The 72,089-nt window shown below is 34.7% G+C and overlaps 2 protein-coding genes and 1 pseudogene across 2 annotated transcripts; 1 reads left to right on the top strand and 2 right to left on the bottom strand.

Moving 5' to 3' along the window:
* Nucleotides 1-37,445: 37,445 nt before the first annotated feature.
* Nucleotides 37,446-39,143, bottom strand: LOC145252795 (alpha-crystallin B chain-like; annotated as a pseudogene).
* Nucleotides 39,144-45,220: 6,077 nt separating this feature from the next.
* Nucleotides 45,221-48,609, top strand: LOC145252794 (alpha-crystallin A chain-like). Its single transcript, XM_080112741.1, has one exon. The coding sequence runs from the start codon at nucleotides 45,435-45,437 to the stop codon at nucleotides 45,948-45,950; it is 516 nt and encodes a 171-aa protein (XP_079968867.1). The 5' UTR covers nucleotides 45,221-45,434; the 3' UTR covers nucleotides 45,951-48,609.
* A 13,660-nt stretch (nucleotides 48,610-62,269) lies between these two features.
* LOC145252411 (uncharacterized) lies at nucleotides 62,270-68,051 on the bottom strand. The gene is made up of 2 exons (XM_080111800.1): nucleotides 67,610-68,051; nucleotides 62,270-62,971 (listed from the first exon to the last, which is right to left on the bottom strand). Exons 1-2 carry the CDS (start codon nucleotides 67,755-67,757, stop codon nucleotides 62,796-62,798), a joined length of 324 nt encoding a protein of 107 aa, XP_079967926.1. The 5' UTR covers nucleotides 67,758-68,051; the 3' UTR covers nucleotides 62,270-62,795.
* Between the last annotated feature and the right edge of the window lie 4,038 nt (nucleotides 68,052-72,089).

Genomic DNA, 72,089 nt, shown 5'->3' with positions numbered 1-72,089 from the left:
AACATCTCTCTTATATCCGGGTTACACTGTATAATATTGCATCTCTATAAACATACTAGCAGGCCGTCCGGCGTTGTCTGGTCGTAACATGCACTTAAATATGATATTTTAATTCATGCAGATTTTGTATTTATTATTATAGAGCCAATTCTTTATTGATTATTATATTGTACCCAATATAGATTAGTGGACTCCAGGCGTAGCCTGGTTGTAAAATATGCTGAAATATGATATTTGAAGCCATACAAATTTCGTATTTACGTCGAGGGGGTACTAGTGTTCAGAGTTCATCAGAGCATTTGCCATTGAAATACTTGTAAAACAAGCACCTGGATGCTAGGTTTCGACAATGGGACAGAGGTTGGTGTTTAGTTGATAATTCAGGACTATTTAGTTGACGTTTCTTTTTTGAGCCCTGTCCAGAAGCGAGAGATAAGTGGCAGATGCACCATCGCACATGTCGTAACAATACTCCATGCATGGGCAAACCGTGGTTTTGTAAAGATACAGGATACTCTCAGGTGTGAGTAGCTCACCTTCCTCGCAGCAGCCTTGGCAATTGCCTCAATATATTTGTTCCAATTCATGTTGTCTGTGAATGTTAAGCCTTGGAGCTTGAGGGAAGTACTTTTAGGCATTGTATCATTACCCATGGCAATATATTAGTACAAAAACGTAGCACGGAATTATAAAACAAAACTTCTTTACAAAAATAAGAAAAACAACAACAAAACGTTTACTCATCGGCAGGAAGTTGGACAGTGGAAAAAAGGGGAAGTTGAAAGTTCTTTGGTTGTCATAGGTCGGCTAGCAATTATTTTTGAGTGAACAGATTCTACATTGGAACGTCCAGTGGGCAGGGTTAGAAGAAAGAGGGAGAGGGGCCAAGTATACACAACAGAAATTATAACCGGTCAACTAGTAAAAAATTTTAAAAACTTGTCATTGTTTCCGTTCATTCTTGAAAGATTATTGATACCCCTGTTAGAGTAGCTGTGTGTGTAATTATGAGGCCAGGGTTGCACAAGCCTCAACCACACCTCTCTTGAATGAGCACTGTTTGAGTCCAATAGCAAGGAGAAGTGCTAAACGACTGGAAACGACGCTGAGATAAGTGGAGAGCACATACGATACCTGGAACCCCCAAATGGTCACCCATTTTTGTACTGACCAGGCTCAACATTGCTTAACTTCAGTGATCTGACGTGAACTGGTGTGCCAATATGAATTAATATATATTAAGCCAGAAATCGGATGGACAGTTTAAACGCCCAAACAAGCAAGCTGATCTGAGTTTTATAATTATATATATATATATATATATATATATATATATATATATTTTTTTTTTTTTTTTTTACACAGTGATCACCACTTATTAAGGCCCGGAAGCCACTCAGGGATAAGGGTTATTGCAAGTACATTACGTTAGTGTGGAGATTTGATGAAGTGTTTACTTAAGGGGGCGGTTCATAAGGAATTTGTTAACATTAGACTTGAAGACATCCAAGTTGTAGTCCGGAGGGAAGCAGGCAGACGGAACAGAGTTCCACAGGCGTGCAGTTTTAAGAAAGAAGCTTTGTTCATGGAATATATATGTGCAATGACTCCGTTCAGTCTCAAGAGACAATGGATAATCCCTGTAAGGGTAGCTGTGCATGTAATTGTAAGGCAAGGGTTGCGCAAGCCCCAACCACACCTCTCCTGAATCGGCATTGTCCAGTGGCAAGGAGAAGTTCTAGACGACTGGAAACAATGCCGAGATAAGCAGAGAGCACATACAGCACTTGGAAGTCTAAAATGGTCACCCATTTTTGTACTGACTAGGCTTAACATTGCTTAACTTTGGTGATCTTATGGGAACCGGTATATCAACGTGAATTATGCCGTATGTCAGTACTTTTATTAATAATGGAGATTTGGTATCGGTCTGATGTCGAAACTATACAATGTATATTAATGTGCTACTGTAATATTTTTCAATGCTGAATTCGCGAAGAGAGGGTAGTGTAGCATCTGTTTTGTTTTAATGAGATCATCTACTTTAGGATTACTTTATATCACGGTTTCGCAATAGGTTGGGGGGGGCGTCATGAGACTTCAGGTGGACGATAGGCAAATTTACTGTATGAGGATTAACTGAAATTCTTTAGACGGTGGTGAAAGACTGAGAGCTTCTAGTAACATTAATATGTGTTTCTGAACGCATTTTCTCACAAAATTCACATAGAAATTGATTGCATCACACTTATTTTTAATTTTTAAAAATTAATTCACAAATCATACCCTGTAATGTTGACAAAGCTTCTTAAGTCTTTTTGGTTTTATTCTTCAAACTTATGTCCAGCATTTACTTCTGCGTGGCACTGAATTCATCGATTCTGTTCTGACCACTAAAAACGGTCATATCTATATTTGTGGAGACAACAATTAGGTAACATAGTGCATATGAGCGCATGGGAAAATATCAGCAGCAGCAGAGGATGGCTGGCTTGCAAAGAGATCAGCAGCAGAAAAAGAAAAAAAATTTTTTTTTTTTGTTTTTTTACACAGTGATCACCACTTATTAAGGCCCGAAAGCCACTCAGGGATAAGGGTTATTGCAAGTACAGTACGTTAGTGTGGAGATTTGATGAAGTGTTTACTTAAGGGGGCAGTTCATTAGGAATTTGTTAACATTGGACTTGAACACATCCAAGTTGTAGTCAGGTGGGAAGCAGGCAGACGGAACAGTTTCACAGGCGTGCAGTTCTAAGGAAGAAGCTTTGTTCATGGAATCCACGTTTTGGTTTAGGCACAGATAAAGAGTGGGGGAAATTTTTCACAGTGGATTCGGCTAGACGGGTGTTTTTTGTGAAAGATTGGCGAGGGGGGACCAGAGATTGGAGTTCAGACGAGCACCTGCCATGGAAATAACGATAAAACAAGGATAGGCTCGCAACGTCTCTTCTGTGGGAGAGAGGTTGCAGGGTAGAGAAAAGAGCATCCCCCACTAAGCCACAAAGTCTATTTTGTACTCTGTCAAGGCAGGATAGGCTTTTTTTAGCAGCTCCTGCCCAGATATGGCAGCAGTATTCCATCCTTGGACGTACTTGGCTTTTATATAGATAGAGAATTGCATCAGTAGTGAGATATCTTCTGGAGCGGTAGAAGGATCCCACCATCTTTCCAGCGACGTTGGCAACAGACTTGATGTACGTGTTCCATTTCAGATCAGGAGTAAAGGTCAAACCCAGAAGCTTGTCAAAACACGGGGCCTCTCCCAGACGAGAGCCATCCATCCCAATTGATGCCAGATGGGGATCAGAGCGTTGATGATGTAAGGATAGGAGTTTGGTTTTAGATGCATTAAAGGTAACCAGCCACGTCTTCCCCCACTGAACCACGCGCTCGAGATCAGAGGAGCAAAGTGCGTGTCAAAGAAAATGAATGTGTAAAATCAAAGACGAGAACAGGTGCACTGTGGCCAGCATGCAGTTAAAAGAAAGAGAAACGTGAACCAGGCTAAATGGACATTTGGCAGTGAGAGACTTTTTAAGTGATGTCGAGACAGAATAAAAAATTTTTGTTAAAAAAGAGAAAAATGCTGACCTGGATTTTTATTTATTTTCATTTTTTTATTTTTGTGAATGACGAAAGCAAAGTGTAATTCCATGTAATGTTACAAGATGGCCGCTGCAAAAGCATAGAAAAGATCTCCATCCAGTGTAATAAAGATGGCTACAAAGAAAATTCGGGTTTGTATTACTGTACACATAGATTCGAAAAAGTTGTCAAAAAACAAATATATAACAAATATATGTTATCAAAGGCAAGATAAGTTACTTTTCTACCAAACTGGATATATTTTTTGCGTTTTTATTCAATGTAACATATTTATTCAGCTCGAAAAACATGCAGTATTTACCGATGTATTGGACAATTCAAAATGGCGGCCGACTCTCTCGTAAACAGGGTAAGTTCGAGAAAAGGTGTTATAAATAATAAACTAGACAAAATACTATTAAAAAAACACCGAATATATGTCAACCTATGTCACGGTAACATATATTGAGCAAATTTCTAACAGTATTTTTTCTAGTTTATTATTTATAACACCTTTTCCCGAACTTACCGTGTTTACGAGAGAGTCGGCCACCATTTTGAATTTTCCAATACATCGGTACACTGCATGTTTTTCGAGCTGAATAAACATGTTACATTTAATAAAAACACGAAAATTATATCCAGTTTGGTAGAAAAGTAACTTATCTTGCCTTTGATAAGATTTATTTGTTATGTATTTGTTTTTTGACAACTTTTTCGAATCTATGTGTACAGTAATACAAACCCGAAAATTCTACATCTGTGCGTGAGATTAATACCAACTAAAAATTACAATTGATATTGTATTGATCCTAGCTTCACATATAGGAATAAAAATTCTCTTAGACTTAATCAATTTTTATGAGTAATTAGAAGACTTGTGGCCAGTCGGGTCAATGTTGGTACACTGTACATTAGCATATACATCACAAATACGTACATCATACAGAATTTTCTTTATTTTTGTTTTCTCATATGGAGGGGTGAGTGCTGGACAAGCACTGATAAATCTATCGTAATTTACTCATTGCTAATGTTTCTGACAAAGAGGAAATAATTGCTGCTTTCTAGGTCAGAATCTATTCCATCTAACACTCATCACTGGCAAGTTTTTGGTTTTGAAGTAGTTTTTTTTTTTTTTTTTTTTTGTAGCTCCTTATATCAAGTGGCTTCATTCCTTGTCTAGAACGATTTCCACTTTAAAAAATTATTTATAATTATTACATAATTGTTCTGAATCAACTTATCGTTTTTGTTTTATTTATTTATTTATTTATTTTTACTAAAGTCATTATTTATGATATTTTATTAAAAACCATATTTAACAAATAGTAGATGTCTTGAATCGGAAGCCATGTTCAATTTCAGAAGTGTTTCAGATGGGTAACTATTTCGTACAAGTTCTGGAGATGAAGAATTTTCAGTGGCTAGCTGTTCTGTACAGGTTATGGACCTCATAATTTTGCAGGCAAAGAGAAAAAGACCCTTCTCGTGTTGATACAAGAAATTTATCTGTTGGAATGCTAAAAGATTCAATATTTTTTATGGAGCAATTCTGGTTTTTGATTGGTTGCCAACAGAACGTGGCTCAATTTGATTCGTTAGTTCCTGCCGCCTGTGTATATAAGTAGGATCTTCCAAATACAGTGACCATATCCTCATACCAAAAATATTGCAACAAGGTGTCTATCACATTTATCATAACTAAAAAATTCCACAGTTCTATTATTGTGCTACCTTAATTCAAATTAAAACATACTTACCCAAGTACTCCGATTAACTTCTACCCCTATCGCTGCAATGTTGCATTATTGTGGTTGTTTTACAAGTATTTTGATGGAACCTAATCCAACAAAGTTATAGCACTACTGCCACCTCGGCATAAGTATTAACCAACTAGCCCAACAAGCAGCAAAATCCCACACCTTCACTATAGAGATCCCCTAATACCAGAAATTTGCTTCCTTCAAACTGCTAGACTTTAAAATTCCTTCCTTGTTTTCTGCTTCTCTGACTGTATTAACATGCAGAAATGGAAATGTAATATGAACAAATATCTCGCTGCTCAACTCCCTACTTAAAGTGTCTCTTTAGGCATGGTTCCTAATTCACAAAAGCCTCTTATGCCTTCAGTGTCAATTTGCCTTGTTGTATGTGATTATGTGCAAAAAATAAAAAATACTGTAATTTCAGAATATATCTATTATAATAAATCGTATTCCTGTCTGTCTGTTCCCAATTTGGCTGATATCTACATATAGCACAGTTTCACAAATTAATTTTCACACTGAAAACGGACTTTTATACATGATTTATTTATTTTTATATTCAAAAGAAATCTACATCAAAGAAGTAACCTCATTTGCATATTGCATTAAAGAAAATCTATTCTAATAATTACCTCTATGTTATTACTTGTTTGTTGTAATAGGATTGTTTTAATTGTTCTATGTAAAACTATTATTTAAAGTTGATTTATTTAATTTATTTTTAATTCATATTTAATTTATTTTTTAATTATTATTAACCAACATCATCTACTTTTAAAAACACAAGTTTATTTGTTTAAGCCGTGAGAGTTATTTCCTTTTGAATCTAAAGAAGTTATTTCCTGTATAATTTTCATAGACGAAACTGGGTGTGTTTTATGTAAATTCAATATGTAATCCACTTCCAGGAAAATCGTAAGAAGTTAGGATATTCGGTGTATCTTATATATTATGTGACTAAACCGTCTACCTAATAATTTATTTCAACCTGGTTTCACCAGCTACATACAGCTAGTGCGGTTAAAAGGTTCTATCTCCAAAACTCTTGTAGGAGTTTTTGACATATTTTCATTCTATCGAAGTGTGGCAGGCACGAACATGGACGCCATGATATTATTGCATCATTTTTAAACAGAAAAAATACTACACTTTGAAAAATTTATTTATTTTCGAAAATTTACAATATTCAAAAAATAAATTGGGCACAAGGTGATTCAAAAATATGAAGAGGGGAGAGTCTATTGTCACCTTTGTCACTTTATATCAGATTTGCCTATTATGTTCCTAGCTAGAATCCTCAATTGCCAAAGTACCACATTTACACTAGGGATTGTCCTACTTAAAATTCCCAAATCGATTTTTTTTTTTAAAGTACATAAATAGTCTTTTATTAAAAAAATAATTTCATTTTTGCATCTAGGGGAAAAAACAAAAGGTAAAAAAAAAAAAGATGTTAGAAAGACTCTTCCAACTCTTTCTGAATAATAGATACTACACTTTACTCCTATTCTGAAGTCCAAGAAAGTGCATTTAATTCGAGTTTTACATTCAAACCACAGCAACAGCATTGTTTTCGAACAATGGTCAAATATGCAGCTACTCTGGGCCTCGGAGTCTATAATGAAGAAACTCGAAATCTGCCAACACTTTGCGGCCAAGTGATAACAGGGCAATTGAAGACGACCCAAGCTGAAATGATTTTGGTGGAAACGAACCTTCCCACCATCAAGACAAGAGTCATCCAGCTGAGCACCATAACCCTGGAGAAGTCACTATGGCAGCAACCAGAAAATCCATGCTACCAGATAGCTATCAAGGAAATCTGGCAGTGTACGAAGAATCGCAGCTGATGAGGAAAGACATGTGCAACTTGGAGCACCATCTTTGGATCAATGCAGCCACTACCTACCTGTGCCAGAACCTCTCTTTTCTTGGATGAAGATAGGTAATCATATCTTCGAGATGACAAAGAGAAAGTCTGGGGATGTAAAAACCGACAAGAAGTGCACTCTACAAAAACTGGAGGATGGCTAGGATACTTAGAACCTCATCACCTATGCAGATCAGCAACAAGTGGTAACGCAACTGACAGTAATGGCATCATCGTCAATGCGGGCCATTCAAGTAACCTCGGTCCACTGCTATTTCTCCATACTAACCAGCAAATGGTGTTCCTCCTTCCAAGCAGAGATCAAGACACTCATGAAGACCCTTGATATCATCTTTGTTGAAGAGCCTCTTCAAAAAGCCAGAGTGATCAGATACAGCCTATCAATTGTAATATGCATCCAATCCTTATCATCGAATTTATTCCACAACAACAACAAGCAGCAAATCCTCTGACTCTTCTCTGACCTTCAAGTACAAGAGCGCCAAGTAACCTTCAGCTGGTGTCTTAGCTTTTGTGGTATCACCGGTAATGATATCCAAGCTAAAGAGGGGTCCACTACAAGCCAGGCTGAGATTAACTACCATTATAAGTTGGTTAAAACAGCTACAAGACAAATGACTATAGGCGACCCGACATTTTACAACAGAATCAAATGCATCTATGATGATCAATGAAGAAGCTCAACCGTCAGGTAGACACAGAGCTAAGCAGAAAAGAGTGGGTGATACTCAGCCGTCTGCAAAGTGGCCACCACTTAGAATTGAACTACTGGCTTGTCAAAATCAACTAAGCAGTTGACACCATTTGTGTGGCATGGGGGGAAGAGACTGCAGAGCATGCTATTTACGATTGTTCCCACATCTATTATCTTTCAGCTGAATCACCATCCCTGGACACCCTTTCAATAATCATTCTCGTTTTGGCCATTTGGGATCTTCCTGATGTGTTCAAACCAATTACAAAGGGCTAATCCCATCCAGTCTTGTTGCTCCTCCTCAACAACAACAACAACAACAGATGAAACGTTATCTTCAGCGATCAGGTGGTTTCATCTTTAAAAAAAAAAAAAAAAGCGGTGGGGTGATGACGTATGTACAAATATGAAAATGCCTTAGCATAGTATTACATAGCTATCAACTAAGAAAATTTAATATGGTAATCTGTTTTTGCTTACCTGACAAAATTATGTAGGGGAAATAACACTAGATACTTTTCGTTTAAAAAGAATTCCGGAATTTACGTCAGTAAATAAAGAAGTTACTCTAAAATCTACATGTGACGTATTTGACTTAGGTCAAATGCTTTAGAACGTATGTGGAAACTTCAAGAGTTTTTTTTTTTTTTTTTTTTTTAAAGGATATTTATGAATACTCAATAAATAATTTGAAATTACATTTGGAGTAGACCTAGCAATAAAAAAAGTAAGAGTTGCTTCCCTTGCATAATAGACACAGCGGTTAGACATTAGCGTCTCAAGTCACCCGAGAACTGCAACTAATTATACAAGACTCGTTTCCTCTTATGTTATCTTTTTGTCCTCATATTCCAACAAAGAAGATAGAATTCGTGTATGTGTTTTTCTCGTGTTTTCATAACTTCTTTAATTTCACATTGAATTATTATTTTTTAATAATAAGAGAGTTGCATCATAGCTCTTGCCTTACTCTAATTTTGTCCTTCAGTTCTCACATTGCATAAGCGATGTTTCTGACAGAGGGGGAAGAACTGCTGTCGTCTGGGTCGGCTATTGTTTTAAGATGATGGTATGTGCAAATTATTAATCTGTACTATTATATAAAAAGAACTGTGTGTGTGTGTGTGTGTGTGTGTGTGTGTGTGTGTGTGTGTGTGTGTGTGTGTGAAGTCCACTCTCCCAGGTATTACTTTCTCTCTTTGAAGTCGAGCTGAATCATAGCCGATCGCCTACGGCAAGCCTACTGGGGAATACCAATGGGTCTGTGCAGGAGCACTGGCATTTCATTTCACCTTACGTTATGTAGGGGACTAAAAATTAAAACTAACAGTCACATCTTCCTCGGTGGGAAAAAAAGTAAGGTAACTAGCTCCCGAGCATTCTGTCTTCACTCGCCATTTGACTAATTTTGTTGAGATACCGTTCAAACATGTCGTCGGAATTTGAAACATCCATACTAGTTGCTGTAATGAAAAAGGTGGGTACTTATAAAGGAGGCATTGTTGTCATATTAATGATTTATTAACATATATACACAAGATAACATTGAACACATTTGTTATCGTATGCTGTCATTGAAGATCTAATGACTGTGTTTGTGTGTTCCTACGCCAAAGGATTACAATCCTTGCACATAGAAAAGTAGTTCTATATCACTACATCCCCATACCAAATAGAAAAGAAACAAGTGAAGCATGCATGGTCCCTGGTGAGTGCAAAGTTAAAAAACAGGCTCCTTCAGTCATGGACAGACTAAGGATACCTACGAAGGGTTGGCTGCACGTGAAATTTTTGTGGCAGGAGGTGCGCAATCTCCAACCACACCTCTCCTGAGACAATATTGTTAAATACCTGTGGCAAGTGAAGTACAGGACGACTGGAAACAAATGCCGAGATAAGCGGAGAACACATACAGCACCTAGAATTCCCAAATGATCACCCATCTGATACTAACTAGGCTCAACATTGCTTAACTTTGGTGTCTGACGAGGTGCACAGTGAACGAGGCATAAAAAAAAAAAGTTCAGCATTTGCCCTCCCCCCGCCCCATTTAGCCCCAAAGTCGCCTGGGGACCTTAAATCCTAGTGAAAAGTAACAAACGGTGCAGTTTTAGGCCTTAACATATGTAAATTTGAGTTCTGCACCATGCAAAAGAAAAAAAGAAATAACTAAGTCTATCATTTGCCCCCACCCCACCCCATTTAGCTCCAAAAGTCTCCAATTTGGGTTTGTATTACTGTACACATAGATTCGAAAAAGTTGTCAAAAAACAAATATATAACAAATAAATGTTATCAAAGGCAAGATAAGTTACTTTTCTACCAAACTGGATATAATTTGTGTTTTTATTCAATTTAACATGTTTATTCAGCTCGAAACGCATACAGTGTTTACCGATGTATTGGAAAATTCAAAATGGCGGCCGACTCTCTCGTAAACAGGGTAAGTTCGAGAAAAGGTGTTATAAATAATAAACTAGACAAAATACTATTAAAAAACACCGAATATATGTCAAGTTATGTCACGGTAACATATATTAAGCGAATTTCTAACAGAATTTTGTCTAGTTTATTATTTATTACACCTTTTTCCGAACTTACCGTGTTAAAGAGAGAGTCAGCCGCCATTTTGAATTTTCCAATACATCGGTAAACACTGTATGCTTTTCGAGCTGAATAAACATGTTAAATTGAATAAAAACACGAAAATTATATCCAGTTTGGTAGAAAAGTAACTTATCTTGCCTTTGATAACATTTATTTGTTATATATTTGTTTTTTGACAACTTTTTCGAATCTATGTGTACAGTAATACAAACCCACATATTTAAATTTGAGTTCAGCACCATGCAAAACTGCTAAATAGACATATACAAAAATTTTGGACAAATATGGTAAAATAGTTAAAAAAATAGAGTGTTTTTATTAGCCCTAAAAGAGCCCCTGGGACACACCCAAAACTTATTGTTAAGTATAGACAAAAAATTATATAGAAATCACGTTAGGGGTGTATGTTCCTTGATAGGCACGTTGATTAAGTTTGAATAAAATAAAATATGTATAAAACAACGCATTATTACGAAAATATACAGATATTTATTTTTTGTTTGAAATTTATAAATATTCTACGTTTTATATTCTTGTTCACTTCTACTTACTGATTCTCTGCTCCAATAACAGCATGGCAAAAAAAAAAAAAAAAAAATACTGAGGATGAAGTTTGACTTCGAAATATATTTATAAATTTCAAACAAAAAATAAATATCTTTTTATTTTCGTTATAATGCATTGTTTTGGCTTCAAACGTATCTAATACGTAATTTATTTTGTTCAAACTCAATCAACACTTCTATCAAGGAACATACACCCCTAACGTGAATACTGTGTGACCAACGCACTGTTTCAACATTTGTAAAATACTACCGTGAAAAACAACAAACGGACTTTTACTTACTGATTCTCTGCTGCAACAATAACATGGCAAAAAAAAAAAAAAAAAAGACTTTGAAATATATTTATGAATTTCAAACAAAAAATAAAACTGTTTATTTTTATAATAATGCGTTGTTTTGGCTTCAAACGTATATAATATGTATTTTATTTGATGTATAGAAATCAGTTGGTTACAAGTTTTCAGAATGTTTTATAAAAATCCAAGGCATCAATTTTTTCTCTCATAAGCACAAAAGTGACAATTTTAGCCATTTTAACCCGAAAGGCACCCCTTGGGGGACAACCGAAGTTTTCCCGGAAAATCCGTTCTGCTACTTTTTTTACTCATATAATGTTTAATGTTTGTGCAAAAATGGACGAACGGACAAGAGTGAATTTACAGGTCCACCCTCCTTTTGTCGGGGGACCAAAAAATATTGTTCTGATACTTGTGTTATATCTTTTTGGCCTAAGTTTTTTTTTTTTTTTTTTTTTTTTTTTTACAAGGTAGTCACCAGTTATCAAGGCCTGGAAGCCACTCGGGGATAAGGGTTATTGTGTGTACAGTATGTTAGTATTGGAGATTTGATAAAGTGTCTTACTTAAGGGGGGGGGGCGGTTCATAAGGAATTTGTTTACATTGGACTTGAAATCATCCAGGTTGTAGTCAGATGGGAAACAGGCAACCGGAACAGAGTTCCACAGGCGTGCACTTCTAAGAAAGAAGCTTTGTTCATGGAATCTACGTTTTGATTTTGGCACAGATAAGGAGTGGGGAAAATTTTTGACAGTGGGTTCAGCTAGACGGGTGTTTATTGTGAAAGTTTGGTGAGGGGGGACCAGAGATTGGAGCTCAAACGAGCACCTGCCACGGTAGTAATGATAAAACAGACAGGCTCGCAACGTTTCTCCTGTGAGAGAGAGGTTGCAGGGAAGAGAAAAGGATATCACCCACTAGGACATGAAGCCTATTTTGTACTCTGTCAAGGCAGGATAGGCTGTTTTTAGCAGCTCCTGCCCAGATGTGGCAGCAGTACTCCATCCTTGGATGTACTTGGCTTTTATATAGATAGAGAATTGCATCAGGAGTGAGATATCTTCTGGAGCGGTAGAAGGATCCTACCATTTTTCCAGCGACCTTGGCAACTGACTTGATGTACGTGTTCCATTTCATTTCAGGTCAGGAGTAAAGGTCAAGCTCAGAAGCTTATCAAAACATGGAGTTTCCCCTAGACGAGAGCCATCCATTTCAATTGATGCCAGATGGGGATCAGAGCGTTGATGATGTAAAGATAGGAGCTTGGTTTTAGATGCATTAAAAGTAACCAGCCACCTGCTCCCCCACTGTACCATGCGCTCAAGATCAGAGGAGAGAGAATTAGAGAGAACTTTGTCATTTACGGCCTTTGATGTGTTGCCATAGATGGTCGTGTTATCAGCATAGATGTCAACGAATAATTTAAGTCACGGCCAATTCTTGTTGTATGTGTTGACTGTTTTGGAATTCTCTGCTGTGAGACGTTGTTTATGTTAGTATGTCCTGCTGAGGTGATATTGAAATGCATCTGTTTATGAGTGGGTGCTTCTGCTGCTCTGATTTGGATTCTGTTCCTAATTTTTTGATGATTCGTCTGAGAGTTGAAGGATGTAGAATCCCAATTCTGCACAGTACATCTTCCTTTTTATACCGGCATGCTGTGGCCACAAATGCCGGTAATAATTGAGACAAACACATTGGTATAATTAACAACATTAAGTGTATTAACAACATGTTATAAAAGTACGCATCTTGATTCTGGAGACGTAACTGTCATGAAACGCTGACTTTACTTCCTTTTAATGCAGGAAGAAGTGAGACAAGTCAACGCCTCTATAAAAAAAACAAAAAAACTGAGGAGCACTCTAGCCTTTGAAAAATTGCCTGAGCATCCATATCAGCAAACTCTGGTCAGGGCACCTAAGCCAGTAAGCAATAAAGCTACTTCACCACAAAGAGAGGGAGCAAGGCCTGGGATGGTAGATCTAGGATTATCCAGAACAAATGCCTCAACTCGCTGGATAATAGATTTTGAATTAAAAGCTATGTTTAATTTCAGAAGAGTTTCCGATGGGTAGCTAATCTGTACAAGTCCTGGAGATGAAAAGGTGTTTCCAGTGGGTAGCTGATCTGTACAAGTCTTAAACATCAAAATTTCGCAAACAAAGAGCAAAGATCTTTCTCGTGAGGACATGAAAAAATTATGTGCGGTAATTCTAAAAGATCCAATATTTTTATGGAGCAATTCCAGTTTCTGATTGGCTGCTAGCAGAACATGGTTTTATTTGATTGGTCAGTTCCTATCACCAGTGTCTATAAGTAGAACCTTTCAATGTTCTTTAATCATACTCTCTAATTATACTTGATGAGTTTTCTTGCTGCTTCAGTTGCTTAGAGAGTAAAAAGTACTTGTCAAGAACGGGTTCTTGACAATCAGCCCGACAGGTGCACAGTCAGAAACTAGCTCAGTACCTGTTGAACTGAGGTACACCATCTGGGTATTACCTAAGAAGTTTACTCTCCCAGACCTTGCCACCTAGCTTTCAGGTGGGGCAACGTTATCGTTTGTTGCCTGGAGCGCTCCTACCGGGAAATGCCGATGGAGATGGCCACACAACTTTTGCTAAGCCAGAGTGCCCCTCTAGTGATGTTGGCTTGTTATTCCCACTTTCTGACCTTGTGTCCCATCTTACCGAGGTTGGCAGCAAGTAAATATCTACTCTCTTATTATATAAAAAAATATTGCAACAAAAGGCTACCAAAATGAATCAGTTTCTGTCAGATTGATTGTTAAGTTCAGAAACTCCACTGGCATGTGTGTTTAAGTCACCACGTGACAAATGAATGGGACGTTCCACTGCCATGACGTGTAGATGTAATTATATTTATTGTCTCTGGGTGAGTTCATTATTCTGGAAATGAGTAGATCAGTTTAGCCTACAACACTCCACTAATTAGGAATTTGTAACATGTGTTAAATATCTGTGTGCATTACTTGAGAACGTAAATAATTCAGTGGTTCAAGACATCGTCAAAACGTAGATGAATACTCATTGGGTGTTTTTTTTTTGTGATGTTTATATTCATTTATGATAGCTCTATATATGTATTGAGCACTTTTGAAAAAGTATCCGTTTTGAGTTGAATACATTTGAACTTATTTATATATCTATATATATAAAAGCGAAAATGTGTGTATGTATGTATGTTCGCTTTTTGTGTATGTCTGCAAAAGGATTTTTTCCGGCGGCTTCTCGAAGCCGTCGCTTATTTTTAAAACTTTTTATATCACGCGTGTAGATTCGCCTTTTTCGTATAATAAAAGCGGAACTAATACGAAGGTTGTTGCATCGTTCCCAACACGATCGCCGGAACGTCCAAAAGCAATCAGCTTTGATCAATGCGGAGTCTCCTCTGATATCAGACAATTGCTATTCAATTTGGACAATCCCCTTTTAATGGGGAGCTAGTGTATATATAAAACACAGAATATGCTTTACATTTATAAAATTTTTATATAGGGCATGAAGTTAAAATCTAGTGTGTGTGTTTTTTTAATTTTTTTGTGCGGAGGGGAGGGGTCGATTTAGAGCAAGGGGTCTCCAAACTACTGCCCTCAGACCAGATCCGGCTCGCCAAAGTCTTTAATTCAGTCCGTGGAGCTCTTACGTAAAAATATTCATGAATTTTGTTTTAAATGGAAATACGTGAAAATAGTGTAATGTTTTTTCTTTTGGTTCAGAAAATGATTTAAAAGAATGAGGTTTGGGAGAACCAGATTCATTGAAAAGCAAAGCTAATGAGTAAAACGGTATAAAACACAATACAGGCTAATTTTTTTAATTTTTTTTTTTGTAGTCAGCAACAGGCAAATGTGTATTTTAGCGGCGTAAATTATTTTACAGACAAAAATTTATAAAAATTATTTATTTTCATATAAAACACATTATTAGACCCTAAGGCTGAGATAAAACCCGAAAAAATTTAATTTTTATTATTTTTTCAACATTTTTTTTATTATACTAAATGTACAACAATCGAAGCCGCCAATCTTGTTTTGAAAATTTGCCCTGGAACCATGGTCCACGCAAGAGCGTAAAAAAGATCAAATTTTGCCTCAAAAAGGCCAATCTGGCAAGCCTTAGAAAGGGCAAATTTTCAAAACAAGATGGCGGCCTCGATTGTTGTACATTTAGTATAATAAAAAAATGTTGAAAAAATTAAATTTTTTCGGGTTTTATCTCAGCCTTAGGGTCTAATAATGTGTTTTATATGAAAATAATTTTTATAAGTTTTTGTCTGTAAAATAATTTACGCCGCTGAAATACACATTTGTCCAGCAATATAACCCTCCCCCCACGTTCGAAAACTTTGAAAGTCAGTTGACAACACAAATTCTAGTGCTTTTTTTTTTTTTTGAGATTCCCCCTCCCCTTTCAATTCCCATCCTCCAATTCGATTTAGTGGTAAAAAATGTTGGCCTTTTGGCTAAGAACATAGTGTAGTACCTGTTCTAAAACTATACTTCACTTTTTCTGTCGTCAGTGGGGGAGAAATCCTTCTAGACTGAGACAATTTTTTTTTTTTTTCTTATTCAGAGTGCCCCTTTTGGATGAGCTGGATTTTCATATTAAAAATCGACCTTGTGTTTAACTCTGCCCTCGTGGGGAGACAAGTAAATAGGAACACTGGTTATTAAAGCGTTCACAAACATGGGTGGAATGTTTAATAGTTGTACTCTTAGGGAAAAAAAAGAATAGGTCAAATTTCAAATAATATTCCTATTTACCAAAAGAAAAAGAAGTACCAATATGAACTTGAAACAATGCATTAAACTATGCCATTTTCTAGAATTCAATATTTGTATTATATTTTAAGTTAGATTAAGAAGCAATGCCTCAAACTAATGCATGCCATTTCTTTTAACACTAGCATGGAGAGGGGCATGCAGGCTTCTTTCTGGGGAGGTTCCATTTTCAAGTGACCCCCCCCCCCTTCATCTCTCATATCATTGAATATTTTCAACATTCCATGAGTGGGTGTCTTTTAATATGAATAATCCCCCCCCCACACACACACATATATATATACTAGCAGTTCAGCCCGGCTTTACTGTTCATAACTTTCCCTACATGTGAATACACTTCATGTAAGATTTCAAATACTTAGACCAAAATTTGAGTAATTTCCTAGAGACCGCAGAGGTCAATTTATTTTAACTTTGACCCCAATTTTGATCCTTTTAACGTTTATTATTTTAGCCTCAAATCAAAATACAAAATTTTACCCATGCACAAGTTACCTATATCCAAAATTTCAAGTCTTTAGACCCAAAATTGGCGGAGGAATTTGGTAGAGTCTGCAAAGGTCAACTCTTTCAACTTTGACGCTTTGGCAGACGAATTTCCGCCCCAAAACTGATTGAAATGCTTGCCGCATGTCTGAATACCCGTTATGTATAAATTTCAAATGTTTAGACTCAAAATTGGCAGAGTAGCTTGCTAGACATGCAAAGGTCAAATCTTTTGAACTTTGACCTCTTGGCAGCTTAAATTTTCGACCCAAACCGATTAAAAGCTTGCCCTATCTCTGAATACCCTTTATGTAAAATTTCAAATGTTTAGACCAGAAATTGGCTGAGTAATTTGGTAGAGACTGGAGAGGTCAATTTAAAAAAAAAATTAGTCCTAATTTTGACCCTGTAACATTTATTTTTGGGGGCTCAAATCAAATTAAAAAGTTTTTTCATGTCCAAGTACTACATTAATAGTAATTTTAATGTAATTAATACATTTAATGCTACATTAAAATTGCAAGTGTTTAGACCCAAAATTGACCTATCTCTGAATACCCTTTATGTAAAATTTCAAATATTTAGACCAGAAATTGTCTGAGTAATTTGGAAGAGACCGCAGAGGTCATTTTTTAAAAAACTTTGACCCCTATTATGACCCCTTAAAATTTATTGTTTTGGGCTCAAATCAAGTTATTAAGTTAGATCCATATCCAAGGAACAAGTGCTTAGACCCAAAATTGACGGAGGAGTTTGATAGAGTTTTCAAAGGTCAAATCGTTGAACTTTGACCCCTTGACAGCCAAATTTCTGGCCGAAAACGGATTACAAAGATTTTCCCAAATCTCAATACTCCTTATGTTAAATCAAATCTCGAGTCTCTAGACCGAAAATTGACAGAGTTATTTGGTAGGGAAATGTACACACACACATTTTCACTTTAAATATATAATTATATATATATATATATATATACACACACACACATACTAGCATGGCGACCCAACATTGTAAAAGATTTAATAAGGATCAACAAATGCCCCAGTTTTTGAGTGGCCTTGTGCTTAATTTTTTGTTTATTTCTGTTTTGTTTGTAAACTTTCAGAGTAAATGAAAAATATATAACTCAACAAATCTTCCAACCTCCCATATTTTTATTGTCATCGAAATCGATGTATTCCATTTTTTGATCAAATCAATTGATTGCCTGCTCAAGTTAAGAACCCCCCCGCCCCCTGCAGTGTACCGGAAGGAAGCTTCACATGCCTCCCTGCAGTGAAATAGAATACCATACATTTTAGTCTACAATGCACTGTAGAGAAACTACCGTTGATTTTATAAAATTATCTGTAAATAATTGTTTCAACAATGCAAAAGTCAATTATAATGATCCAATTGTGCTTTAAACAGGAACATTCATTTCAAACGTGCCCCTGTGTTATAAAAAATATCTACAGTTGATGTTAAAGACTGCGCCTTTCTGCTTGTGCGGTGAAAAAACTTTTCAAATGCAATGTACTTGTGATGTTAGGTTATATAAAAGTGTTAACTTTCGTCAAAATCAAACATCTTTCTTAAATCGGATTTTTTCAATTATCAATACTTACCAGATGCATTCTAATAGAAATCCTACGTAAGAATGCTACCAGCCACATCAAATACTTTCATGCGAAATTTTTTTAAATCAGACATGCTGTTTATGAGCTTATAGGGAACGAACTCACACAAAGTTCCTTATATATATATATATATATATATATATATATATATATGTTGTTTATTTGTTTTTGTTATCGATAATTTTTGAATGAATTCAATTATTTTTACGAAAGTGCGTTTTACCTAAATGCGAGTTGGGAATAATTTTCCCTTTGACCAATTTGGTACCCACAAATGAGGAGCAGTATATGTATTGTTTTTAAAATATAATTATCCACTGACACGTGTTTCGTCGTCTAGGACTCATCAGAGTGGCTGAATCTAGCAAGATTCAAATATATATATATATATATAGAGAGAGAGAGAGAGAGAGAATAAATGACAAAAAGTTATATTCCAAGTAGTCATTTATTCTCTATATTGCTCTGTAATTACATTGAGCTTCTTAAATAAGGATTGGTATATATTATAAGAAAATATACTTCTACAGAAAAAAAAAAAAAATATTTCTACAGAATATATATATATATATATATATATATATATATATATAGCCAGTAGAGTTTAGTTTCCTAGAAGTATATCCAATGAAACAACATGTGTCTACCAAAATAGTGCTCAATGAGTGAACAGAGCAGGTATATTAATTTTATTTATACAAACATTAATGGCTACATATGTGCATACATGTTTCTGTAATCACCCACGTTGGGGGATTACGTCCTCAGGCCAAGAATTACCAAAAAAAAAAAAAGTTTTTTTTTTTTTTTTAAGGTAATTCTTGGCCTGAGGACGTAATCCCCCAACGTGGGTGATTACAGAAACATGTATGCACATATGTAGCCATTAATGTTTGTATAAATAAAATTAATATATATATATATATATATATATATATATATATATATATACTATCAGGGAGACTCGACATTGTCCGGGATTGAATAAGGATCAATAAATGTTCTAACCTCCCATATTTTTATTGTCATCGAAACTGGTAAAATTGACCATTTTCTAATCAAATCGATTGATTGTTTACTCTAGTAAGGCCCCCTCCCCCCACCACCACACACTTGCAGTAGTGTACTGAGAGGAAGCTTCTTCACATGCCTCCCCACAGTTACTTACTCCACAATACATCGTTATATACTATCTTATTCATTTCGTTTCATTTGTCAGTTCCGGTTCGGGTTTTCGAGGAGTTCATTTTTCTCATCTTACACCATCCACATGAAAACGAGGCTATAAACATGAGAACCATTTATATATAAGTAGAACCCCGGGATACGGCATTAATCCGTTCCGGGGCTGGTGAAATCGCCGTATGGCAGGGCCTAAGCAAAATTTTATGCATTACATATTAAAAATTAGTAACAAAATACAGTACAATTTGTATATAATACACATGTACTTGTACATAATGAAATAACATTATAAATAACACCGTGAGGCGGGGCAAATACTGTAACCAGAGGCCGGAAAACATCGTAACCTGAAAAAACGTATCCCGGGGTTCTACTATATGAGAGAGAGGGGGAGGGGGGTTTAAATTTACCTCTTAAGAACATAATATACTTTGTTGAGTTGCTAATTGTGTCCATGTTTGCAGTCAAAACGGGATACAAGTGAAAGTGATTCAGATGACCTAATTTTTCACACCCTGACAATATCACAGACAAACGTGACCCGGTCATCACCTGCCCCAGTTTGCCCTGTTTGTTTGTTTGTTTGTTTGTTTGTTTTGTTTTGTTTTTTGTGACCGAAGTTCTAGTTTTGGGGCTGGAATTATGAGCAAGTTCAGCTTTCTTGTTCAGGAGGTCAGCCTAGTAGAAGAGATAGGTTTTCGTTCTCACTAGGGCCTCCAAAAAAGGATTCTGGGTTGAGTATTTTTATAATTTAGAGGAGGGAATTAGACTTCCGGCTTTAAACTCACTAATAACCCAAAACACACACACACACACACACACACACAAAAAGGTGTGAAAACCTAGATACACAACAAATAAATTTTACCAAAGACAAGATAAATGATTCTTCTACCTACCTGGATTAGTTTTTGTGTGTGCGTTTTAATTTAATTTAAAGCGTTTATTTATTTTGAAGCAAAAGTAGTGTCAAGTCTGTTGAGTTAGAACAAAAAAAACAAATGGCGGTTTTGTTATAGTCTTTTGAACTCTCGACAATCACTCCAAAATCGAAAATTAAACAAAATAGAACATTACATTTTCAGACAATTGATGACAGTTTCTACCAAAATTTTTTAAAACTGAAAGCATGTGGAGCAGAGCAGTTGAATGTTGTCTATCATGGCGAAAAAAATAACATTTATAGATGAAAAACAAATTTAAAAAAATAACGCTCACTAACTGTGTAACTGACAAACCGTGTGAATTTATTACGGGCAACACATACAAGACATGCATATAAGAAAATCAGAAAGAACTGTCATCTAAGCTTCAGCCTCTGTCCCATTGACGAAATGTTGCATCCCTCTGTCTGTTCTACAAGTATTTTAATGGAAAATGCTCTGACGAACTGCAAGTACTTGTGCCCCCACGACATAAACACCCTCGACAAACCCGACAGGCAGCTAAATCCCACCCCTGCACAGTAGAGATCCCTAGATGTGAAAGATCTTTCTACTCCAGTAGTTTCTTCCCCAGAACCGCTAGACTTCGGAATTCCATTCCAGGTTCCTGCTTCCCCAACTGTACTCACATGCAGAAGTTCAAGTGTAACGTGAACTGACATCTTGCTGCCCAAATCCCTACATAGTACCCCAGTAGTTGTTGCCCCTGATAGTAACCCTATACACCAAAGTGGCAATGTGCCTTGTTTGGGGTGAAAATGTAATAAAAAAAAAAGAAAAAAAAAAGAAAGAGTGCGTTCTTAACATGTCCACCCAGGATGGCGTCCTGTTGCATAGTGCTGAGATCCTATTTAAGAGATAGGATGGGGACATTCATATTGATGCGGGGAAGAGACATTTATACCTTTCTGGAGTGTCTCTTCTTACAACATATATTAGCAAAGGTTGAGATGGGGGATGCACATTCTTGGGAGAGTTACATAAAGTTCATAATAACGATGAGGGAGACCAAGTTGATATTAAGGATGTTTCACACATTACCTTTTGCTGTTGAGTGATGACATGACACAGTTTTACAAAAACATGATGATAGCTTCTTTAATATCGGATCGATCGGTCGAATGATGATGACGTCAAAGAATTAAAAATCGTTCTACATGATTAAACGTTCTCCCTTCGCTTCTAAAGGGACCCTCCTCTGATCATGTCAGCTCTGTCCGACCGACTCTGCTGACTGTTCAATCCGGACTCGACTGCCTCTGATCTTTGACTCACTCTCTGCTAATCCTTGCTTCTATTATTGAGAATCTCTCTTTCTGCTATGACGTCATATGTATGGCTCTACACGCGATCGACTCACGTGGCTTAAACATACGTGGCTCGACAATGTTCCCAAAGAATTCTCACTAACCCATTTTTCAATATATTTTTAAATTGTATTGTTCATTATATTTTTAGCTGACCTTTTTTAATTCAATTTCCATAAAAGAATGAACAATAAATTCTTGTTACAAACAAACAATATCTAAACTATTTTATATGAAATTGAACAATGCGAAGTTCTAACATTCTATTTTCTGAATCTATTTCTGAACTTTGCTTACATGGTTCGAATCTCGGTCTATCCTAATCTCATTTTCCACTTAACTAATGTTCTTCTTACTTACAGGAAAAGGGAGCCCTTTTCTTGTAACATGTCCCAGGTGTAAGAGAGTGAGAAAATAAAAGGAAGTCAACAATGCCACCTATTGGCTAAAAATGGTCGAATCCTTCTTTCGATCCAGTAGATATCTCACTGCTGATGCAATTCTCTATCTATATAAGAGCCAGATACGTCCAAGGATGGAATACTGTTGCCACATATGGGCAGGAGCTGCTAGAAAAGACTTGTCCTGCCTTGATAGGGTTCAAAATAGACTTCGTGGCCTTTTCTCTTCGCTGCAACCTCTATCTCACAGAAGAGATGTTGCGAGTTTGTCTCTGCTTTATCGTTATTTTCATGGAAAGTGTTCAACTGATCTTCAATCTATGGTCCCTCCTTGCCAAACTTTCACAAGAAACACTAGACTAGCTGAAAACATTATCAATAATTTTCCCCACTCTTTATCTGTGCCTAAACCTAAACATAGATTCCATGATCAAAGCTTCTTTCTTAGAACTGCACGCCTGTGGAATTGTCTTCCGTTTTCCTGCTTTCCAGCTGTCTATAATATGGTTGTCTTCAAGTCCAACGTGAACAAGTTTCTGATGAGCCGTTCCACTTAAGTTAACAAATTTACCGAACTTCCATTACTATCGATTACTATATTGTCCTTTTGACTACTCTACACTCTTTAACCCTTATCCTTGAGTGGCCTATCGGCCTTGATAAGTGGTGACGCCTATGTAAAAAAAGAAAAAAAAACAAAAAAAACATGCAACTGTTGGAAATAAGGGGCCGTAACTGTCTCAAACTGAAAGTGTTGTGCATGGTGTGCATGCAAAATAGAGCTACATAGCAGTTTAACAACAATTCTCTATAATCATCTGTCGTTTCAAACAACTCAGTGGCTTAGAATGTTCTAGAAAGAGAAAAAAAATACACTTAATTTTATTATTACTAACTTTACCTACCGACATCGTGAGGGTGGAGACATATTCTCGAGTGAATGGTTTAGAGAAAAATAATTCAAACTACATACATACTTTATAGGATTTTTTAAAAATGTTTTTAGTTTCCTTTCTCTTATTTCATTTTAAGACGTGAATTATCTTTCGAAAAATCATATAAAACTGCATAGGTGATTTAAACAAAAAGAAAACAGATTATGACATGCTGAGCATTTGGAGTTAAAATCAATTTAGTATTACACATTATTGGAGAGAAAAAATGTTTAATGCTTTAATTTAGGACAGCGCCATATAGAAAATAAGCCAATGTACTATCAAATATCGCATTGTCTAGGAAATACGCTGATAATACTACCATATTTACTCATTTTTTTTCTTCAGATTTTGATTCCAAAATGCTCAGCATGTCATAATCTTAAAATATTGCAATAGGCAACAAAACAAAAAAGAGTTAAAAAAAAAAAAACATAGAACAAATAAATGTTACCAAAGGCAAGGTAAGTTACTCTTTTATGTACCTGGATAAGTTTTTTGTGCATGTGCTTCATATTGCCTGTGAATGTTAAGCTAAGGAGTTTGAAGAAAAAACTTTCAGTGGGTGGGAAGGCTTCTTGTAATTCTTAAAGGAAAGCAGCTTAGTCTTAGCAGCATTAAATGTAACTCTTCATTTATGGCCCCATTCCACTACGCTCTGGAAGTCGTTTTCTAAGGATTCTGCCATTGTCTTAAATTTGTGTACATCTGTTTTTCTGTCATGCTTGTTATAGTGTTGTATCACTGACAAATATACCCATCTCGGACACAATGTTATCAGAGAAGTTGTTAATAAATATCAAGAATAATAGTGGTTCAGGGATCGCCCAAAGGAACTCCCGCATTAATGTTATGCTGTTTGGATGTACATCCAATAAGGGCAACCTGGATGATTCTCTTCTAAGAAGGATCTAATTATGCTCTGCCGAACTACAAGCCCTTGTACCACTTTGACGAAAATACCCTCGATAAACCTGACAAGCATTGAAGACCCACCCCTACATGTAGGAAGGCCCTCTACACTAATAGCTTCTTCCCAAGAACTGTTAGATTTTGGAATTCTCTTCCGGTTTCCTGCTTCCCCAATTGCACTGACATGCAGAAGTTCAAGTGTAATTTGAACAGACATCTTGCTGCTAAACTCCCTACATAGTACCCCTTCAACTTAGGTCCCTGATATAGTACATCAAAGTGGCAATGTGCCTTGTTTGGGGTGAAAATGTAATAAACAAAAAAATAATATTTTGTATTCGTTATACTGTATGATTTAATTTTCATTAGAAGTCCTTCATGCCAGACTTTGTCAAAGGCCTTGGATATATCAAGGCTAGAGCCCTGGCTTCTCCCATCTTATCCAGTGCATGGTATATGTGTTCAGAGATGACCGTTAAAATATCTGCTGTAGAACGACATTGCCTAAATCCATACTGTTAGAGAGATTAGCTTCTGGAAAGTGGTGGACTAGTGCTTGATTAAGGTCTCAAAGATTTTAGCGAAGAGGGGGAATGGGAGAGACTGATAGGGCAATAATTGAGAGGGTCAGTCCTTTAACCAGAATTCTTGTACACTAGTACCACAGAGGCCACTTTCCAGCTATTAGGGAAGCAAGATTCAGCAAGGCATTTATTGTAGAACTTGGAAAGTATGGGGGCTAGCTCAGCTGAGCATTTCTTAATTAGTATAGCAGGGATGAGATTAGGTCCACATGCTTAGGTGATATCTAAATTTTTATGATATTGTGGCATGAGAATGGGTAATTTTCAGATCATCAAGTGTGGTTTCATTTCGCATAGGGAAATTTGGGAGGGAATTTTGTTGGGTCTAAGGTGAAATTGGAGGTCAATCACCAGGCAAGCAGTTCCACCTTCTCAGTTGCTGCACACGTGACCATCTGATTGTTGGAGAGTGGAACAATTACTGATTGTCCTTAATTCACGATACTATTATAAATTTTTCAGAAATTACGAGTTCCTATCTTCTGTGATTCTATGCATTTCCTGGTTATTTCAACACACCTTCTTTTCGCTGTGGCTATTTTTTTTTTTTTTTTAAATCAATTTTCACCCCAAACAAGGCACAGTTCAACTTTGAAGTAGGGGACATAATTTGCAGGGGCATTATGAAGGGAGATGAGTAGCAAGATGTTTGTTCACATTACGCTTGACTTCTGCATATCAGTACAGTTGGGAAAGCAGAATCCCGGAAAGGAGTTCCAAAGACTTGCAGTTCTGGGGAAGAAACTATTGGAGTAAAAGGCTTTCTTACACCAAGAGATCTCTACTGTAAAGGGATGAGACTTAGTTGCTTGTCTGGTTTGTCGGGGGGGGGGGTAGTCACGTCGAGGAGGTAAAAGTGCTTGTAGTTCGTCGGAGCATTCATCATTAAAGTATTTGTAGAACAGGCAGAGAGATGCAACATTTCGTCAATGGCACAGAGGCTGAAGCCTAGATGACAGTTCAGGACCTATCAGGTTGGCAACTCTCATTTGAACCCTCTCCAGGAGTGAGAGACAAGCAGCAGATGCACCAGTTACACCTTACAATGATTTCTAGCATATATAAATTTTTGTTTATTTGTACGTGATCCGGCGGAATGCATGCTGTCTTTGAAGTGAATCATTGGTGTGAATGGTGCTTGCTATAATACTTCCGTGTAGGAAAATGTGCTTCAATGCTTGCTCGGTTGTCTCATTGACACATTAGAAGAGATATTGATTCATGGGGCAGCTCTGATATTCTCCAGTCAGCTATGTTGTAGTACCCTGTTATTTTGAGCAACGGCCCCTCACCTTGGGGTTGGGGTTTAAGGTGATGTTTTCTGATACTAGTAGGCGATCTGCATATCTGAGTGGACTATGGGCTTTAGTTACACAATCCTTGGGTGTTATGGTAAGGAATAGGTCTAGAAGTGACGCTTGCTGGTCTTCATGATCGGTTTATGTGATTTTTAGACCATGGCATTTTTCATTTCACAATAAAGATTTTTTACGTTTCTTTTTTTTAATTAGGTGGAATTCTGAACTTGCACCCTTTTTTTTTTTTAATTAAACCTTTTTTTTTCTATTATTTACTCTTCAACTCCTCTACCATATTTTTTTAAAGTCCTTAATATGGTTTTCAACAAATATATTGCCCTTAAATGATTTTCTGTTAAGGACCGAAGATAAAGAAACTTAAGCATCACTTACAAGATGCAGTGACTCACTGACAACTGGAGTCATTGATCTCAAAATATTGGGAAGTATCATACAGGCTAAGAATTTAGCTAAAAGATCTGGTGTGAGTAGGGGTACATTCTCCTGTTTAGCATAGAGAGAAAAGCCATAAGCCCTCCTTGAGGCATCACAGAAGCGCAAGAATTCAGTGAATACCTGCCCTTAAGGCTCTTCTAGGGAACTTCACCTTAATTGGCCTAACTTCCTTGCCAATAACCTCCAATCATGGAGTTCCCCAAGAACTTTCTGATCAAGATAACTTCATTTTCCATAGATTATTGATAAAAATTTTTCCTCATATAGTAACAGCGAGACACAAGAACAAAAGGATCATAGATCTTGGAGTGGTTGATGTGCAGAAATCGGAAGCTCACAGTATTAATGCTGGAGTCCCTCAGGGGTTCATACTGGGCCCAACTCTATTCTTGATCTACATCAATGATCTTCCAAAATCACATCCTAAGATCATTTGTAGACATTTATGCTGATGACACTATCATCTATGGCAACACTTTAAAGGCCATAAACGACTGAGTTCTCTCTGATTCTCTCTCCTCTGATCTTGAACACATGGTGCAATAGGGAAAAAGGTGGTTGGTTAATTTTAATGCATCTAAAACCAAGCTTCTATTTTTACATCATCAATGCTCTGTGATCCCTGCCTGGCATTAATTGAAATGAATGGCTCTCGTCTTGGGGAGGCTCCATGTTTAGACAAGCTTCTGTGTCTGACCTTTAATCCTGATCTGAGATGCAACAGATACATCAAATAGACTTTGTAGCCTAGTGGGGGAAACCCTTTTCTCCTTCTTGCAACCTCTTTCTCACAGAAGAGACGTTGCCAGCATGTCTCTGCTTTATCGCTATTTTCATGGCAAATGCTCGTCTGAGTTGCAATCTATGGTTTCCTCTGGCCTGACTCTTACTAAAAACACTTGTCTACCTGAAACCACTATCAATTATTCTCCCTACTCTTTATCTGTGCCTAAACCTAAACAGATTCCATAAATAAAGCTTCTTTCTTAGAAATGCACGCCTGTGGAACTGTTTCGTTTTCCTGCTTTCCAGCTGACGACAATATGGTCGTCTTCAAGTCCAACGTGAACAAGTTCCTCCCGAGTCATTCCCTTAAGCAATCCAATTTACCAAATTTCCACTACTAACGATTACTACGATATTTTCCCATTGACTCATTAACCCTTATCCTCGAGTGGCCTTAGGGCCTTGATAAGTGATGACTCCTACGTAAAAAAAAAAAAAAAAAATCAGATTTTAACTAAAGGATTTCTGGCGCTAGTTTGAAGCACAATTTTTATCTAAGAGAAATAACTAAAAGCACTATTTTCGCTAGTTTGTCTTCGAAAATTGTTTTTATTAATAATTAATTTTTTACCTTACATTTTCCGTAATTTTTGGACATTTTAATTATTGCGATATGACAATTAAGTAGATACTATTAGTTTTTACTTGAAATTCAATATTTCGATTTTTTAATAAAAAACAATTTTGAAAGATAATTAAAAACTGCGTTTTTAATTCTCACCCATAGATAAAACCTGTGTTTCAAACTAGCGCCGAATTCCTTATATAATATTACACGGAATTTTTTTCTTTTTCTTTCTCGTAATTCACTCTCGCCGTCATTTAGTGACTTCGCCAAAATTTGCATCATACTTTATTTATTTATTTATTTATGTGCATAAAATAAAAATGTTTGAATTTTGAATTTGTTTTCAGTCTAAAAATTACTTTATAAAACGTTTGATTTTTTTTTTAAAGTAAATATAAAGATTACACACATAATATAAACTTTTACAAGGTTTTCAATGGTGGTATTAATTTTTTGGTGAATCAGAAGAACAGGCGACTTAAAATCTTTAGGAAACGGTGTTAGATAAAAAAAAAATTCTTTTTTTCTAATATAAGAAAAAAGCATGAAGTAATATTTGGGGTATATTTTACAATAGACAACAGAACGAAAAAGTGGTCAAAAATCAAATATAATAAATGTTAAGGCAAGATAAGTTACTCTTCTACCTACATAGATAAGTTTTGTGTTTGAACTTATTTTAAAGCGTTTAGTGAGTTTGAAACGCAAGTAGTGCCGAGTTGTTAAGTTAGAACGAAAACAAGGATGTCAGCATGAACCTGCCAAGTCACGAGAATTGCTCAAAACTCGAAAATAAAAATACTGGACGAACCTGAACGAGCCCCCCCCCCCCGCCGTAAAATTGATTCCTTTTCACGTTTTCTTTTCTTTTTTTTTTCTTCTGTCGATCGTAACAAACCTAACTTTCATATTAGCAGGATTTTTTTTTTTAAGTTGACTTTTAACGTGGGGGTCACTTTTCAATGGAAACGTTTGAATTTAACCTGAAACAACTATTTAAAAGTGCCGCACGGCGCACTGCCGCAGTGCAGTACCAAAAATGAATAAGCACCTTTTTTTTACAACAATATTTTAATTATTTTAGCGGATATGTGAAACCTTGATAGGGAGAGTTAGTTGTGCTGATTGACCGCAAAGTGGGGTATCAATTTATTAGAACGTTATAATTGAAAAGTGACCCCCCCCCCAATGTTAAAAATCATTAAATAAACTTAACTTTAATATTAGCAGAAAAAAAATTAAGTCCGCAGAAAAAAAAAAAAAAAAAACGTGAAAAGAAAAGGAATTAATTTTACGGCAAGGGTGAAAGTTCGTTCAAGTCCCGGGCGGGGGGAGCTCGTTCACGTTCGCCAAATACTGGTAGTAATCTCAATATCACCATTTGATTGGATGGATAGTATAGTTTTATTAATTTTTAATTTTTGAACAAGTCTCAATTTTTCAAATGTAACAGACTTACCTCGCAATCTGTTTTCGTTCTAATTAGCAACTCCAACTCCATTTGTGTTTTAATTTTAAACGCTTTGAAATAAATTAAAACAAACTTATCCAGGTAGGTTTCAACTTACCTGGATAAGAACATATCTTGCATTTGGTAATATTTGTTATATTTTATTTTTGACGAGTTTTTCGTTCTGTGTTTTATTGTAAAACATATCCTCAATTTGACCGTAATAGCACGTAGTTTGTGTCTGTGTGCTCGTTGTGAATACAAATCGTGCTCTGACTCGATTCCTCCGGAAAAATCCAGTTTCAACAAGACGTTACTTCCGTTGATCCGGTTTGGTTTGGTGTACGGTGGGGTGAAAACTCCAGTCTCGAATGCACACACAATGTTCAATTTATTGGGTTTGTATTACTATACACACAGATTCGAAAAAGTTGTCAAAAACAAATCTATAACAAATAAATGTTAGGTAAGATAAATTACTTTTCTACCTAAACGGGTATGTTTTTTGTTTTTATTTAATGTAACGTGTTTATTCAGCTCGAAAAACATAGTGTTTACCGATGTATTGGAAAATTTAAAATGGCGTCCGACTCTCTTTGGCACGGTAAGTTTGGAAAAAGGAGTTAAAAATAAAAAAAAACTAGACAGAATACTGTCAAAACCCCATCGAATATATGTCAGCCTTCAGCCTATGTCACGGTAGCATATATTGAGCGAGTTTCTAACAGTATTGTCTAGATTTTATTTTATTTTTAACTCCTTTTCCCAAACTTACCATGTCAAAGAGAGTCGGGCGGGCGCCATTTAAAATTTTCCAATACATCGGTAAACACTGTATGTTTTTCGAGCTAAATAAACATGTTACATTAAATAAAAACACTAGAAAATTACCCAATTAGGTAGAAAAGTAACTTATCTCGCCTTTGATAACATTTGTTTGTTATATATTTGTTTTTTGACAACTTTTTCGAATCTATATGTGTACACAGTAATACAAACCCAATTTATTTAATATATATAAGTATACAAAGACCCTAGGGTAATTTTTTTTTTTTTTTCACCTTAACAATTACCTTTAAAAATGACATTTTCCTGTTTTCGGGTATGCTGAATACGAATATCGCATTTAAATTTGACGCAAACAAGTAGTTTTCTGGATATTAAGCAATGTAATACCTACGCATATAAGAATGGCCATTAATGATAGCATCAGGAATTATATTGCTTAATATCTGGAAAACTTTACATTCGTTTTCTAGCATACCCGAAAATCTGAAATAGTCGTCATTTTAAAAGATGATCGTTTAGGTGGAAAGCAAGTAAAAATTTACCCAGTTCCGATAAGGATGGGGGGGGGGATTTACATGCTGAGTCGGGTTACGTAAGGAAAAGACGGAGTAACTCAGTTGAAAACAGAATTAAATAATTTCACCCGCTACTTAATTGGCTGAAAAATGCGACGTTCATTGTTTGTTTATAACGGTTAGAGCACTTTAAAAGTGGCGGACAAATGTTTGTTTGAATAGAAATTTGGCGAGATAATTTACGGGCGCCGCTCCCATGGGTCGATCGGTAGAACTGCTGACAGTCAACACGATGGTTCTAGGTTCAATCCTCGGCTAGTCTAGCGGCACTGATGATGAGTTGTGATACAACGAAACAGGATTGTATGTCGATGACTATATATATATACTAGCATTGGCGCCCGGTGTTGCCCGCGTGTTTGGATGTGTATGGTGATAAAAAAAAAAAAAAAAAAAAAAAAAAGAAGTGGTAGTAGGAAGGCAGGCTCGAACCCGTACCGCAAAGGAGGAAAAGAACGGGGTAAAACCTAATGTTTATGCTGTTACGACCACCTCCAAACCGGAAGCTATATTTTTTAAAATTAAGGCTAGACAATCTAAAGGAGAGGATAACTTTAAAAAATATCGGCGAAAAAGTGACCCCCTTCCCTGTAGAAAAGTGTCTACTTCAAGGGGAAGATATCAATGTTTTTAGCCAATTTTTCGATATTTGTCGTATGAAAGGTCGAACTTTAAAACGATACTGATCTTGGTAAAATTCGTCGCCTCTATTGAAAGTTTAAGGCAGACATGCAAACAGGCATACATACATACATTGATATATTGGAAACTAAAAATTTTCGACCCAAACTGATGAAAAAGCTTGCCCTATCTCTGAATACCCTTTATGTAAAATTTCAAATATTTAAACCAGAAATTGTCTGAGTAATTTGGAAGAGACCGCAGAGGTCAATTTTTTTTAAAAATTTGACCCCTATTATGACCCTTTAAAATTTATTGTTTTGGGCTCAAATCAAGTTATTAAGTTAGATCCATGTCCAAGGAACCTATAAGTAAAATTTCAAATGCGTAGACCCAAAATTGTTCTCAAAGGTCAAATCGCTGAACTTTGACCCCTTAATCGCCAAATTTCTAGCCAAAAACCGATCACATCGATTTTCCCAAATCTCAGTAACCTGTATATCAAATTTCGAGTCTGTAGACTAAAAATTGATAGAGTTAATGCGTAGGGAAACGTACACACACAGACACTTTCACTTATATATAGTCATTCACATACAGTACTGTTTCGCAGCTCATCAGTGCTGCTAAGCGAGTCGTGAGTTTAACGATGTTTTGACATCGTCCGAACTACCAAAGCTCGATTTTGAGCAATTGAGAAGTGATACACAAATTACCATTAGCGTATAAAGCGATGCTCTTTGTGTAAACAAATCGAGTTTAGGTAGTTTATATATAACAAAAATCATGCGCAAATTGCAAGCCAAAATAAATAAAACAAACTAGGTCACACGCAAAAATTCTTTCCTTGTAAAAATAATGAATCCTCCCTCAATCAAACAACGTTCAACATCGGAGCCGAAGCGTATTTCGCTAGTGGGAGCACTCGTGTACGTCGGCCACGAAATAATTTAATTTTTAAACGAAAAAGTCAATTTGGTAGACTAGTTTTTATAAGAATGACCCAAAAATAACAGGCCCCCAAACTCTAATTAGGCTCCGTTTCTTAGTGTTTTGTCTGAATGAAATGAAACTTTGGTCATAACTAGTTTATTATATTCAAAACATCACATCAAAACACTAGGGTCTTTGGCCTTTTTTTCTCCGTTCTACAGCATATGTTCTAGATGGCCTCCATTTAGCTTTTTTTTTGGGGGGGGGGGTCACCTATATATATATATATATATATATATATATATATATATATTTACACGAGTCTAACTCACCGTTCACATTGCAAATGTCGACTTATAGTTTTTCAGGTATGCTTACAACTAATAAACACCACGAATCTCTCCATGTTAAGAACGGCTTTAGGAATAGAGACCAACCTTGTCAGCATACCCGAAAACCTATAAAAGTTGACATTTCGAATGTGAACGGAACGAAATTTAAATTTCCGTTACATTTTTAAAACATCTGTAAAACAACGTTCTTCGCAAGTTTTATCGTATTTTATTTTGAAGTCATCACAACTTATTATATTGTACCCAATATATAATAATTTAAAAAGTTTTAAAAAAGAAAAAAATAAGACTCGTGTGCCACCACCGAGAATGGAAACCAAAATGTTTAACTTATGATTTACTTTTTCCTTTGACGTTAATGCTCGAACTATGAAGACTTGCTGCAAGGCTAAAAATTAAAACATGAACTAATAGCCATTACGTTACGCATGCATATTCGTAATGCCGTCGTTCGACCTTCACCTGGCAAATTTCAGTTTTTGAATTTTTACTTTCGCACCGATTTTCCCCCCGCTAAAACCCAATTATAAAGTTTTGCATGGGTTCGAATACCCTATATATTAAGTTTCATGTCTGTAAACCAAAAACTGACAGGAGTTTGATAGGTAATTTTTTTTAATATATACGCATACATAATATATAGAAAGAGGTTTGTATTTACAATCTTTTATGCAAATATTTCGCAAGTATAAATCATGTAGAATATCTGCATACATATAATTACACGTTATTAGTCAACTAAAGATGGTCATCCCATAAGAAAAATCGAAAAAAAAAAGAAAAAAAAAAGAAAAACGGGTTTGTATTACTGTACACAGATTCGAAAAAGTTGTCAAAAAACAAATATGTAACAAATAAATGTTATCAAAGGCAAGATAAGTTACTTTTCTACCAAACTGGGTATATTTTTCATGTTTTTATTTAATGTAACATGTTTATTCAGCTCGGAAACCATACAGTGCTTACCGATGTATTGGAAAATTCAAGATGGCGTCTGATTCTCTCTTTAACATGGTAAGTTTGGGAAAAGGTGTTATAAATAAAAAACTGGATAAAATACTGTTAAAAACTCGCTCAATATATGTTACCGTGACATAGGTTGACATATATTTGGCGGGTTTTTAATAGTATTTTGTATAGTTTTTTTATTTATAACACCTTTTCCCAAACTTACCCTGTTAAAGAGAGAGTCAGACGCTATCTTGAATGTTCCAATACATCGGTAAACACCGTTTTTCGAACTGAATAAACATGTTATATTGAATAAAAACATGAAAAATATATTCAGTTAGGTAGAAAAGTAACTTATCTTGCCTTTGATACCATTTATTTGCTATATATTTGTTTTTTGATAACTTTTTCGAATCTATGTGTACAGTAATACAAACCCAGCAAAACTATTAAGGAATTAAAATGAATGTTTAAAAGAATATGCAAATTAGCTAAATCTTTTGCAGATGAATGCAATTCCATTGGCCATATATAACAAAGTTGTATTTTCTTTTCAAATAAACAGAAACAGGTTTTTAGATGAATAACAATACAATTGATAGCATAGATTTGTTCTTTTTCTTGTAGCCACTTTGTGTCTTTGTATTATACAAACAAACCAGAGCAATGTACAACTTAGCAATATAAAAAAAAAAAAAAACTGAAAAGACAGACATTAAAGAAATTCCTTTATTTATATCTACCGTACAAAAGGATAATGAAACCACATTCAAAACGAATTTCTGACGAAAGAAAATTTTTAATGTTCGATGGAATATGTAGTGCGACTGGTGGTATAGAAGGAAATGCGTGTTCATTTCACGTCGGGTCACCAATTTGTAGAGGTCGTACAAAATAGGAAAAATGAATTGAATTGAGAAAGAGACGAACAACGCGCTTATTTGAATTAAAACGAACTAGTATTTTATTTTGTAAATAAACACATGAAAGAAAAGGGTACAGCACATGTTTAGTTTGGCGTGCGTCTCTCGCTGTTAACTGGTGAGAAAGAAAGTCTATTGTTGTAGAGAGAGAAAGAGAGAGTGAGTGTATGAGTGTTTCGTTCAAATAATTTTTTTTAAGTAAAATATCAAAATTGAAATATAACTATTTATGAATAAAAATAAACGGAAACAATTTTTTTAAGCGTTTGTTTCAATGATACAACAGAGGCGCCGTCGAAATTGTTTTCCAATGGTTTTAGAAGGAAAACATGCTGGTCTTTGGAAGATAATTTTTATCTAGAAATTTCGAATTTATATTTTAAAGACTTGAAAGTTTATAAGGTGATTATGCACTTATGTTACCGTGCTATTTTTTTTTAATAGTGCTTCCTCTCATTTTAAGAATGGCTTTCTGATTATTTCAGCACGGTAATATAAGTGCGTAAGTACAAATTATAACAGGGGTCATTGCCGCGAAGAATTGGACGCTTCAAAAATGACCCCTAATCTCACTGAATTAAGGATTTATTAGTATTTTTTTTTTACAGAATTAAAGTTAAGCAAAAATAAATTGCGATGCTTGTCTATATTAGTGAGGCTTGAAAACTGAACGCATTTCAGGTAAAAACATAACGTACTTACGTGGCATGTCGAAATTAGTATGAATTTCCAAAATTCATCAAGTCGTGTGAGAAATTTATTTCTCGCATCTCAATTTCCTCCCTGCAGAGGCAAAGGAATCCACGGTAATTGTACAGTTTAACCAAGACATTAAAAAAATGAAAATATAGAAAAAAGTTTAAATTGTATATATCATTTATGGAACGAAGTTCTCCGAAAAAAAAAAAAAAAATCACTTAATTTCATCAATATTTTTTTTTTTTTTTTTTACAGCGAAAAAACAATTTGTTATGATACCGAACAAAAGGTTCGATTTTTAGGAAGAAAAGCTAGTATTAAAGATGGGGAGGAAGTGTCGGCGCTTTAACTGGAGTTATCTCCCCGTGGCGTGTTCAATAAATTTTATAATGGCTGACTTCAACGCGCTCTCATAAAAACGTGTTTTTCCGCTGTAAAAAAAAAAAAAAAAAAAAACTACTCGATCAAATTAAATGAAATTTGTTTTTCGGAGATCTTCAGTCCAAAACAGATGCGTACAATATAACCTTTTTTCGATATTTTCATTTTTTAATGTCTTGATTATACTGTACAAGTACCGAATCCACAAATACAAAAGCCATACCTTTCAAACTCAAAATTTATTCACAAGTAATAGCAATGAAAGTTTATTGGTCCTGGTATTGTCCATTTGCAAAACGGTGGCCTGATTTAGGCATAATGTGAGCCCCTTGGGACTCAAGATGAATTGAGATAAGATCCAATATTTGGTAAATAAACATGCAGAACATTTCTTGAATGCCATCGTCAATTAGGATAAATTTAGCAGTATAAGTAGTCTCTGCTTGTAGAGATGTGGCCCTTCGTTCACCGACTGTTTGGTATTCATGAAGGACTTGTCTTAGCTCCCTCCAGTGGCAGCTGCTGGGTTTTGAGTCTATCCCGATGCCGAGCTTTGTCTAGACTGCAAAAAGAAAGCATGATACAAAAACGCGCCAAGTCAATCACCTGACACATTCAAATTTAAACCAAAAACAGCCGACCACTAATGCATGGGCGGACAAACAAGAAAAGATGGCTGCCGTATATGGAATTTCTCACGGTAGTTCTGCTAGATGTATTTAAAACAAAATTCATCCACAATTAATGTCATAGGAAGAAAAATCAGTTTTCATTGAGAATTGGTCGCACAACTCTTCCCCAGAAAAAAATATTCGATAAAATTCGATAAATTCTATTTTTCTACCGAATCATTGATTAAAATCAAAATCATCCATCTTTGTTTACATTCTTCGTCAGCTGATAGTTGTGCTTTACGATGAGTCCCCTAAAAAGTCACTTCGGATTCATGTTTACGAGTTTTGTTTTTGTTTTTTAAATATGCAAACGAACTTGGTTGTTTTTCGGAATAACAGAAACATTTTTAATCTGGTAATCAGAAGTGACTTTTCCAGTGTATTCACCGAGTAGCAGAATGATCAACTGACGAAAAATGTAAACAAAGACGGACGAAACTTATTTGAACAATCATTTTTCGTAATTTTTAAAATTTATACTAATTTCGACATCATGTACATTTCCCTCCCGATTACAACCTGGATGTCTTCAAGTCCAATACAAACAAATTCCTGATGAACCCCCCCCCCTAAGTAATGACACCTTATCAATTCTCCAATACTATTGCTACACTATCCCATTGATTACTGTACACACAATAACCCTTATCCCCGAGTGGCCATTGGGCCTTGATAAGTGGTGAACTCCATGTAAAAAAAAAAAAAAAAAAGACAATGTTTTCACCTGAAATGAGTTATTTTGGGTGCTTGTGCAGATAAGTGATGCTTAGCATCACTTATCTGCACACTTATCTGCACAAGCACCCAAAATAACATTTTTTTTTTTAAATTTATTTTGTTGTTAACTCTGCAAGGAAGTCATCGGTGCATTCTACAAACGAAAAAAAAAAATGAATTTCAAAAGAAACAAATGGTACTTTACGTAATTGCGGCGGCTCAAAGAATAACGATACTTCTACACTTTATCGTCGAAACTGGAGACGCCATTTTATTTCACGCATCTGCTGTAAAAATGCAAGGGAGAAATCACTATTTTAAACTATGGCCGAAGTTAGAAATAAATAGCAAAAAATTAAAGATAAACTTTCGGAAAGAACTGAAAAAAAAGTAAGTAAAGCAAGTGAAAGAACATATATCCGTAATTGTTTAATTGGAATGGGAAAGATTTCCATGAAACATTTTTTTTTTTTATTAAAAACAGAATGAAATGACATAATTGTTTTAACTGGGCGACGAGCGCCATTTGAAAACTAAAACATTTATTGTATAAAAATAATTACGAATTGTTTTATTAAAATTATATTTTCTTACGAAAACTTTTCAATAAATTTTTTTTACAATTATAATTTGATAAATTTTAATACAATAAATGTTTGGATTTTCAGATGACGCTCGCCCATTTAAACAATTATGAATATATCATTTTCATTTTCTGTTTTTAATTATAAAATATATATATATATGTTTCATGAAAAACTTTCCAGTTTTTTATTAATGAAATCGAAACATTTCCAATTAAACAATTACGGATATATGTTCTTTCACTTTATTTACTTTTTTCATAGTTCTTTCAGGAAGTTTATCTAGTTTAATTTTTTTTTGTTATTTATTTCTAACTTCAGCCATAGTTTTAAATACTCTCCCTTGCATTTTTACAGCAGGTGCGTGAAATAAAATGGCGTCTCCAGATTCGGCGATAAGGTGTAGAAGTACCAGAATAACATATCCAAAAATTACGAAATATGAGAAGGTAAAAAAAAAATTAATGAAAAACTGTTCGATAAAGTTTAAAGGTGGAATTAATTTTGTCCGACATTTTGAATGACGTTCGTTACGTGACGTTAGCAGCAAAACTTAATTATCTTCCTTGTCAACTTTTTTAAAGAGTGATCTCGCTCCCTTTCACAAACTTCTTTTTTATTAAGTATCATTTTTTCAACCTTACCGGGTTTTTTTTCGTAATTTTTGGATATGTTACTACTTGAGACCTAACAATTACGAAGGTACTATTTGTTACACTTAAATTCAATTTTTTCGTTTCCAGAATATAGAAGCGCCAAAGTCTATTAACATTTGTGTGTTGAGATGAAATTAAATAAATACCTCAGTGGCGCCACTATTGTAGCAATGACGATTTTTTTTTTCTTTTTTGTTTGTTTTTACTGCATTTCGATGGAAATGAGTTTCTTTTTTCGGTTCTTCAATAGCATCTGGGGCGCCTGGGGCGGGTGCTTCGATGTGAAGGACTCCATCTTTGGCCAAGAAGGACTTCAACTGGGCTGGGTCCACACTCTTCAGCAGAGTGTAATGTCTGCTGAATTCTCGGAACACTTTCCTTTCTGGCGTAACCTCTTCGTGCTTGGCGTGAAACCGCAGAACTTCGTCACTTCGATTTCCTCCGGTTTAAATTTGTTCACATCAAAACGGAGAGCGAGTTTCTTGTTTTTGCCATTAGTGTCTGAGTGCCGATGCCGGACACGATTGGGTTTTCCAACGGAAGGAAATTCGGCTCCGTGTCGAACGGTTCCAGCTGGAAGAGGTCGCTTCGGACACGTTCGAGTTCCTTGTCGCGATACATCTCATTAAAGAGGGATCTCTGTCTTTCAAAGAAGCCCCATGGCATCAGGATCATAAGGTCGCGAGACATAGTTGTTCGTTTTAGCTGGACTGAAATAGGAGAGCCAGTTTCTTTAAGCGAGTCTTTTTAGAGACTGCGTGTAAAATAGTTTGACAAAGAGCGTAAAATGTGAAAGTTTACATAAACACGTTTGTTTTATGTGGTCGAGCGAGTGTTAATCGGATCAAGTTCATAACGACAGAGAGAGGGGGAGGGCAGAGAAAGAGATGAGGAGGAGGGTGTACTCGTAGAAAACTCTACTTCACTTTAGACGCTTCTACGTTTATCGAGTTTGTGCCAGTTAACACGGTTAAAACTCGGATTAAAAATTGTTATGAAAATAAATACAATTTAGGCGCGCAGTAGGATTATGATTATGTTGGCGCGTGAAAAATAAAAAAATAACTCCCACGCAAATTCCGGCGTGGCCTTATATATTAAATCGACTCAAAACGAGCGGACGTAGTACAGAGCACCCACGTGATGTTTCCGTCCAATGGGATTTCTCCAAGGACATTTTTCTAAACTTTTTTTTTTTCTTCTTCCCCTTAAGCTCGCTGGGAGCCGGTCAAAATAGTATTTAACCACACACAAACATCAAGTTTCGGACGTTCAGAGACGAACATTACCTATTGCCTCTCTTACCATGTTTTAACATATGAACAGTTCAACAAAAAAAGACATTCTCCTTTTTTTTATACGAACACTTAAAAAGAACTTCTGAACTCATTATAAAGAGAATTATATTTTATTTGTTAATGGTTGTTTTCTGTGAATAAACCACCGTTTGTTTTGCATGTAAGTCTTCTTTTTATTTTTATTTGTGGAGGAAGTTAGTTCCTAAAAAGGCCTGACGACCAGCACAAGTTCAAACTGGTCGATGAGCGAAGAAAAACCCACCGAATGGTTCTTATTTTGAATTCAACCTAATAAAAATGCAGAAAAATCTTTGGTATTATCTTACTTTAAGGCCCGTCTCACGTTCGTATATAACAAAATATTATTTGTTTGTAGATTTCGGTGTGCTAAAAACGAATCTGCAAACCGTTTCCGTCGCGCATATATATATATATATATATATATATTCTATGATATAAAGAAATTACTTTTTCGAAAAATAAAAATGGGTGATCACTTTTCTATGTAAATTTAACTTAAAATGAGCACACACTTTCTGCCCACCTGAAAGAGGGGGCATTTTTTTGTGTATTTATTGGTTAAAAAGTTTTTTGTTTGATTTCTTTTGCATGGTATTAACCCCTGAACTTGGGACACTTTTCTATTTCACAGTCTAGCCTTCGTTTACGCTATGTGCAAGCATAAACGGCTGTTAAATGTGCACTCGCGTACCAAACTGCTTTGTCACATTGTAGTATTGGCGAAAAATTAAAATTAGACGAAAAACAAGTAGTTTTCCAAATATTAAACCATGTAATTCTATGTTAACACGGGTGGCCATTTTGTACGCGCAAACGCCCGCATGGCTTCATATTTGGAAAACTACTTGTTTTTCGTCTAATTAAACATTTCCGCCAATACTACACTGTGACAAAGCAGTTTGGTACGCGAGAGCACATTTAACAGCTTTTTTTAAAACGAAGGCTGGGCTGTGAAATGGAAAATAGTCCCAGATTTAAGGGGTTAATACCATACAAACGATAAATTTTCGACAGAAACGGTTACCATATTCTTTTAAAGCACACCGAAAACTACAAAAATATTTTTCTATACGAATGAATGTGAGACGAGCCTTAAAGTAAAATAACGAGTTTTCTTTATTTCTTAATTTCCTTGTATCTTTATTATAAGATGAAAAAAAAAAACTTTTAGCCAATAAACACTTTTAAAAAAATGCCCCCTCTCAGGTGGGCAAAAAGTGGGTGCTCATTTTAAGTTAAATTTACATAGAAAAGTGATCACCCACTTTTCGAAAAAGTAATTTCTTCATATCATGAATTTTTTTTTTTTTTTTTTGGCGATGGAAACTGTTTGCAGATTCGTTTTTAGCACACCGAAATCTACAAAAAAATATTTTGTTATATACGAACGTGAGACGGGACTTAAGGTAAAATTTTACCGAACCCCATTAGCCTCCTTCCGCTTTTCGCCAAAATATTTGAGTCCTTAGTTAATCAAGCCCTAGTCCAACACCTAACAACTGCTAAACTCCTGACCGAAAAACAATATGGATTTAGACAAGCCCGTTCAACAGCAGCTATGTTAACTGTAGTCTCTGACGTATATACCGTTCACTGGACAAAACGGGAGGGTAGAGCGAGAGCGGTAGCCCTTGATATATCTAAGGCTTTTGACAGGGTATGGCCGTGGCTACCGAGAAAGAAGGCCGATGCACAAGACAGCGTGACGTCATTATCAGATCCACTTGTAGGTAAAACGATCTAGGCTATCAGCAGCAGTTCCGTCTTGTTTTAAGTTTGTATGGTTCAGTTACATGGTTTATTGCGTTGTTCCAACTTGCCGGAGAAATTATCCAAAAGGCCCCAAAGTACCTATATTTTCTTTTCCTAAAGAGGAGAAACTCTCAATTTGGACACGTGCCATTAGAAGGGAAAATTTTATTCCAACCAAATATAGTAAAGTAAGTAATGTTTAGGTACGTGCAAAATGAATGCCGATGCTCAAAATGTATAAACATTTTAATCCTTCCCTTTACTTCAAAATTCACCAAAAATCAGAAAATTAACCAATTTTAATGAAATTTTCAGTATTTATCAAATAATAATCACGGTATATAATGAACTCATTATTTTTATTTACATCTGAGTGGAAATGTATTATTTTGTTTGAACAAAAAATACTTTTACGAAAGTTATGGCTTTCAGTAGTAAATAAAAAACGCAAGAATTTATTGTTTTTTATGTAAACAAAGCATTGTAATTTGTAACAATAAAATAAAAATAAAATAATTTTTACATGAGCATTACGTTATTTGTTAATAATTAAACGTGTATTTAATTAGAACTGTATTCAAGTACTTTCATAACGTTTGATAACATTAATATAAATTATAGGAACAATACTATTTATTGCTAATACAGCAAATATGTTAATATTTTTAACTGTTTATTTTCTTATAAGGCGAAAAAGTCTATCAGGAAGGTTGAAAATTTAATTTAATTTTGTTTTAGTTTTTAAAATTATAAACAAAAATCTTTTACATGAGAATAATTGTCAATGTCTTTTTTTTAATAAACCTTTTTAATAAGACCTTTCATTGAGTATTTACAAATATTTTGAAGTTCTATACTTTTTTCTAAAGTCGGTTTCAAAATTATTCAACATGCGGCTATTAAGACATTTAGCAGTGACTGAGCGTTATATATTAAAATTGATTCTTTTTAGAATTATAAACGCGTGTACTTTTTAAAAAGTGGTATTTTAATCAAATTATTAGTAATTCTGAATTATTAATGCTTTGCTTAACCCCACCCCCTTCCAATCCCTTTTCTCGTTTCCGCTTAGTGTCTAATTGATGATAATCTGATTAAAATATTTTTTAAGTACACGAAAATTTATTCATAATTGTGAAATTATTCAAAATTTTATAAATAAAGCACAACTGAATTTTTTTTTTTAATAATTACACAACACTTTAAATTTAAATCAATATATTCAAACGGTCTTTCAAGTTTTACGATATCTTTTTGTTATTAAATTGTTAGGTGAAAGTACAGAATAGTTTACAAGACACCTGTCAGCCCGGTAACCTAAGTGCATAAGTACCGAATTCTGAATTACTTACTAATTCCTTGCTTACCCCCTTTTCCAATCCTTTTTCCCGCTTTAGCTTAGTGTCTAATCGATAATCTCATTAAAATACTTTTTTTTTAAAGTAAACGCGAATTCACTCATAATTGCGAAATTATTCAAAATTTTATAAATAAAACACATTGTTTGTTTGTATTTAAATTATTTGTCGATTTCAATTTTTTGTATTTTATCGTTTGTTTTCATTTTTAAAATTATTTATCGTTTGTTTTCACTTTTAAAAGTATTCATCGTTGGTGTTTAATATGTTATTTAATTCTTTGTTTCCTAACTTCATAATTCAGTTTTATCAGTATTAAATTGTGTATTGCTTTAAAATTACTTAATTTTACATAGATAATATTTATATTATCAATCCTCATCTCTAAAGTTCCAAAAAATAACATTCAACCCATGTGATTTTTCTCTAAATTAAAATAAAAAAATATTTCTGCACTAGTAACTTTTATTGTTTGTATTTAAATTATTTCTTTGATTTCAATTTTTTGTATTTTATCGTTTGTTTTCATTCTTAAAATTATTTATCAATGGTTTTCACTTTTAAAAGTATTCATCGTTGGTGTTTAATATGTTTTTTTAATTGTTTGTTTCCTAAATTCATAATTCAGTTTTATCAGTATTAAATTGTATGTTGTTTAAAATTACTTAATTTTACATAGATAATATTTATATTTTATATTGAATAAAGTTCAGTTTCAGTATTAATCGAACTGTGTTCTTTTTTCTTTTTAAAAATGTTTTATTGCTCTTTTTTAAATGGCCCTCATATAGTACTGACAGTCTGACAAATCTTACCTACATTGCCTGCAGACATTTTTCAGTTAACAGGCCTTCTTCTTACTCTCGGTGGCCGTGGTATGGCACGATGGTCTTCTAAGGAAAATTAGATCATATGGTATCACTGGAAGAATACATAATGTAATTAAATCCTTAAGAGAAAAATCCAAGTTGTCCTCAACGGTCGTACATCTAAACAATATGATATAAATGCGGAAGTGCTTCAGAGGTCTATTCTTGGACCTTTATTATTCATGAAATTCATAAATGACCTCCCTGATAAAATTGTTTCGGAGATGGGTGTATTTGCCGATGACACCATTCTCTATAACAGGCATGAGAAAACATATGAACACATATTTAAGGAAATGGCAGAATCACTAGAGGATGACCTCCAATCTGTGGTAGAATGGGGACAAAAATGGATGGTCACATTCAATGCTGCCAAGACTAACCTTCTCTACCACCAATAGCAATGGCCAAGAACACATTGCCTGAAAGTACTTCTTTTAAACTTCTAAACGCCTAATGTTTACAAGAAATGTGAACTGGAATAGATACATTGACAGCATTGCCAAGACTGCTGCAAAGAAGGTGGGCTCTCTCTACCGTGCTAGAAAATTACTTACGCCTGAAAGTATCCTGCATCTCTATAAAGCCAACATTCGCCCATGTATGGAGTACTGTTGTCAAATTTTGGGCTGGTGTATCTGCTGCTTGTTTCTCACTTCTGGACAGGGTTCAAAAGAAAGTCGCCAACCTGATAGGTCCTGAACTGTCATCTAGGCTTCAGCCTCTGTCCCATCGACGATGTTGCATCCCTCTGCCTGTTCTACAAATACTTTAATGGTGAATGCTCTGACGAACTGCAAACACTTGTACCTCCTCGACGTGACTAACCCCGACAAACAACTAAGTCCCACCCCTGTACAGTAGAGATCCCTAGGTGTAAGAAATCCTTTTACTCCAATAGTTTCTTCCCCAGAACTGCAAGTGTCTGGAATTCCCTTCCAGGATTCTCCTTTTCCAACTGTACTGATATGCAGAAGTTCAAGTGTAATGTGAACAAACATCTTGCTACTCATCTCCCTTCATAGTAGCCCCCGACTTAAAAGTGGCACTGTGCCTTGTTTGGGGTGAAAATTGAAAAAAAAAAAAAAAAAAAAAAACTTACATTTTCGCTCAATTGTGACATTCGATAGGTTTTTTTTTTTTTTTTCTTACAAATATTTCGTTTTATTTCCGATTTTTGAGAGTATCAAGACACTAAATGACTATAAAGCTGACATTTATTTCCGTTCTAATTAAACACGTTACTTTTGTTAAATCAACGTTTAAAAATAAGTTAAAACACCAAGAAAATCCAAGTAGAGACGATTAACTTATCTCGCCTTTAATATTTGTTTTCTTTTTCTTTTTCTTTTTTTGCCATTGTAAAAAAATAAATGAATAATAATAAATAAATGTAATATTAAACAACATTTAGATTTTTTTCTACGCCTTACACTCGGGCAACGTCGGGAAAAGTTACAAGGAAAAAATAAAATTTAAAATAATAGTAAGTGTAAAAATTTCTAGAACATTTAAAGACGGGATCAAAGTGTAGTATCTCTTCTGCAGAGGCTGCATTTAAGATAATTTGTACCAGTCAATGGAGGGGAAACTCTCTATACTGGGACAATTATTATTTTTGGTAACCAGAGTGCCCCCTTTTTGCCTACTTTTAGGGGAGCTGGTTTTTTACCCAACATTAAAAACGGCCTTGGGGAGGCATTGTAAATAGGAACATTAAAAACGGCCTTGTGTCTGCTTAGTTTGCTTTGGTGGGGAAGCAAATAAATACAATTTAAAGACGCGGCGTTACTTTAAAAAATAAAATGATAAATAAATAAATAAAAAAAAATAAATAAATAAAAAGAAAGAGCCGGTGGTTGCTAGTTAGAGCTGGATGAATGTAGAAGCGCCTGAGTATGACCTAGATTTTTCTAGAACACTTACGAACCCGACTCCTTTCGCACACACGCACGCACACACCAACGATATCACCAACAAACTTGACCTAATTAACGCTTTCCCAACCACTATATAAAACCCACGTATTTTCTCGGCGCACTTTGCATTTGACGCGCGTTCTCTCACGTTTCCACACGCTGTCTCTGTTAGAGAAACCGGCTCTCCTATTCCAGTCCAACTAAAACGAACAACTATGTCTCGCGACCTTATGATCCCAATACCTCTGATGCCATGGGCCTTTTTTGAAAGACAGAGGTCCCTCTTTAATGAGATGTATCGCGACATGGAAGAAGAATTCAAGGTGTTCGACAAGGAACTCGAACGTGTCCGAAGCGACCTCTTCCAGCTGGAACCGTTCGACACGGAACCAAATTTCCTTCCGTTGGAAAACCCGATCGTGTCCGACACTGATGGCAAAAACAAGAAACTCGCCCTCCGGTTCGATGTAAACAAATTTAAACCGGAGGAAATCGAAGTGAAAGTCACCGACGACAACGTCCTGCGGGTCCACGCTAAACACGAAGAGGTCACGCCAGAAAAGAAAGAGTTCCGAGAATTTAGCAGACATTACACTCTGCCGAAGAGTGTGGACCCAGCGCAGTTGAAGTCCTTCCTGGCCCAAGATGGAGTCCTTCACATAGAAGCACCCACTCCGGATGCCATTGAAGAACCGAAAAAGGAAAGACTCATTCCCATTGAAATGCAGTAAAAAAAAAAAAAAAAAAAGAAAACCCTGCTCGTTGGTACAATAGTGGCGCCGCCGAGGTATTTATTTTAACTTCATTAATCCTTTCCTTACCAGAAACCACTTTCCTCTACGTCAATTTAAAAGCTTTAACATAACTTTAGTCGTTAAATTGTGTTAAAGCAATTTTTTTTTTTTTCTGAAATTATTTAATTTTGGTGCATATGAAGATTACTGGTCTTTTTAAACCAACTCATTTCAGGTGAAAACATTACGTACTTGGGTCTCTTGTTGAAATTATTAATTCGAAAAATGATTTGATAGATGTATTAAAACATCCCGCATTACCTTCTGAGAAATTATTTAAAGATAGCGAACCTTAATTTCTGTCTGGCTGTCGTGCCGAAATGGTCGCACAATTCTTCCCCATTACAACATTTGATAAATTCTATTTTTTATGTTTGTACTGGTCCATTTTTCCCAGATTTTTTGGATTTATATTAATTTTTTCCCTGACTCGTAAGTTGGTGCTCTCCTTGGGGGGGGGGGATAGAGACGTCCAGCCATAACAAAAAAATGGTGTAAAAGAGCCTCCTTCTCGTCATAATTTGTTATGAATAAATATCTTGCTAAATACTGGCGGAGATAAGTGGCTCTAATACCTGGTCGTTTAACCCACTCTTTGAGATCCCTCCAGAGACGTTCAATTGTTTGTGTGTGTATGTTAATATTGGTTGGATCAACAAAGTTCTGAGAATGATTTATCATATAGTGAGTGTACCCGTGGGTTTTCAGGGAGTGATATGCCCCCCACCGGTCACTCATTATAATGGATCCTCCACGGATATATTTTTTTATTAGAGGAAGTAAGGTAGCTGTGTCTCTCTTCTCAACGACAGGCTCCAAAAGTGGGATAACAAATTTTTTCTTTGAGTCTCGCTCTATTCCCCCAAAGAGCCAAATTTGTGACAGAGGTCGACCTTTGTTATTTTTTCGGCGCACCAGGAAGGTTTCGTCTATTTCAACGACGATATCTTGCCCGCCGATAGAGTCCTGGTTCCCAAGCCAGAACTCTGCGACTTCGCTACAAAAAGAGCGCCAGTCCACAGATGTTTTGGGAGTTATATTTAAACAACTGGTGACTGTCTGGTGGTCCCACCGTTTACTCAACCAGTGGTTTACAAACAGAATTACCTTCCATGGAGGAATGTGGGAATTCTGTAAGAATGTCCCCTTATAGTCACTTGCATAAAAGGAACAGTGGCGCCTTTTTTTGGTTTTAGGAATGCGGAATGTACTGTTGCAGCGCCATTCGCCCGTTCTCCCCTGCTCCCTAAAGGTGCAGTTTTTGTTACAACGTGTGCAACTGACGACAGTTGGTAAGACACCGTGTCTTCTTAAAAAATCCACTGACGTTTCTGGTTCCTCGTAAAAGACTTTAATAGCCTTGTAGTGATTATAAGAGCAGTTGTCACAGGCAGACATAATGTTGGAAAAGTGGAAAAGTTAATCAAAGTAGCGTTGAGTGGAAATTAAGTTAACGAAAGTCAAAGTAAGAGGTTTGCAAATAAAGGAGCGAAATTGAGTGAAATTGGGGGTAAAAATCCGAAATTGTATCCGAAATGGTAAATTTATACAAATAACGTGACAGCGAATTGGGTAAAAATCCGAAAGTGTATCCGAAATTGGGTAAAAATCGATTTTGTGCGCGTAAAATTGGGATACTGCGCATGAGCAAGTAAAATTGGGGTGGTGAAGTGGTGGGGAATTAATTAAAAAGAAAAGGAAATAATTAATTTATTTATTTTTTTATTATCGCTTATTTTCATTATGGATTATCTCCACTTGTTTTGATTTAAGAGTAGAGCCGATGTACGCCATTTTTGAAAGAAAATATTCCCTTTTAAAAATGTTAATATCTCCGAAACTATTAATTTGCGAGGGGTACGGTTTTCAGATTCGTGTTCAGCACACCGAAACGTAACAGAATACTACGTCTGTTTTTACTAATTCGCTGTCACGGGGTTTGTATAATAATACCAGTACCTTAATCTTAAAAACTGTATTGAATTGACAATCTAAAAATCCTAACAATAATCCAATGGGATTATGGTTTTTTTTTTTTTTTTTTTTTTTACGTCGATGGCGGTAATCACCTCTCCTCCTCCCTCGTACACGCATTGTGTAATATTAAATGTAATTTTTTCGTGCCATTTAAAATTCGAAAGTGGTTTTCAAGTTTTGAAATTAATTCGGAACTTCTGATTAGAACTGAAGTTTATCATCCGAATTCAAGCATTTATCTTGCGCACGTAAATTTAAAAATATACTGCATTTGGCGCGTCACTATTGTATTATTGAACGAACCAAACGGACTTAAATGAGCAGTGCATTTAAATATTTTGTCTTTTTTGTTTTGTTTTTTGTTTTTCTGAAAAATGTTCGTTTTGTTCAATTTGTGCTTGTTTATGATTTCGCTTTAATTACTTTTTCTATGGAATCCCTGAACTGAATTGAAATCTAAGAATTGAATTCTCAGAAAAACTGCACCAAATTTTTTTTTTTCCAAAACTAGATGAAAATGGCAAACTTTATTTTTAGAATTTTTTACCATAAAATTATTTTGAAAAACATTTAAAGTCATGTGAAGTTTTGTGGACATAATAAAAGGGATTATTTTACATTCGTGTCTTTTTGTTTTCTTTTCACACTTTATTTTTCATTAACGGTATGACAATATTTTTTTTTTCCTCGTCATTAAGATCTAGATTAGACGAACAAAATGTACTTATGCAAAATATGGACAGTGCTGAAATAATGTTTATTTAGAAAGCCATTTTTAACATGATGGGGTTTCGTAACTATTTTGTCTTTTCACTTAAAGCTACCGTGAAATTTTAATTCAACTTCAAAACCATATCAAAATTTGCACTGTCTGTATTCAGCATAAGGGTACTGGTCGCGGTAAGAGTTCCCTGCCGAACACCCTCCAAAAACAATGATGTCTCCCGTTTCTCGCGCAGCCGCAAAGGACATGTTTTAGTTGCCATAGTAACAACACTTTTTATCGACATTGTTTTATGTTTTACTGTTTAAAGACATTACTACACATTTATTAATAATATCTCACTTTTAATCACTTTTATCGACTTTTTAAAACTTTTTTTTTTACTCTTTTTAAATGACAACGTTAATGTTTATGAATATTGAAATAAAACATTAATACACATTTATTAATATCTTTTTTTTTTTCTTTACTGTTTATGTGTCAATTTTATCGACTTTTTTTTTTTACTGTTTGTGTCAATTCTTAACACGGGGGAGGGTGTTTTGTACCTATTCTCTACTTTAACCTTATAATTGAATAAAAAAACATTAATCTTTAAGCTTAGAAATACGATTTAAAATAAAGCGCGGATCATAAGTGCACTAGCACCCATTTTCTTAAATGTTTAGTAATTATTTTTCTTTTAATATTCATAAACAGTAAAAACGTCGTCATTTAAAAAGAAAATGCTATTTAAAAAAGAAAATAACATTGATTAAACGTAAGTAAATTTATTCTATCATCATTTTGTGGTAAGTAAATTTCAAGAACCGCCGATAAGTTTCATAAAAGAAAAAGTCGATAAAAGTGACACAAACAGTTAAACAGTAAAAAAAAGAAAAAGATATTATTAATAAATGTGTAGTAATGTCTTCTATTTCAATATTCAATATAAGAAAAAAAGTCGATAAAATTGACACATAAACAGTAAAGAAAAAAAAAGATATTAATAAATGTGTAGTAATGTTTTATTTCAATATTCATAAACATTAACGTTGTCATTTAAAGAGTAAAAAAAAAGTTTTAAAAAGTCGATAAAAGTGATTAAAAGTGAGATATTATTAATAAATGTGTAGTAATGTCTTTAAACAGTAAAACAATGTCGATAAAGTGTTACTATGGCAACTAAAACATGTCCTTTGCGGCTGCGCGGGAGAAACGGGAGACATCATTGTTTTTGGAGGGTGTTCGGCAGGGAACTCTTACCGCGACCAGTACCAGCATAAGTACCGAAAACGAATTTAGGAAACATTGTCTGCGGAAAACTCGTCCCCTTTTGCTAGGTAGGAAAACTGGCCCCCTTATTGAATAAACATTGATTGAAAACACATTTTATGACCGTTCTTGAAGATATTGTCTTTAAAGAGAATACATATCCCATAATATTTAAAATATTCTTGTTTACTGTTTTAAAAAAATTAATTTTTCTAAGTTTTCGTTTTCTACCTAGCTTTGAAAGTTTTTGGTCTTTCAACTTATTTTAAAGTTTTTTTAGTTAAAAAAAAAATGATGTCTAGTGTTACTTGTGAACAAAAATGTCCGACATAAGAGGATCAGTCACGTCTTAGAGATAATTGCTTAAAGAAAATATTAAGGTAGATAGTTTTAAAACGAGCCCCCCCCCCCAAAAAAAAAGGAAATTTCATTCTTTTTAGGTAATAATGCACATTGCACATCCCATAAAAATATTGGGTTTGTATTACTGTACACATAGATTCGAAAAAGTTGTCAAAAACAAATATATAACAAATAAATGTTAACAAAGGCAAAATAAGTTACTTTTCTACCAAACTGGATATATTTTTCGTGTTTTTGTTCAATGTAACATGTTTATTCAGCTCGAAAACCATAGTGTTTACCGATGTATTGGAACATTCAAGATGGCGTCTTATTCTCTCTTTAACACGGTAAGTGTGGGAAAAGATGTTATAAATAAAAAAAAACGGATAAAATACTGTTAAAAACTCGCTCAATATATGTTATCATATTGGTTGACATATATTCGGCGGGTTTTTAATAGTATTTTGTATAGTTTTTTTATTTATAACACCTTTTTCCATACTTACGATGTTAAAGAGGGTGTGAGACGCCATCTTGAATTTTCGAATACATCGGTAAACACTGCATGTTTTTCGAGCTGAATAAATGTAACATTGAATAAAAACACAAAATATATCAAGTTTGGCAGAAAAGTAACTTATCTTGCCTTTGATAGCATTTGTTATATATTTGTTTTTGATAACTTTTTCGAATCGTTTATGAAAAATAAGTACACTGTTATAAAGTTCATTCTTCTAATAATCGCTGAAAATTTCGTATTGATCGGATAATTACCTGATTTTTGGTAGATTTTTAAAAAGACGGTTCGTCAAAAAGTACTGACCTGCCCCCCCCCCAGTTTTGGCGGTGCCTATTTAACACTGTCATTACGAAACAAAAATGAAAGAAAACACGTATTATCAAAGAACAATTATTTTATTTAGAATTAATTCAGTTTAAATAATTCTTGTTATTACAAAACAAAGAAAACACGGTCTAACGTAATTTTGGTACCGCGTTATTTCGAAAGCCATTCTTAACATGGAGAGGATATCGTTTAAAAGTCATTTCGGGGGCACTTGTGCATTACTGCATTACTTAAAAATATACAAATTTTTTTTTTTTTTTTTTTTTTGGAGGGGGGGGGCTCGTTTTAAAACTATATCTACCTCGGTCTTTTTAATTTTCGGACATTTTTTGTTAAAAATTATTTACTAAGTAATGTCGAGTGCGACATTACTTGTTATTTCCTTTTAACTGAATAAACTCTTTAAAATAAGTTTAAACACCAAAAACTTATAAAGCTAGGTAGAAAACGAAAACTTAGAAAAATCAATTTCATTTTAAAACAATAAACATGTAAAAATATTTGGGTTAAAACTAGAGGATTTTTTTTAAATATTTGGTTTCGTTTTTCGTATCGTAACTCCGTGATCATGTTTATTTTAAGTAAGAGTTAAAAATAATTTTAAAAAATATTATGGGGGGAGGGCATAGTCTTTTAAAACCAATATCTCCTTCAAGAACGGTAATAAAATGTCTTCAATCGATATTTATTCAATAAAGGACCAGTTTTCCTACCTAGCAAAAAGGGGATTTTTTTTTTTTTTTTTTCCGGAGACGAGTTTTCCCGGGACGAGTTTTCCGGGCATCACCGAAAACTTTAATTCTTTTTCAGATTAAGCAGAGGAGTTTTACTGACAACGGTTTTTTTTTCCCGTATTGCCAACCGGACTTATGGTCAATAAAAAAGGGGCGCGATACTGGTCGCGGTAAGAGTTCCCTGCCGAACACCCTAAAAAAATGACTTCTCCCCACGCATGCACAAAGGACATGTTTTAGTTGCATTTTCTTTTTAAATGACAACGTTAATGTTTATGAATATAGAAATAAAATACATTACTACACATTTATTAATATCTCACTTTTAATTACTTTTATCGACTTAACTTTTTTTTATAAATTTTAAATGGTGCGAAAATAACATTGATTAAACAAACAAACGTATTTAAATGTAAGGTTTGTATTACTGTACACATTCGAAAAAGTTGTCAAAAAACAAATATATAACAAATGTTATCAAAGGCAAGATAATTTACTTTTCTACCAAAGTGGATATATTTTTCGTGTTTTTGTTCAATGTAACATGTTTATTCAGCTCGAAACCCATACAGTGTTTACCGATGTATTGGAACATTCAAGATGGCGTCTTATTCTCTTAACACGGTAAGTGTGGGAAAAGATGTTATAAATAAAAAAACCGGATAAAATACTGTTAAAAACTCGCTTAATATGTTACCGTGACATAGGTTGACATATATTCGGCGGGTTTTTAATAGTATTTTGTATAGTTTTTTTTTTTTTTTTTTTTTTTTAATTTATAACACCTTTTTCCATACTTACGGTGTAAAAGAGGGTGAGACGCCATCTTGAATTTTCGAATACATCCGTAGAGACTGTTTTTCGAGCTGAATAAATATGTTACATTGAATAAAAACACAAAATATATCCAGTTTGGCATAAAAATAAATCATCTTGCCTTTGATAACATTTATCTGTTATATATTTGTTTTTTGACAACTTTTTCGAATCTGTGTGTACAGTAATACAAACCCTCACCATTTTGTGGTACTAGTGCACTTATTGATCCGTGCTGAAATAACGTTATTTAAAAAGCCATTCTTAACACGGGGAGGGTGTTTTGTACCTATTCTCTACTTTAATGTTTTTTTTTTATTTATTTATTTATTTATTTTTTTTTATTATTCAATTGTAAGGTTAAACTTTAAACTTAGAAATACGATTTAAAATATAGCGCGGATCATAAATGCACTAGCACCCATTTTCTTAAATGTTTATTTTTCTTTTAATATTCATAAACAGTAAAAACGTCGTCATTTAAAAGAAAGTCGATAAAAGTGACAAACACTAAAACAGTAAAAAAAAAAAAAAAAAAAGATATTAATAAATGTGTAATAATGTATTTTATTTCAATATTCATAAACATTAACGTTGTCATTTAAAAAGAAAATGCTATTAAAAAGTAAAAAAAAATTTAAGTCGATAAAAGTGATTAAAAGTGAGATATTAATAAATGTGTAATAATTTTATTACTATGGCAACTAAAACATGTCCTTTGCGCATGCGTGGGGAGAAGTCTTTTTTTAGGGGTGTTCGGCAGGGAACTCTTACCGCGACCAGTACCAAGGGGCGCTTATGCCAACGGATACTTAAATCGGTACTCATTGGGCGTTGAGTTCCATGGCGACCAGAAAAAAAAAAAAAAAAAACAAGCGCCGTTCCCTTCCTGACGTTGCCGTAGTAACTAAACGATTATTAATGTCTCACTTTTACAGACATTTTTTAAATGACTGTTTTTATCGGCAGCATTCAACATTACTCGTTTTTCGAACCGAATAAACATTTTACATTAAACAAAACGAAGGTGAAAAATTCCAAAAATCATTTAAGTACCTATTTTTATTCAAGAAAACCAAAATTTACTGTTTCAATGAGGGTGAAAAAAAGCGTTTAACGAATCCGTGGACAAGGGGAGACAATCCTAATGCACGTCAAAACCATCATCGATTACCTCTCTTTATGTTCTCTAGTAAAACATGGTTTCGTCTGTCACTTATCTGTACAAAAAAAAAAAAAACTACTTGATCAATCTTTGGAATATAAAATCATTCCCTGACAAGTAGGTAACAATAAGTTTCATTTGTTTCTCGTTATAAGTGCCAATCTGAAGGACCAAGTTTTTCGTCAGTATTCTACATTGGCTAAACTTTTTGTGGTCTCCCGATTTATTGGAGGGACCTTATGTTTTCAGTGACGTCTGTGCGTCCGTTAGTCTGAACGATTGCCAGATAACCGTCCATTAGTTTTTCCTGAAATTTTGCCACAAATTCCATTTCATTAAATAGATGTGCACAGTAAAAAAAAAAAAAAAAAAAAATTTTTAGCAAAAATTCCTGTTGCATCCCCAGGGGCTGAAGAGGTTAAAAATGACATGTGTTGCCCCATAACTTTTGATCCATCTATTAGATTTTTCTGAAACTTGGCCAAAATGTGGAGCCCATTGTTCTTATTTTAAATCCAGTATGGGTGTGGGTGACTCTAGCAAAATTCTGGTTTGCATCCCTGGGGACTTTTAGTGCTAAAAATGCCCCTTTTTGTGGCTCTTTAAATTTTTTTATCTTTCTCAACAAAAACTTGATATGCTTGATTATATAGTGTTATTTCATGGTGATCGACTCCAGTATACATGTGTTAAGGCCTGAAACTACACCATTATCCATTTACATTGGGATTCGGCATATCTAGGGGGCTCACAAGAGGTCAAAATGGCTAAAAAATGACACTTGCCCCATAGCGTTTGATCTATTCATTAGATTTTCCTGAAACTTCGTGAAAATGAGACCATTGTTAATATAAATTCAGTATGGGTGACCCTGGCAAAATTCTGGTTCTCATCGCTCAGACTTTTAGGGCTAAAAAAAACATGCCTTTTTGGAGCTCTTTTTTTTTTTTTTTCATATTACTCAAAAACTTTATATGTATGTCTATATAGTGGTTTTTCCATGGTGCTGAATTCAAATATACATATCTTAAGGCGTAAACCTGCACCGTTTGTCCATTTTCACTGGGATCCGACGTCCCCAGGAGCTCAAGGGGTCACAAATGCCCCCAAATTGGAAAAAACACTTTTTGCCTCATCCATTAAATTTTTTTTTTTTTTTTTTTTAAATGAACAGATTTTATTTATTCCTTATAAAAAAAAAAAAAAAAAAAAAAAAAAAACTTTGTTCAAGTTCTGCATGGGTGTGTTTACTTCCCTTTACTTCATAGTGAATGCCCTGAAACGGTCCCCTTCAGCACTTCTGCATGTCAGTAACATGAGGCGAATGTGTATGTTTTAGTTTCAAAAACCGCCGACAGATGTCACTTGTCAGCCAAAGACCAGGCGTTGATAACTCTTCCTTTTCTAAAAGTGCGTGCAAACGAAAATTATTTTGCTACATTTTTATAAAATCTTTCTGTACAAAATTCTTTAACCTCATATTTCATGTTTATAAAATTCTATTTTCTTACAAACAAAAATTATATTTTGATATGTTTATACAATCTTACTGTGAAAAAAAAAAAAAACTTTAAAAAGAAAAAACAAAAAAAATTCTTAAAACCCTAAATGTTTCATGTTTAAATTTAAATTCCACCTACAGAGATCCCTAGAAGTAAAAGAAAAAAAAAAGCCTTCTACTCCAATAGTTTCTTCCCCCAGAACTGCTAGACTTTAGAACTCCGTTCCGGGATTCTGTTTTCCAAACGGTACTGACATGCAGAAGTTCAGCGTTATGTGAACAGATATCTTGCTGCTCAACTCCCTAGATAGTATTCTTACTTGTGTCCCTTATAATAGCCCCGTACATTTTTAAGGGTCAGGGAGGATGGAAAGACCGAGGTGAGAGTACTGACCAAATCTCCACTGGAAGTGTGCAGTTCAAATCTGGTACCTTGGAGGCATTTTGTCACCCAAACCCCAAGAAACACCAATGGCCGATGCCAATGAGAAATCAGTGACAACGGCTGTTGCGATAACATGCAATCATCTGCACAAGTGGTCAAAATGTGGGAAACACTGGAAATCTGTCACTTGGTCTCCAGGGAACACCACAGGTTACTGCCAGTGAGCATGAGCAAATCACTGATGGCTTGTGAGACAACTATACGCTACACATTTTGATGAAAAAAAAAATAGACATAGACCAAAAAACCAAAACTTTAAATATAATTTCTGTATTTAAAGTAATAGTTATTTAAATATTTCAACATATCATCTTGTGGAGAAAATCCAGCTTCCCAATAAGGGGATAGGAACAAAAATAATCTCAGTCATGAAAGATTTCTCCTCCACCGATCGAAGACAGAAAAGGTAAAGTGTAGCATCAAAACAGATACTACACTGATCTTGTTCCGAAGGCCAAAAATATTTGTTTAATGTTTCTTTAATTGTTTGTTCCCTAAATTCATAATTCAGTTTTATCAGTATTAAATTGTATATTGCTTTAAAATTACTTAATTTTACATAATGTTTATATTTTATATTGAATAAAGTTCAGTTTAAGTAATCGAACTGTGTTCCTTTTTCTTTTTAATGTTTTACTCTTTTTCAAATGGCCCTCATATAGTACTAACAGTATGACAAATCTTACCTACATTGCCTGCAGACATTTTTCAGTTAACAGGCCTTCTTCTTACTCTCGGTGGCCGTGTAGAAACTCGCCCAATAAATGTCATTGTGACTCAAAGATTGTTTCTTGGCTCAGTGGTTCTAGGATCTTCATTTGACACTAGCATGGGTATCTGGCGTTGCCTGGGTTGACATGAAGTTCCATTTGGAACACACCGGTATACTAATCATTTTCATGGGCAACGGATACCCCCACAATAATTCAAAAATAAAAGAACGGATAAAAACATGTAAATGTAATCGCCCCCACCCCCCCAAAAAAGTACGTGATACCCTATCTACCAGATATTTTGGCAGAAGGGATACAAAGAAGAAACTATTAAATAAAATAATTAAAAATAAATTCTTACAACTTTTGTTTCAATAAAAATAGCAGCGTGCGATCGCAAAAAAAAAAAAAAAAAAAAAAAAATTAACCCAGTAGACAGAACCCATAAAAATAAATGAAAATCTACCAAAAAATTAATTCCAAAAACAATTAAATGAAATTTTTTCGTTATTTTGTTTCTAATTGTAATCCTCCCAAGATCTCCCAAAATTGAATGTTATATTCTGGGGTTCGTTTTGTTTATGAAATTGTTAGGTGAAAGTACAGAATGGTCTCATAAAATTAAATTTATCGTTATTTTATGTTTCAAATGTAATTCCCTCCAAATTGTATTGAATACAATGAATAATACAACTTTTTATATCTCTAACTACTGATTTCTGCAAAATTCTAATGCGATTTTCGTATTCAGCATAGTTGAAAACCTTTAACAGTCGTAATTTTAAAGAAAAATTGTAGAGGTGGACCTAATCTAAAAAAAATTATCAAAATTATTTGTTGTAATTATTTATTTATTTAGTTATTTTTTATTTTATTTTATTTTTTCTTTTAAACTATGATGCACAATTGCTAAAAAGAATTGTTGCGACCAGTGTTTTTTCGGTGTCATGGACGGATTGGACGGTATGACGTCTGGAAATAACTGGATGTTTCCGGTAGGGGAAAAAAAACAACATTCTAGCCGTCACCACCTTGCAACATACGTACACAAAACGAAGAAACGCGCACACGGACACAAACACAACTCGCTCACAAAATGCAATAATTACGATCAAATTGACACCCTCTCTCTCTCTGTCTCTCTCTCTCTCTGTCTCTGTCTCTCTCTCTGTGTCTCTGTCTCTGTCTCTCTCTCTGTCTCTGTCTAAAATTGAATATAAATGAAAACAAAAACCTACACCAAGATCAAACGCAAATTTCTAGAGTAAAATTTTATGAGGAATCCAAATGGTGGCATTTGTTTTATATCATTTCTTTTTAATATTGTGGGGTCTGCGTTCACACCGGACAGCTATAAAAAAAAAAAAAAATGGCGTTTTGCTTTCTTTTTATTTATAACGAGCTGTACCTACCTCGCGTTGCCCGGGAATCGTTTTATTTTATTTTAATTAGGCTTTTTTTTCCTTTTTTTTTTCTATAAGATTTTGAAAGTTTCATTAAGGTATGACATGGCCATTAAATTATTAGGCAATGTATAACGTGTGTAGCCATGAAAGAACGCGAGAAAAACATTTGTTCACGTATTGAAAATAGTTTTATATTGTTTCGTTAAATATTAATTTATATTATTATTAATGAACATTATTAAATGAGGAATCATTTCGAGGTTCGTTTTTAGATAAACATGACATCCGGTCAAATTCGGTGGCCATTTTGTTTTACTTTGGCTTCTTAATAACATAACATTGACACTTTTTAGGTGATATTTTTTTTTTCAAATTTTCTGATTAGAAAACTTTCTGAATTTATTTGAAATGGTCTTTCTGGCAGCCACCTAAATTAAAAAAAAAAAAAAAAGCTAAATTTTCTCTAATCAGTGTAACCCAGTTAACCAAAGTTCATCAATTGAAATATTTCCAATCTTTCTCACCAAACTATTTTTCTAATATAAAATCAAATGAACATTGACCATATAATACATGTATAAACAACTTTCAATGAAGTATAATTCATATAAATGAACAGAGCAGGTTTGAATAAGATTTTCTTGATCCTTGAAACTCATGGCTCTTAATCAACTCTTCTACTTCAATGTCCCAGCTAATGAACCCCCCTTGGTTTTACAAGAACTCTAAAAACTATTTACGAACATTCTGTTTCCCTATTAATGTAAACCTTCCAATTTTAAGCATATGTAAATTCTTTTTGTGAACACATTCCTTCTATTTTGGTTTTGTTTACCGTATGAAAATGTTTCTCGTTTTTCTCGCATTTGAATATAAAACCTGCAAACCTTTTTCACTAAAAATATTTCTCTGAATCCGGCTCATCCCCAAAATACTTCTCCCATTACAAAACACCTTAAAGTAACACCCCCAAAACTGGTGACCGAAATTTCATGTTTTTAATCTGCCCTCGTAAAGAGGCAAGCTAATAGGAACAATAAAAATGAGAATAGTTTGATAATACAAATAATAGATCATTTTTCTAAGGATTTAGTTTAGAAAATGTCTGTTAATTAGCAAGAATACTTCGCTCTGACTATAAAGTATTGTTTGTGAAGAGGTTTTGCTTTTTATTCGATTATAATCTGCATTTTTGGCATTTTTTTCTCTTTACTTGGACACCATTGTTAAGAGATGGGCGGACCTCTTGGCCAACGAGCGTTTTGATCTCAATGATTTCACGTTGCCTTCCTTGCGCGGGAACAAAGATCAAAGATCAAAGTGTAGTATCTGTTCCGGCAGATGCTGCACTTAAGATAATTTGTACCAGTCAATGGAGGGGAAACCCTCTATACTGGGACAATTATTATTTTTGGTAACCAGAGTGACCCCTTTTAGGGGAGCTGGTTTTTACCTCACATTAAAAACGGCCTTGTGCCTAATTTGCTCAGTGGGGGAGCAAATAAATACCATCTCAATGATTTCACGTGGACATTTTTTTACTATGAATTCATCCAACTCCATCTTTGAATTTGCCACAATCATGCAACAAGTTCCGAAAATATAACTTTAAAATGCTAGAATATTCCAATGTTTAGGGATATTGAAATTCAAAATATAATGACAAGACTAATGCATTTTTTTTTTTTAAATAAATATTTAAAATGCTTCAAATGTTCGACTTCGTCAACGTCTGAGAACCGTGCAAAACGATAACACAGCACGTGACGAAAAAAAAATGTCTAAATTTTCCTGTTGAAAACTCTTCATGAGTTGAAAATTTAATGAATTTTAAATAAATAAATATTTATTAAAAAAAAAGTATTCTGCATTTGTCTGATCTTTTCACATTTATAGCTTGAATATTATAAACGCAGTACTTTCAATAAGTTTCCAGACTTTTTTTTTCGTATGGGCACTTTTATTGATAGTACACCCATTAAGTTCTAATCACCTTCAAAGTAATCTCCCCCAGCTGCAATGCACTTGTTGTACTGTTCCAACAACTTCTGTACAGCCCCATTGAAGAGCTCTTGAGTGAGCATGTCGATGACCCTCGTCACAACCGCTTTCATCGCCTCAATTGTCTTATAACAACAGCCTCTAAGGTTTTCCTTGAGCTTAGGGAGTAACCAAAAGTCACAAGGAAGCAAGGTCTGGACTATAGGGAAGATTAGGAACTGTCTTGACGCTCATCTTGGTCAAATAGTTTGTGACAAGGATGGAGCACCCTTGGGACAAACTTTGTGCAAATCTTCTGCATCTTCAGTTCCTCGTGAATAATTGTGTGTACATTTCCCACACTGATATCAAACTGTGCACTTGTCTCTATAAACACACGACAGTCCTTATGAATGAAATTCCTTATTTTGCCAATCAACTCTGACGTTCTGACTTCCTTACTCATCCCACGTCTCATCATCCCTCACAGACTCTCTGCCTTCCTTGAATCTCTTATGCCACTCAAACTGATGCTCGATTCATGCAACGTGGTCCAAAAGGAGTCTGAAGCATTCCATACGTTTCTGTGGCATTTTGTTTCAAGTTTAAAACATAATTTCATTGCACATTGTTCTTCTAAAGTGTCCTCACGTCCAGATTGCATTTTTGAAATTCACCAGCTTTGAAAATTTAAAATAGGGTGTATTTCAATTTCTGCTATAGCTGTTTATTTGAACCTAAAATCATGAAAATTGGTCAGTCATCTCATAAAATGTATAGCAATATCATACTGAATTTCCAAGAGTCTACGACAATTTCAAATTCTGTACAAAAAAGTCTGGAAACTTATTGAAGGTACCTCGTATATATAACTTCATTTACAAAAATTCAATCCGTTAATGGGTTTCATTTTTAAACAATCTACTTGAGCCTGCTCTCGGTCTACAAAACCAGTTGAACATCTGGTAAAATTTCCTGATATTGGCATATTTGTTTTGAAAAGTGACATTTGTTCTTGTCCATTACATTAAAAAACAAATCCATCCATTCAGCGTGGGGGCAGCCAAGATTGAACTTGCTACACGAGTTGTAGTGTAGTTCAACTCTTGTCGGTAGCTGAATACTTGATGCTTCGCCGGGGCTATCAAAGGTATTTTTTATTGTGACGCCATCACTAGATCGGGTGCCTACCACGGTTTAAGAGTCGCATCTACCCTCGATAGAAGGATAGACCGTGCTAGTTTCTCAGCCTGGTATTTTACCTCGTGGTACATACAGCGCCATGCCTTTCCAAATGGTCACCCATCGAGTACTGGCCAGGCTCAATGTTGCTTAACTTTGATCTTGCGAGAACCGGTGTGTCAACATGATTGATCCATATAAAAAAAAAAAAGAAAGAAACCTATGATGTGCATATCCGTGACGAAGCTAAAAATATCATATTCCAAAAATTACGTAACTTGATTAGGAGTTTTATTTAAAAAAACAAAAAAACATTTGTAAGTGATTAATTGAAATTCCTAGGCATTACGATATAAATCCTGAAAATTTGAATGATTGTTGAGTTATCTCCCTATGTTTTTTGGAAATTATTTTTCAAATGACGGGTGATACACTTCTCTTTAGTTACTCATAAATTTGAGTTTCTTATTTAAATATAAAACTACTTGATCAATTTTTGTGATTTTTGGAATATATTTTCCTGTCTTCACGGGTACGTACATCATTTTACTTTATTTTTTTTTATTTTTATTTTTTTTAATATAAGAGGAATTCTGGGCAAAGATCGAACGTTTTATTAATTAACTGTTATTTGTTGTTATCTGAAACTGATTTGCATATTGGTTTTGAAAAAGGACATTCTATTGACTATAAAATTGACTTCTATTTCTAAACGAATAAAATTAAATTTTAAATTAAAAAGTAAATGTATTGTAAGACCACGTGGTCCTCCACTTGACAAAATCAAAAAAGTATCTCCAATCTAATAGATGCCACACTTATCGGCCACTTTGTGACTGAGGCAACGTGTTGGGTAACACTTGTTTGGGGTTAAAAAAAAAAAAAAAAAAAAAAAATACTCGGCTAATGTGACATACGTTATCATAATTCCCCTCCTCCTACTATTCTTTGTCTTATTCGACCTTCCTGCCACCATTTAAAATATTCAATATGTAAGCAAACAAGCAAGCAAGAATTTAAATATTAAACAGTTGAATAAAACGAGATTGAGATATTTTATTCAATACATTTTTCCAAACATTTTTTTTTTTTTTTTTTTTTTTTTTTTTTTTTTTTTTAGCGGGGTAGTCTAGAATAGCCAACTAAACAAAAAGCTTAAACAAAAAAAAAAAAAAAAAAAAAAAGAAACGGACAACAAATAAATGTTACCAAAGGCAAGCTGAGTTACTTTTCTATTTTAAGTTTTTAATTAAAAATAAAGGCAGTGTAAAACCTGTTGTATGATAAAAAACAAAGCAAAATGGTAATCAAATTCGATCCATAGTTAAACTTCGATAATCGCTCAAAAATCGAAAATTAAACAAAATACTGGTAGAACATTGCATTTTCACACGAGTGATGACATTTATTGAATGTGTTGTCAGTATTTTTGTTTGATTTTTAATTTTTGAACGATTATCGAGGCTCCGTTCTAATTTGACCACCATTTTGTTTTTCATTATAACTATGCAGGCTTTATACTACCTTTATTTTTTAATAAAAAAATGTGCTTTAAAATAAGTTAAAACACAATTTATCGAGGTAGGTATAAGAGTAACTTATCTTGCCTTTGGTAACAATTATTTGTTGCAGGTTTCCCCCCCCCCTTTTTTTTTTGTTTTATATATATATAAATTTTTTTTGGATGGTGAATTTAACAGCTGAGATTTCCTACGGTCTTACGAATGATCTTTCCTTTGCAGCAGACATCAAACATGGCGTCGTATTGGCGGGAAGCGCAACACGCTGGTTGAATGCCGGTTCGATTCAAAAGTTGAAAACCACAGCAAATCTTCTGACGAGACGTGTAATATTGGGAACCACATTTTGCTAAAATTTAGAGAGAGAAAAAAAGACAAACATTTCGAATGGTTTCAATAAATTCCGTGTAAAATTGAATCATGTTAAAAACTGATTTAACTTTTTAGTGCTTTTTGATGGTTACATCCCATGTGAAATGGTGACATCTTCCCTGGCTTTTGTAGCGGCCATTTTTGTTGACGATAGCGATTTTAAGTATTACCAAGACCACACCGACAATTAGTACAGGGTGGTTCAATTAAAAGTAGCTCGATCTCTCTAATCTTTCTCTTACCGACCAACTGACACCACAAGACAAGATGTAATTCTTTTTCCAACAAGATGGCGCTACATACCACACGTCTCACAGATCATTGATACGAGTTCATGACATGTTTACGGAATAGAGAACAATAAGCCAAGGGTTATGGCCACCACGTTCTCCGGACTTGTCATCAGGTGATTTTTATCTTTGGGGGACTTTAAAACAAAAAGCTTGGATCAAGTAAAGATTAGGTACCCCGTAGCAGAAGACAGATTGTCGAACATTTCAAGTGGCACCGGTTGTTCGACCTTGACATTGCCGTTAGTTGTTAATAACAAACATGGTCGAATGTTCGTGAGCATAATTTTTAAAAATATATTTACAAAACTTTTTAAGATTTAAAAGAAAAAATATATTTACAAGACATTTTCTTAAATATTGAATATTTACAAAACTTAAGGATTAAAAAAAAAAAAAAACTTTTTTCTAAACTTTTTGTTGTAACAAAACGAACGTAAATTTAAAATCTATTAAAATAAATGGGTGTCTTTCGAATAAGTTTTTTTTTTTTTTTTTTTTTAATATATTTACAGAACTTTAATAAAACTAATAATAATAATAAAAATAAAAACTTAAAAGAATGAACTATATTAATTACAAAACATTAGAAACTGAAACTTTTGGACGCTAAACTAACTTGCACTTAATTTGTCTTTATGGAGAAGTAAGCAAACAGCAAGTTGTTGTTTTTTTTTGGGGGGGGGGTTAATGAAAATTATAAAAAGATTTGTATCTTGTGATACTACACTTCGTCTTTATAAAAATAAAAGTTATAAAAGATATGTGAATAAAATTTTTTTTTTTTTTAAATCTCGATTTTTTTTATACTCGTAATTTTATTATGCATAAAATTGCCTTGGTCTAAAAGGATTTCTCCTTCACTGACCACCAACATACATTGCACTTTAAATAAATATTGAATTGTATTAAAAACGCACAAAGAAAGATTTAAAAAAAAAAAAAAAAAATCACTGTACATAAAAAATAATCTTAGCCGCAAAAATCCGAACAAGTAAGTTATTTTATATTTGTTTCTGCCATTAAAAAGTTTGGTTATAATAATTTTATTTTATTTTATTTTTTTTTAAATTATGTATTTTTTAATTGACATTATCCGAAATTCTCAGTTATAACGTCGGTTTATTTATTTATTTGGTATTATTTTAAGACCTGCCCCAGCGTAGTATAAACACCCCAACTACCTCATATTAAGAACGGCTTTTGAGGTTGGGTGTTTATTCCGAAAGCTGTTCTTAACATAGGGAGATTGGAGTGTTTATAATATGCTGGGGCACGTCGTAAAAATTTACCATTGTCGTGATAATTTATCATTATTAGTTTTATTAAAACGTTCTGTAAATATATAAAAAGAACGCACTCAGAAAGACACCCATTTATTTTAATATATTTTGTTTAAATACGTTCGTTTTATTACTTAAATTAAAACTTTTTGCGTAAATAGAAAATTGTGTTTTTTTTTTTAACCTTAAAAGTTTTAATATTTAATATTAAAGAAAATGTCTTGTAAATATTTTTTTTTCTTTGAAATCTTTAAAAAGTTTTGTAAATATATTTTTAAAAAATCTTTCTCGCGAACATTCGAACATGTTTGCTATTTGACGTGTTTACAAACAACCAACGGCAATGTCAAGGTCGAACAACCGGTGCCACTTGAAATGTTCGACAATATTTGTCTTCTGCTACGGGGTATCTAATCTTTACTTGATCCAAAAGTTTGTGCAAATAATTCTCACAATCTAGACCAACTAAAGGAGGACATTACCAACGCTATTAGGAGAATCACCAGAGAAGATCTACAGGCAGTATCTGCAAACGTTGTTAAACTTGCCCAGAAATGCATGGATGTCAACCGGGAGCACTTCCAGCATTTATTTATAACACTACAGATAATTTAAATAAAAGAATGTTCATCCTCTCTACTACAATTTATGGGCTACTTTTAAGTGGGCCACCCTGTATAAATTGGGTATCAAAGTTCTTATTATACCAATGAAAAAAAAAATAAACGATATATATATATATACTAGCATGGGTGCCCGGCGTTGCCCGGGTATTTGGTGTATGTTGAGCAAAAAAAAAAAAAAAAAAACGGTCAATTTTTTAAAATTTAACCCCTATTATGACTCCTTAAAATTTATTGTTTTGGGCTCAAATCAAGTTATTAAGGTAGATCCATGTCCAAGGAACCTACATCTAAAATTTCAAGTGTTTATACCCAAAATTGTCGGAGGATTTTGGTAGAGTTCTCAAAGGTCAAATCGTTGAACTTTGACCCCCTTAACAGCCAAATTTCTGACCGAAAACCCGATCACACAGATTTTCCCAAATCTCAGTACCCTGTATATCAAATTTCGAGTCTGTAGACTGAAAATTGACAGAGGTATTGCGTAGGGAAATGTACACACACACAGATGCGTTCACTTACATATATATATATATATATATATATATATATACTAGCATTTCAGCCCGGTGTTGCTCGGGTGTTTGGATGTGTATGTTGAGCCAAAAAAAAAAAAAAAAAGTGGTAGTAGGAAGGCAGGCTCGAACCCGTACGGCAAAGGAGGAAAAGAACGGGGTAAAACCTAACGTTTATGCTGTTACGACCACCGCCAAACCGGAAGCAACATTTTTTTTTAAAATTAAGGCTAGACAATCTAAAGGAGAGGATAACTTTCAAAAATATCGGCGAAAAAAGTGACCCCCCTGTAGAAAAGTGCCTAGTTGAAGGGGAAGATATTAATGTTTTTAGCCAATTTTTCAGTATTTGTCGTATGAAGGGTCGAACTTTAAAAAAATACTGATCTTGGTAAAATCCGTCGCCTCTATTGAAAGTTTAAGGTAGACATGCAAACAGACATACATACATACATTTATATATTGGTAACTAAAAATTTTCGACCCAAACTGATGAAAAAGCTTGCCCTATCTCTGAATACTCTTTATGTAAAATTTCAAATATTTAGACCAGAAATTGTCTGAGTAATTTGGAAGAGACTGCAGAGGTCAATTTTTTGAAAACTTTGACCCCTATTATGACACCTTAAAATTTATTGTTTTGGGCTCAAACTAAGTTATTAAGTTAGATCCATGTCCAAGGAACCTATATCTAAAATTTCAAGTGCATAGACTCAATTGTCGGAGGAGTTTGGTAGAGTTCTCAAAGGTCAAATCGTTGAACTTTGACCCTCCGTAATCGCCAAATTTCTGGCCAAAAACCGATCACATCGATTTTCCCAAATCTCAGTACCCTGTATATCAAATTTCGAATCTGTAGACTAAAAATTGACAGTTATTGCGTAGGGAAATCTACACAGACACACACACATACATACATACATACACACACACACACGTTCAGTTATATATAAAACTTACTTTTAAATACAACTGGTGTCCGTAATAATGATTTAAAATACATTAAATTAAATTAAATTATAAATCTATATATTTACAAAAGTGAAATTGTGTGTTTGTGTGTGTACATTTCCCTACCAAACTACCCTGTCAATTTTCGGTCTACAGACTCGAAATTTGACATAAGGAGTATTGAGATTTGGGAAAATCTTTTTAATCGGTTTTCGTCCAGAAATTTGGCTGTCAAGGAGTCAAAGTTCAACGATTTGACCTTTGAAAACTCTACCAAACTCCTCTACCAATTTTGGATCTAAACACTTGAAATTTTAGATGTGGGTTACTTGGACATGGATCAAACTTTTTAATTTGATTTGAGCCCAAAACAATAAATGTTAAGGGGTCAACGTTTTAAAAAAATTGACTATTATAGAAAACTGATCACATATGATGATAGAAGATGTATCGAGACACAGGAATGGGTATGTTTGATCTGGCATAATGATGATTCATTAAAATTGTGGGGTCTGCGTACGTGCCTGATCCACAAAGTATGGAAATAAAAAAATTAAAACAAAAACAAAACGTTTACAAGTATTTTTGATATAGATGTACACAATAATACTTTGATAAGTATGTTTTAACTTAAATAGGGATGGTATAATAAAATTGTGGGGTCTGCGTTCGCGCCTGGCCTCCATAGAATGGAAATAGGCACAAACTTTAATAAAGACTTTTCAAATCTATCTGCGTAAGTATACTTTGATAATTATGTTTCAGTTTGAAGGAATATGGTATAATAAAATCATGGGGTGTTCGTTTGCACCTGACCTCCATAGAATGGAAATATGTCACAAAGTTTAACAAGGTTTTTTAATTATAATTATAAAAAAGTGTGGCCGTTTGTAAGCTTTTCACAAAAACATTTAGAGAAATTCATGAATAAAAAAACTAAAATGATGTCTTACCAAATCGTCTTCCGGATTTCAGTTTGGTTATTGTTGTTGTTGGTGGTGGTGTCGTTGTAGTAGTGGTGGTGGTGCTGGTGAAATTGGTTTGGCTCACAACACTGACCACGATGCAGGTCACTACAATGGATAAAAGAAAGATTTTCATTCTTTTCCTTGGGACGAAACCAGGCTGGAAAATACGTTTTTATGAACTTTTGTCTGACCAGAAGGAGAGATCGACTGACGAGAAGACTCCCCTAGAGAATATGCCATGTCATGTTCTCTGATATTTAGGAGGGACGGGTTTTGTTTGGAAAGTTTTTTTATGGACGAGGTGGGGGCAGTTTCGAGCCGTTACGTACTGTTTGGACTTTTTTCTGAAGACATTGACATTAGAGACCTGTTAGCTTTCAAGGAACAAATACGAACATTCATATGCACACACACACACACACACACACACACACACACACACACACATACGCATATACACACGCATACACACACACACAAACAAATACATACACACACACACTCTCTCTCTCTCTTTCTCTCTCTCACACACGCATACACACGCACACATACACTCTCTCTCTCACACATACACACACACACACACACACACACGCACCTCAACATGAAAGGTAGCAATGCAATGCATAAACGCTCACATTTTATAAGCACAACCACTTGAAAAAACACTCAAAGCTAAACAACCATTGAATCTGGTGTAAATATTTTTTAGAATGTTGTTTGAACATTGCTTCTTCGAAACAAAAATGCCCCTTTGTCATGAAATGAAATACCAAGGATTACAAAAGGTCAATAAATGTATACATTTGTGCGTGCGTGTGCGTGTGTGTGTGTGTGTTCATCCGTCAGTCCAACTTTTTTTTTTAAATGATGTAATAAAATACATTGCGAAATTTGTCTTATTTCGAAATATCACTAAATTAGTATTTAAGTTACATTTTTTCTAGAAAACTACTGGCCAGATCTAAATGAAATTTTGCATGGACCTTTATTATGATAAAGTGCAACGAACTAAGTATTATGATATCCAGTCTATGCACCATGAGAGATTAATAAAAATTAATATTCAAGCTCCACTTTTCCTCAGAGATTACTGACCCGATCTGAGTGAAATTTTGGTATAGGCCATTGTTATGATAAGGTGCAACGAACTAAGTATTACAGTATCTGCATAAAGCACTCATTCTAAATCAACAGGCTATAACTTTTGCCCGTTTTTAACAGGAAAAACGTGTATTTTTATAATAATTTAGTTCAATTAATAATTTAATGAGCAAATCATGCCTTAATATTTAAATTTCCAAATCCTATTTAAAAAATAAATACAACTAGCATCCAACACAAAGTTAGATCACTGTAAAACTGCACTCCTGTGCACGTTTTACAAGTACTTCCACAGAATGAGCTCAGATGGGCTCATTGGACTTGTACCCAACCTGCACATACATTTTTTACTCGGCCCATCCGAGTAAAAGTTAAATAATAATAATAAAAAAACAAAAAAACAAAGAAAAATTAAATTAAAAAGTTGCCCGGGCAACGCCAGTAGTTATATCTTGGGGTAAAAATTTAAATACAACCTCACATGCACATATGAGCACATATACACTGCGTATCAAATTATTAATGAGTTTACATTTTTTTAATATTTAAGGAACGAGTGAATAAAAATCCATGAAACTTTACGAAAGTGCGGACAGTACTATTCAGCTACTCCAGTCAGAAAATAAAAGTATTCAAAGCAGTATTAGCGAAACTATGGCAGAAGACAGGAATATCTGTTGATTTCAGTGTGTTAAATTATTAACGAAGTGAAGAAAAAAACACAATATACCCATAACTTGTTTATTGAAATAATTTTCAAGCATTAAATGAACTAGGAAAATCCTTAGAACACAATAACTACAAAGCAATTTCTTCGTTGACATAATTAGTTACGCACATGCGATTCTTTTTTATAAATGACTTGTAAAAGACGTTCGTCCACAGAATTTGTCAAATTTTTGATTTCGTCAATAGTTATTCCTCGCGATACTTCTTAGAGAGCATCCCATAATTCATCTTTGCTTTTAAATTGGCGTCATCTTGCATAAAGGCGTTGCTTCATGATACTCCAAAGGTTCTCAATTTGGTTCAAATCTGGTGAATTCGCAGGCCACTCCATCTTCCGTATCCCAGAGAACCCCAGTTGTTGCAAGTACTCTTTGCTTTTGTTTGCTGCATGCGAAGGAGCATTATCCTGCATAAAAATAATGGTTCTTCTGAACGTCAACCTTTGCTTCTTCAGCCATGATTCAAAGTGCTCCTTCAGAAAAGCTATGTAAGCATTTGACGTCATTTTTACGTCTTCTGGGACTCCATGGGCCAACTAAAGTACCTCCGATAATCCCAGACCAAATCATTATCCCACCACCACCTTGTTGACGCCTTAAACACTGATGACGATGTCGTCCATCTAGGACCCATCCCTTGCTCAAGCCATCTAGGCTATCAAGAGTGACATGCACTTCATCCGTGAACAAAACTTTGGAAAAATCTGTTTTCATGTTGTCCGCTTTGCCACTTCTTTCATAAGGCGATATTAAGTACTTTTTGAGACGTTCTTCAATCCGGATTGGTCAAAGACTTCTCGACTTTTCTGGACAGGGTTCTTAACAACTTCATGTTTAATTTGGAGTAGAGAACGGCGTGAAACAACTCTAGATTTACCTTTATCAGCTCTTTTACGTACCTTTGTATGGTCCTTGACAAAGTTCTTCACAGTTTGATGGTACCTTCCTATCATTTTTGATATTTTGATGGTAGTTTTACCTTTTGCTAGCTGTTCTGTAATAGTACTCTTTTCAGAACTACTCAAACCACCTTTACGACCCATTTTATTGACGAAACAAACTGCCTTGTTAATAATTTAACCCACCTCAAATACCGTGGATTCAGCAATTACGATGGTAAGTTGTTTATATTGCGCGGAACAGTACAAAAATTTTACAGTAGCCGCAGCTCAGCATTGCCAACATTTCCAAAGCTTTTTATACGAAACTACCAGTAAGTTTCTGAAACTGGTAAAAAAATGTTATCTCGTTAATAATTTGACACGCAGTCTATACAAGTTTATGCACTGACATATTGACACGCACCCACACATATATTAAAACATAGTAACAGCACGAGAATACTCTATCAAACTAGATGAATTCTTGTTCTGGAATACGTGGAGAAGATGGGGCCAGTGAGGGAAGGGTACAAAGTCGTAGCGCTTTTTCTGAAGCTAAGCCTGGGTCTCTTTTGACTTGTGTGACGGTGCCAAGTCTAACTGTCACACCCAGGGTCTGCCAGCGGTTACCTGACTGCACCAGGGGATCACCACATTCTTCAGCACATCCAGGTACACTTTGGGGTTGACTTTGATGATGTGAGGTGGCATGATGTGGCCCTCACTTGAAACTACCCCAAACACCATAACTGTGGCCGGAAACTTTGTTTTCGTCACCCTGGACATGTCTCTGTTACCTGGATTTGCATTTTGAGGGTGCTGGCAATGGTCCTGTTGTCATAACTTGGATCTGTAGAGATCATGAGTTGTACAGCGGCGCATCTCTGATCTCGCTCATTGAACATTGTGTCACTTGCAGACATGATAGAAGCCTCCGCTCACTCTTGGGATTTGTATAAAACTGGCCAACTAGTACATAGTTTGCAATAAAGAAAGAAAACCAGTTTTCATCAAACGGAAATGGAATCATGTCATCTTTTCTATGGCGACAATTTTATCGTTACAGGCTCTAGAGATTAAGTGTTAGCCCCTTCTTAGGGCTAACACTTATTTTCTATTAATACTACGGTATAATCACATTGACACATTGGTTCTCGTTAGGTCACCAAAGTTAAGGAACATTGAGCATGATCAATATCAGATGGGTGACCAATTTAGGAATACCAGGCGCTATATGTAGGAGAACGTCAACACATCCCTGCAGGAGTTGTAAAAACCTAACTTCGTCATCTCCCTTAACGGGGATATACATACGACTGGGGACTGCTTGTGAATTTCATTGTCCCATGGAACTTTCTTTGGTGGAAGGCGGTTAAACATGCCTAGGGTTAGTGCTGCAGTTTATTTTCCAGGAAGGGGTCCTTGATTCTTTTATAACTTCGACTGAATTAAAATAAAACAATCAATTGTTTTTTTGTTTTAAAAATTTTTAATGGGGAATCACCACTTATCAAGGCCCGGAAGCCACTCGAGGACAAGGGTTGTTGTATGTACGATAATCAATGGGACAATATCGTAGTACTAGTTGGTATTGGAGATTTGATAAAGTGTCTTACTTAAGGGGGCGATTAATCAGGAATTTGTTTATGTTGGACTTGAAGACATCCAAGTTGTAGTCAGGTGGGAAACAGACAAACGGAAGAGAATTCCACAGGCATGCACTTCTAAGAAAGAGGCATTGTTCATGGAATC

This window comes from Euprymna scolopes, chromosome 29 (genome assembly GCF_053919585.1).
Source record: "Euprymna scolopes isolate OS-2025 chromosome 29, ASM5391958v1, whole genome shotgun sequence".
In the NCBI taxonomy this organism is placed as follows: Eukaryota; Metazoa; Mollusca; class Cephalopoda; order Sepiida; family Sepiolidae; genus Euprymna; species Euprymna scolopes.
This window is presented reverse-complemented; position numbering and strand designations above follow the sequence as displayed.

Coding starts and splice junctions, on each gene's coding strand:
- LOC145252794 (XM_080112741.1), top strand. CDS start 45,435: ATGTCTCGCGACCTTATGATCCCAATACCTCTGATGCCATGGGCCTTT.
- LOC145252411 (XM_080111800.1), bottom strand. CDS start 67,757: ATGAAAATCTTTCTTTTATCCATTGTAGTGACCTGCATCGTGGTCAGT. Junction 62,972..67,609: donor GAAATCCGGAAGACGATTTG/GTAAGACATCAT, acceptor TCTAAATTTTAG/CAAAATGTGGTTCCCAATAT.